We start from the raw sequence: 70537 nt of genomic DNA, 5'->3' as shown, positions 1-70537 counted from the left end.
CTAGCAACAGGACAACCCTGGAGCAGGATACGCAACATATTTAAAATACCTAAATATGTACAACAGGACTTCATCACACTTTTCCATACTGTGACAGCCAGTGACTCGCGCATCACATGCATCGCCAGAGGGCTTACTGGAGACAAGATTAAATCAGCACTGAGGTGCCAGTATAATTCAGCTTCTTCAGAAAAAGATCATGGGACGGCACGTTAGAAGCCGCAGGTACTGCGCATGCATGTTTTTTAATGCGCCCACAGGCTTCACCGCAATTCTGCTCAGTCAGTATGAGCTCATATGACACCAGTCTGGCTTGGGGCCATTTTCTCTCCCTCTCGCTTTCTCTCCCGCTCTCTCTCTCTCTCTCTCTGAGGGATCCCCTGAATCCACACCCCAAACACATGACCCAGCTCGGCCACAATCAGACGCCAGTCATGGGGCCTTAGGGAGAGTGGGGGGGGGGGGCTGTGGGGGGGGGGTGGGGTGGTTGGAAGCTCCCCCCCTAATCCGTCCTGGAACTGAAGTCTCGTGCTTCAGATACTAGGAGCAAAAAAATGAACATGTAGTGGATTCGGGGAGAGATGGCGGACGCTGGCACACGTCCGTCTCCTTTCCCAAAAAAAAAAACGTTCCCAGACATGCGCTCTCTTCAAATTTATTTAAAGCTTAAAACTGTTTAAAATTAACTCATCAGTATCACAAACATAATGAACATCTACCTGAACTGAAACATTTTCAAAAGGTTTTTTTTTCTCTCCCCCCCCGCCCCCCCACAAAAGGTTTAATGCTGGTTCATGTGACAAGACTTTTTGGTTTTTCCCCCAGATACTTACAGGACGGTTTATTAGTCAATATCTTTTAAATATATAGAATAGTTAATTAGAATAGTCCAGCTAGTGTGCTTTATTGCAACAGTCTGCCAGTACCTCACCAGATTACATCAGTCTCTTGTCCATTTATATAAGGATAACTACAGTGGCCTGGTATATGTTTACCTAAATGAAAAATAATACAGCAAATAACATTAATAAAGCACACTGTAAATACAATACACAATTGAGTGCATTCTTTCCAATCATTTAGTTCTGTTTTAGTTCTGTTCCTCTTTATTCCTTTATTCCTCTGACTTTCATTTCTTCAAAAATTAGTTATACTTTCAAAACATGCTGAATTTGTAGATGAAAGTGAAAGAAATGTTTGTTCACCAAAGTCAAAAAAGGACAACGTACAGGAAAAAAAAATCAGTTGTGACATAAATCGGCCAGAAAGCACAATAAAATGTACAAATATAAAACTTTTTCTCAGAAAACAAAACATTAAAGAATTAACTCAAGCCACGAATCGATGCACACGTTTACTGGCACCTGTTCTTTTGACATAAAAAATCTGGTCAGTTTCACAAAACTATAATTTGTGGGCAATTATCAGAAGACATTCAAGAGCTGTGAATGTAAGCTGTGACTGTATCTGTCTGAGGTGACATGACACAGGAATACCACAGCTAACTCGTTAAGCCACAGCGAGAAGCATTATGTTTTTTTTTATTCCCTTATTTCATCGCAATGCGCCACAGTGTCCTTTCTCAGACTGCCGGAACCAACAACAACTGCTTGTTTATTTTCCTCATAACCGAACTGAATCGATGTCGTTAAAATGCTCTAACAAGAAAGCAGGGTGAAGCCAATTTTAAACGAAAACAGTCGCTAACATATAATTGCAGGGGGGATAAAGGGCTGTTTTGTGTGTAGCTCCCAGACCATTAATTCCCAGCAGCCTTTGCTCCCGCTGTATTGTTGCGCCATGAACAGACACAGGAGAACAAACGACACTGCCCATCAAATGGGTGATCATGAAGTGCACTGCTGTGTGTTTGTCAGAAGACATGGTCATGAGTGTGTGCGTGTGTGATGTGTGTTTGGAGGCTATCATGTGGCATTGCCGTGAAACAGCAGGCCAAGTCACAGAGGAGGCTGGGAGATGGTGAAATAGAGGGATGACAGGGGGTACAGGGTCAAATGTGAGTATGTAAACTGTTATCATTATCATTCCACTGATAATTGCACTTTGGTCATAAACAAACAGAAAATCATTATTTTAAATGTACCAGGAGTTTATTGCAGCCCAACCTGTAGTTTGCTAAAGGATCCGTTAAGGGATCGAATACACTGTACTGTAATGTGGAGCATCATCAACGCTAGCGAACTTAGCAGGTTTGTTAGCGCTGTTGGTGAATGAAACCAGTCAGCTAAACAGCCTGTTAGGCTTCACCAAACTGCTCATTGTCCCGGTTAACCATTAAGGGTACATAGTATGAAGCCTACAGTAAGTATTTCCAATCCAAATTAAACTTTTACAGGACTTTTTAAAGCTTTCAATGACGTAATTTGAGAATGAAGGATTTTATAACAAAGTGACAATTGTGTTTTCCTAGTTGCATGCATTAATATACACAACATTCATGGAAAATTCACAACAATTTAGGACAGTCCGTTAGAGGGCGGCCAGTCACGTGACCGCATGGCGTCTTTTAAGTTTAATTCGCATACCGCAAAAAGGAATTCACATGGTGGTCACCGTCTCGCGGTTATTACTATAATATCACCCCCCCCAATTAGCACAACTAAAGCCCCTAATAGGAACAGCTGGTGCCTTATGGTCCATCTGAAGAACGCTCACGTGAAATTCCACGGCAGCTTATGTTCCTTGCAACAGCACCTTCGATCTGAAGCCCTGAAGAGACCAATTCATGCGCTAGGCCTACCACGAATGGACTGTTAATAATAGTATGCGAATATATTAGCGTCACCATCTTCTTCTAAGCTACCCGTAGCCCAACTATGACAAATTCAGCATGGACTTTGCTAATTGTGCTAACTTTCAACTTCCCCACAATACCAGGTGCTTGATATTTTCTTTGGTCCACACCTATTTCAGTAACTCACGACATCACATGGTTGGGGGGTAGGTAGCCCATGTTTCAATATTTTGATTTTAACATGTAGGCTATAGGCTTATATGGGGCCTGTAATGTGCTGTTTGCTCCAGTTTATCCAAGCCCTCAATACTGAACACAACTTCTGTGTTCCGCCATTTCAACTCTCGCGTCTGTTTGTGCTGCGAGATGCCTGTTGACACACAAAGCATGAGGCTATGTCGCAAGTTCCACAGCTCACGCACTGATTCAGTCATTCACCTGAGGATGACAATGCGCCATTGCTGGCAAGGTTGGCCTAATGTATGATGATATAAACATTCACTATCCCTAAACACTTTGATACTGTAAATGTAGCGAACTATGGCCGAAAATGGGGTTAATCCTTGTGCCCAAACACCCAAAGGTAAATCCTAACAGTTTCCCACTCTATAGAGAAATAAAACAGCTTACTTAAACAAACACCAGCAACATTCTACTGTAAATATTACATGCTGTTTGCAAAAATATTGAACAAAAAAAGTGGACTCGTCTGTTATTAACACTATTAGACGCGCTTAACGTGATAGCTCCAACACTCAAGGTAAAGCTCGCCAAGTGACATTCTTTGCGTGCAGCGCGTGGCACTGGCAACCGTTACTACTTGACAAATTCAAAGCAAGCGTCCTGCTGAAGCTGCAGAGTTGTTCTTCCAGTTTACTACACCTTCAAACCGTTGCACAGTAGTTACAAGGTTAGCCAGTGGCCATCTTAAGAGTGAGATGCGTCAAATCTGCCTGTACGGGTTTCTTTCTTACATCGCGTGGGTAAAACTATTTCAAGAAGCTCCCACGTGAGAACAACATGTGTTAACTAGCCTATGTTTCATAGGTAACAACACACATCAGATAGATCGACACGTCTATGAGACCAGTGTTTTTTCTGCAAAAAAAATTAACTTTCAAATAAAGTCTTTCAAACCCGCTGGGTTTGTTATGCCACAAGTAGGCACCTCGACGGAACACCTTTTCCCTCTCAACAATAGTCCCAATGTTTGTTCACTTCACTTCATATGAAACAATTTAGAAGTGCAAAATCTTACCCAAAAAATTAAACTCAGGAGCAAGAGAATAGACTTCGACGTTATGATTCCACAATCCATTTTGCTGTCCTGGTTTCTCCGTGCGTTTGTTCGGAACTTGAGTTCGTTGCCTGGTTTAGTTTAGCAACAGTTGCCGAGCTCTTGTTACTTCCGCGCTGAGGATAGTCTGATCTTGCGCTGGATCACTGAGCAATGAGCATATGACTGGGGTAGACTTTTGACTCAAGAGTCACATGCTTCTGACAGGAATCGAAAGGGATTCGGGGATAGTCCTAATGCCGACAATTAACCTGCGAAGGGGAAGGGGGAAACGGTACCACCGAGATTGGCCAAGCTGTTTGATTACGTCTGCTGTCAAACTTAGACGTTGTGTCAGGGAATATAGATGAATTTTCGTTTTGCGAATAGTTTTAATTAACCCTCCTGTTATGTTGCGGTCAAATTGACCCTTTTAAAAGTTTGAAAATCTAGGAAAAATACTTAAAATTATTTTTTCAGTATGAAACTTCTTCTACTGGCCTTAATTAGTGTAATCAACATTTTAAATGAAAATGGTTCATTTCATGTATTTGCAAACCCCCTGTATGGGGATTGACCCGGGAACATTTTTGCTGTACCTAAAAAATGAACAGAACAGGAGGGTTAAAAAAAAAACAAACAAAAAAAAACAGTCAGTGCAGTGGAGTCAAGCGATTCAAACGGTGTCCCTGCAATGACATAGACTATAAGTCAATAAAGTGCGAGTTCCCCCTCTCTTTTAATTTTTTAAAAATATTTGTGATATTATTATGACATATGTGTCTGGATAAAAACTTTAAAAACATTAAGTTTTTGTTCTAAGCCTTCTAAAGTGTTCCATCCCTTAGTTCTTGTAGTGTACCGAGCCTTTGTTATTCAGTCTTACGCTTGTGCCACCTGGTGGAAATTTTGTGTCTGTTCGCGTGAGAACAGATTGTTGAATTTGTGTACAAAACAAAGAATTTGTGAATTTGTGTACGTACTTCCTTTCTTACGGGAATGTAGGCAGGCTTAGGGACTTCAAAAAAAGTCCCTAAACCTAGGAAAATAACATAACGCAATCTAAAAATAGAAAAGCAAGCTATTTAAAGCTGCGTTAAAATATCTCCAAATAAAAGTGCCCTGATTATTTCCTAGACGAATTGCTTACAAATTCGCACATTTAAAATGAGAAAAAGTATAATTTATCAAGAAAACCGCCTTCGTAAAGCCACACTTAGGTAAGGCTTTCTTTAACATACACTGTCCTTGTTTCATATCTAGCAAATAGCGGAAATGGACACAATGACATCATGACATTTGATTGGGGTTGTGGGCTACCGAATTATTTATTAGTTATTTTATCTCACTTTCTATACAAAATTAGTTACTTAGGAAGGCTACAGTAGCTTGATAGTTAGTTTAATTGGCTTGACATGTGGATTAGTGAATTGAAACAATTCTTTATTGTCTCACATAACAATATTTCATGAATGTCAGTGAACTCTGGAATCAGTATGCGTGAAACCCAGGAGATGTAAGTTGTCTGATTATGCTCTAATCCTTGGATATTGATTAATTTAACTCCTTAACGCATCTTTTCTTTGCCACAAAATTGCGAGTCATTAATTATGCACAGAATATTGTTTGTTATGATGTACTTCTAATACGACCCTCAGGTTTTCTTACCTTCATTTATTTATTAAGTGAAGAGAGACGATTAATTGACGATTTCAATTACAGATCGTGTACCTAAATAGGATGTGTCAATCGCAATTGTGTAGTCCACGAGGACAGTATCCCCCCCCACACACACACACACGTCAGTACGTTGGTCCGTCACCCAAATTGTTTCACTTGGCTCCTTAATGGTTTTTTTTTTTTTTTTTTTTACCGTTAAGTCATGTTCACTGCCGCACATTTTTTTAGTGCTGTGACTGTAAGGCGTTGCGCTTTAAACCACTGTGCGTAAAAGGCATGTCATATCAATAAGCTGTTAATGATTTCGCTGAAAAAGAGATGTAAATGTACGTGAACCACACAACACAGATAATGTTATGCAAATGCATTGTTTTATAAATACTTAAGTATGCGTTTATAGAAGCAAACATTTCGTACACAGATATTTTGGCTGTCCCGTATCATATTTAAATTCCAGTGTCTCCCTTGATAGTAGCATTGAATAGCACCACAAACTGAACAACGAGCAGCAGTTTTTCTGAGAAATGGCATTTTTACACTCTCGCCCAGAAAATACAGGGTGGCTCTTAAAAGAGCCTTTGGGGGTATAGATGTCGGGAAACGTCGCAGTCCAAACGCCACCACTCACTGCGCCGCGGCAACATTAGCTCTGGTAGCTCTGCGCTTGGCCACCTTGGGCTTCGCTGCCTTGGTGGTCTTCGCCTTTCTTGCTCTCGGTTTCTTAGCCTTGCTGGGAGACTTGGCCTTCTTTGCCCCTGCTGATTTCCTTTTAGCCTTTTTAGGAGATTTCTTCGGTTCAGTTGTTTTGGCTGCTGCAGCCGCCCTCTTGCGCTTTTTGGTCGCCGGCTTCTTGGCTTTGGCGGCTGGTTTCTTCTTCTTGGCCGGCTTCTTCTTCTTTGGGACAACTTGCTTCTTGTTGGATTTGAAAGAGCCCGATGCACCTGTGCCTTTGGTCTGTATAAGATCCCCTTTGGTCACCAAGCGCCTGATGGCCATTTTGACACGCGCGTTGTTTTTCACAACATCGTATCCACTGGCTGCTAGTGCCTTCTTTAGGGCTACAAGTGAAACACCGCTTCGCTCCTTGGATGCGGATACAGCCTTCATGATCAGGTCAGACACGCTTGGGCCAGTCTTTTTGGGCTTGGAGGACCTCTTCTTGGGCGTCTTGGGCGTCTTGGGCGCCGGAGGCAGTGGAGTCGATGAAGACATGCTCGTTTCTAACGATGATGAGGTTTCAGCAAACTTCTGTTAAGTCTGAGAGAGTGAGCAGTGGTCCTCCTTTGACTGACTTTATCGTGTGGATGAGAACCATGTAGACTCAACCATCTGCTCAGAAGCGCCTTTTTTCTGTTCGGAAAGTTGTGTTTTCTTCTTTGAATAAAAATGGAAAATTCTTCTATAAAATGGGCCAAAAACACGCCAGCATTAAACCATAAAGTAGAGAAAATGCACTGCTTTATAGTGGATCGTTTACTTGGCCATTTAAAATGTTGCCAATGTTGTCAAAATAAAAAAAATGAACAGTGCAATGCGCAAAATTTATTTTTGCCAGTTGCACTTTTCCAAATATTGGCAAAATTATACAATTAAACTACAACACAGACACACCAGTAATGATTCGTTTTAACAGAAAAGGAATTGAAATGCATTGTTCTAATTGCGGTTCGTGATTACATTGCTTTTGATTGCTAAATTAATACATTTTGGAATGAGAGAAAACACAGTGTCCGCTTCAGACGTGATAGCAACTAAAGACAATTTGTTGTGAAAACAAATAAAATGTTTCTCTGTTATTATAAGATTTAAAAAAAACAATTTTGTTCCCTTTTCTCGATATTTATCATCTATTATGGTTTATCTTAAAAGCAATTACTGTTTGTTTTATTACTGGCGGGAAAACCATGGATCTATGCCAATGTCATACAAACCTTGTGCGTCAGTTTGGTCAAACATGGTTAAATGTAATATAACAGGCTAAACTATGCATATGTTTGCTGCAATGAACTTGGAAGTAGCCTAAGTCAGTTATGGGCTACACTTTAAACGCATGGAACTTCATATCGTGCTATTTAAGAAGATAATGTAATTCAAGGGCATAAAACAAGAGGAAACGGGTTGTGTCGTTATGGCGTGATTTATGTGAACCACCACCTTCAGGTTTAATAGGCTAATGTGCTGTATACGTTTATATATTTTAATGAAACAAACGACAGGTTGCATTGCAAATACGTCACATTACGAAATAAAAAGATAAAAATATTTCTGTCTTGTAGCTGACGTAATACAATACAAATATAACATTTTTGGCACTGAAATACTACAATGTTTTTCCTTCTTAACTCATCATGCTGTCGTATTGTCATATGGTCAAGTATAAGCATATAGTCAGGCGGAAAAAATATACAGACCACCGCCACACTAAAAACACTGAAGAACCCAGACTGAGTAATGCAATGGGCATAAAACAACATACATTCCTAAATTCGTTAAACACATGTAAACTTATTAATTACATATTAATAATTTAAATACACATGTTTCAGTGTAATATAGCCAATAAACCAGAGATTTTCATATTCATTTCATTGTCACATACAACCAATCCTGAAATATAGAAAACTATTTTACAAGTGATGTTTTTAAGTTCTGTACATTGTTTTATGATTCGAAGGTATTTTAAAAAAATAAAACAAACAAAGATATACCCTGGGTTAAGTTGTCATCAGATATCATCTAGCCACTAAATTATACTGATTGGAAACGGTCTTGATAAAGCACATGATATGCTACATTTTTTGTTTCTACTGTATAAATGTATGTCTTCTCTCAGGTACGTATTGCCTACGGATGTTTCTTTAGCCTTGCTCAATTGTTTAGCATTTCAAGAAACTGACCCTTTGAATTTAACGCAGTTTTCCTGGAGCTGTCTAGACATTTTCACATTTCACTCCTAATTTTGCTTCGGTAGTGTCCACAATAGAGTCGCCTAATCGCCTAAATATCTAAATAGAATTGTGCACATCAATTGTGACCAATAATAATGACACAATCGTTCAAGTGCCTAAACATACAATTGCCATGCAATCTACAACTCTTTGTAACATAACAAGGACAAATGACAGGATCTTTTTTCTTTGGGTGGCTTGTTTGAAACTCCGTACTGTCCTTATTTACACCCTACATTAAGGTTAACTCGGTCGACAGTGAGCGGGTCCCCAACAAGCATTGAGCGCGCTTTTCATACGCTCCATTTTTCCTTATCTGGCAGTACCAGGAACTGGATAAAGGCCAACCCGCGCGCTCAGTTCAGGGCCTAGTTCAGTTGACAGCAGGTGACAAACACGGCATTCACGCCGACCTATGTAGGAATTAGCCTACCTATCCGCCTGAAAATGATCGGGGAGCGAAGCACAAAATGCTTGTGTGACGCTGCGCCGACATATTTTCTTTGTCACGGTCACAGGTCTTGGAAATCATGCGTGGAAACGCCAAAAAAGGCCATTTCAAAATGTACTGATCCTATAATTCTCAGTTGCAGTTTAAAAAAAAAATCAGTTTGCTTGGTAGCCGTAGTAAGTATTACACGTAGGCCAGTTTTTGGCCTCCAGTAGACCTATCTATTGGATGAACCGCTGCGTGTGCTTACAGACCATTATTAGCCAACGCTAGAATGGTCCGCTCCTAGCCAATCGCAGGTGAATTATATCCATATGGCCTTTCCGTTGAAAGTAAGGGTGTGACAGAAATAACGTTCGTTTCTGGCCTTATCTGTAGCAAAACATGCTGTGTATACAGCCTGGCCCGAATAGCTGGGATATTTATAAAGCATATGTTATTCATGAATCCAAAAGTTTTACGCTCCAGTGTAGAGAAAGCCTTTCTTCATATTAACTTCATTCCATTCTGTTTGAATGAAATAACGTAAAGTGGCTAGAATTAAAGAATAAGTAGAATAAGTTTAGCTTTAAGTTTAGGACATTACAATCAATGAGGACATCCTTACAAATGTTTTTAAAAAAGTTTTACTACTTTTATCTCAAACATATCATTAGCAATCGACTTTCATGAAAACACCCGTTAACAAGAAATGTAAAAAAAAAAAAAAACTATTTTAAACGTATAAAATGTTTGGCTGGGAGGAATAGTATGTAATATAGGCTACATGTAAATGGATTTATTCAAGTAGCCCTACCTTATTACAAAATGACAAGCAACAGCATTAGTTATGAGTTAATCATTTTATTATAAACAATGTAGCTAACCTGCTAATGTAGGAATGAACCACGCACATTTTACTAACCAATGTCATTTTTAATTATATTGTCTGCGACCGCGGTGCTCCATTGTGTTCACTGGGAACAGGTATTCAACTCTGGGTCAATCATGTGGCATGTAATCATGTAATCCTCTTGAACGAAACATAGGTGGTAAATAAAAACAGCTTCTGTTCATGTCAGTACATTGTATTTGAGATCATATGGCACGATTAATGGTCTTTAATTGAACTTAAAAAAAATGAACCTGTGAATTGCATATTCCACTGCCGTGTGTAGATAAAAACAATTTTCAGCAAAACACCCACGTTCCCGTAGAACCTTAGTGTCCGTTCTGTGCTGAAAGATAAACCGTAGCGACGTCAGACAGTTCAAATATCTACAACTGTGCACGAAAATATGACAGTTCCTTGGTTTTTCAGGCTTCAAAGAGAAAATACTTATATGACCACAAAAAGTAGGTTACTGCGGTGTAATTTTTCATTAAAAAAAAAAACTAGGTGAAAGAATAAGACTGTCTTTCAGAAGCTGCAGTTTATCAACACAACTAACGGACTGCAATGTGCTGTATAAGACACTACATCAACGTTACCAGGCAAGAGGTCGGACGTTCGGACTGAGCTTCTCAAAATCTGAATATATATGAATAAAATTGAGGCAGGGGGTCTGTTGAGAAATATAAACGGTGGTGAGAATTAATATTTGCAGAGAACATCGGACGGTAGGCGAAAAATAGACCAAGACTCATAACAACTCGCATCTCATTCTGAACCGTCCCCACTCACTGAAAAAACTGAAGAAAAACAAACTTGCAGTTTGTAGTAGAGAACACCTGTAATAGAACCTAATGCAATGCTTTACCTCTGCAGAAAATGGCCCGTACAGATACACCTGCAATCAAAACGTACGCACAGACAGCAGTAATGGTCCACTTATTCAATACTTTCAATGGCAGCACATGACTGAAATACCCAACAAGCATACATACGCCAACGTTCCTGAAACAAAGCAATGGGGACAGAAAAGACAGAACACATGATACACATTTCATTTCAAAAGCGATAACCATAATCATACGTGTTCCATTGTCTCTCAGCCAACCTCTAATTACAGTGAATATGAATCATAAAATATAATATTCCTGGAATTTTCATTTACTGGATTTCAGGCCAGGTTTATTTATAAGGTTCATTTCTTGTAGTTCCTCAGTGGCTGGGTATTTTTCTCACATTTATTCAGCAAGATTCATACTGACAACATTGTCTTTAGAAGAAAAAACAAAAACAATACTGAACGTACCGAAAATATATACATCTTTATACTGATGTAATTTTAAGATATTTCAGCAGAAAATAATGGACCGGCAGTACCTATAATTTCCTCCAAGTTAGCAAGTTTATTGTACAGTCCCTGTGAAAAGTTCTGATGAAACTGAAATGTAGGTGCTAAAAATGCAGACTGTTTTTCAGGATGGTGCACACGCACACTGTATGTGGTTTTTTCTTAATAAATGCATTCACCCCATGATAAATACAGAGTGAGTTAACACTCAGCCAATCAGGACTCTCTGTAGGGTTGCCTTGTTTCCTGTGAAAGTCCCCACAGTGTAAATATCAATGCAGGGTCACTCAGAAACAAAATGGCTGCATGCAGCTCAGCTGACTCTATGCAAATGCCTTGATGTCGGATTAGTAAAGTTTATTTTTTGTATATGCAGCCACCAAAACTCAAATGCACTCCAAAACTGCAAAAAAAAAAGGAGGTGGGCTCAATGACACTTCAACTCAAGGACAACCCACATCAGTTTAAATCTTACGCATATGCAATCACTTCTGTCCAGGCAATTTCATGTGAAACGCGTGACACCGTGCTGTGCATATCGGTTCACTGGCCGAAGTATGACGCTTGCTCTATTCACAGTCTCTTCTCGTAGTGTGTGACGTGCGTCAGCTTCAGCCACGGAATCCGGAAATGAGATCCACCCTTGTAGTGCACTGGCCCACCACGCTGGACCCAACACCGGAGGAACTCCGTGAAGATCTGGCAACCCGAGAAAGAGTTAGGCCACTCCTCCAACCACAACCACAACCACAACCACGCCTCTCCACACCAACTGTGACATCACAGCAGCACAAATCAAACCGCTGATCCGGGGCCCTGCCCACCACACCCACGTGTCAGCAAGGTGTGAGGAGGAGCGGAAAGAAGCGGGGAGTGGGGAGTATTTTCTACATGGAGGGCGGCCCGTGGGCACCCAAACATCAACAGTTGTTGAGCATCCTGGCCCTCAGCTCCTTGACCCGGGGGCTCTCCTTCACGCTGCCCACGTCGATGTTGTAGACGGTGGTCTGCAGGAAGGTGTAGACGCTGCTCAGGGCCTCGTCGTACGACAGGCCGAAGACGAAGTGCGCCTTGAAGAGCTCGTCGAAGGCGCCCAGCGAGCAGTTGGCCTGGCAGGGCAGCAGGTGGCGGTCCAGCGCCAGGTAGAAGCTCTCGATCTGGTCCCGCCTGCTGCCCACCGCCACCAGGTAGGGCTGCCGCGGACCCTCCAAACCGCCCGGATGCCACTCCGTTCTGGACTGTGACCGGGGAATGCAACCCAGACAGAACCACACTGCTTTATCTTACATTACACTGCAGGCATTTAGCAGACGTTCTTATCCAGAGCGACTCACACAATTTTTTCACATACCAACATTTACCTTACAATATTACAGTCACCTCTAGTCAACACGCATCTACAGTAATGCTATCAAAGCTATATTGCCATGACGACTACTACTACAGCAGTTTCAGAATTTCGACAGCGCGTTTTTGTTTGGGGCGTACCTTGTAAAACTGGACGACGCGGTCGACCGCTTCGCGGGCGCTGATTTTGGCAGATTTCCTCCCGCCGGGCGGGGGGGGCAGCAGGTGAACCAGCAGCAGAACCGAAGCCATGTCGCTGTCCCAGCCTGCAGAGAGACACACACAACGACACACTCACTGAGACCACAGACCCTTTACATTACATTACATTACATTACAGGCATTTAACAGACGCTCTTATCCAGAGCGACTTACACAACTTTTTACGTAGCATTTACAGTACACTGCATCCAGTTATACAGCTGGATATATACTGAAGCAATGCTGGTTAAGTACCTTGCTCAAGGGTACCTTCAGGTTACAAGACCTTCAGGTTACAAGACCAGCTCCTTACCCACTATACTACGCTACCGCCCCTTTAGCATATCAGACTCGCCCGGACACGCATGCATGCGTGTGTGACCACGCGCCACGTACCCAGCACTTCCGGCACGTCCTGCTCGCTGATTGGCTCGTACTCGGCGCACTTCAGCAGGTTGCTCAGGTCAGCAGACTGCGTGAGACACCTGGCCTCCCGGATCACCTTGGCCTTGAAGCTGCTGTCCCAGTTCTCCAGCAGCTTGCAGGCCGTCTCCAGCCCAAACAGCAGGGTGAAGTCCTGATTCACCTAGACAAGAAAGAGGAGAACATTTAGCTACAAAACATTCAAATACTTGTTGGATAACAGAAAAGGGCATTGCTGGCTATTAAGTACATTACTTCTAGGATTCCCACTAATAGGACCAGTAAGCGCCACCTACTGGTCCAGATAGTTAACTACACTAGTATTTACCTGAAATCAATGGCAATTCAGTTTCAGTGGGCTACAATATGAAGCCATTTTACAGGAACAGATCACATAGCATCCCTCATTTTAACTTGAACATCTCTTCCACATGACATGAAAACAATAACAAGAGAGTTTTTGGAGACACCGCACATTAGCCTCACTTTGGAATTTACAATAAATACCGTGTCCATCGCTCACAAAATTACAATGTTCACGTCACGCACAGTACCGAATCAGCAGGTGAGGAGCAGCCGGAGTGAATGCTAAAGATAAGAGCCAGCGCGTGGAAACTGGGAATGCTAAAGATAAGAGCCAGCGCGTGGAAACCGGGAATGCTAAAGATAAGGGCCAGCGCGTGGAAACCGGACGGTGCGACGCCATTTTGTGCCTAACTCACCAGGCCCTTGGTGTCCAGGAACCTGGGGAAGGTGGCGAGGACGGAGCCTGTCTTCTGCGGGTCGTGGACCAGCTGCTGGCGGAACTGGAAGGTCTCGCGCATCTTGAGGAAGACCTGCTCCTGGTCAGTGCACTGGGCCATGTAGGAGATGGCCTCCTTGCACACCTCGCCCTGCAGCTGCTCCCCCAGCTGGGTGCGCCGCTCGAAATTCGGGCCCCGGCTGACGATGGGCTTCTGCTCGCCCCCCGTCCGGTGGAAGGTCTTGCGCTGCACTGTCTTCAGGCGCCAGGCCAGGTACCCCGTCCCGTTCTGGCCGTCGTAGAAGTGCTCCTGCGCGACAAATGTCACCGATGGGCACACTTACCACAGGATGGCATTTGATAAAAATAAAGTTTTTCTGGAATGCAGAATGGCACCGGTACATCTATTAAATTGTTCAATTGAAATCTGGACATCTGGCAACCCTGTACAAATGTCATACTCACATAGCCTTTCTTGGAGAAGGGATCCTTCAGAGAGGGGAAAAGTGTAACAATGCCCAAAGCGTAGAGTTCTCGCACATTCTTGGGTGGAATTCTCCTAAAAGAAACAACAAAAAAGGCAACCCAAGGACAGAAGAGTTTACAATAATCATTTGAAACATTTCTTAATCTTGAGATGTGCTCAGCGCAGGGCATGATATGGCTAGTGGAACACTTAAGAAGTTAAAAACTTAAGAAATCGGAGAGCTGTGAGTGAGGCACATGAGCGTTCGTCTGGGAGACGGGCTGAGGTTTTACCCCTGCGTTTCGGTCATGTGCGCCACCAGGATGTTGATCAGGTGTCTCCTGGTGGTGTCGGTCAGCGTCCCGTTGATCCGGTACTCCTTCATGACGTGCTCGCCATCGGGCCGCCGGGCCAGCACCGCCCGGACCAGCTGCGGGTCCGAAAACGCAGGGACAGACAGTCACATGACACCAGCGATACGAGACCACGGCACGGTTAAGCACGAGCACATGCTGCTGGTCGCGGGAACGGACCGCGAAAATATGAAACAGGAAGGAGAGCCGTGCCTTCGCCCAAAATCCCGCCGCCTCTCTCAGACCGGTTTCGTTTCTCGCGGCAGGAAGTGAACGAGGCTGCAGGAGCGAAGCGAACTCGCTCACCTCTCGGGCCTCCGAAGCCATGTCCTCGATTTCGGGAGGGGGGCGGGGTCGTTTGGCTGAGCGCCTCGCGGTCCGGGACGGCCCCCTCTGGCTGACCGAGGGCAGCACCGGGACCTCTGGGTACGAACTGATGATCGCGGGCACCATGGGGCTTATGGGGGTCAGGGCGCTTCCTGAAGAAACACATGAGCGGAACACAGAGCACATGTAACACATGAACGGAACATAGAACACATGTAACACATGAACGGAACACAGAACACACGTAACACATGATTGGAACATAGAACAAATGTAACACATGAACAAGAAAGCGGAATAAAATCAGGAAACCTGTTGTGTTGAGTGTGTATATGTGAGTGTAACTGTATTAATAATGCAAATGTATTCACAAGGAACTCTTTAAACCTGTGAATGATATGATAAGATATAACCAATATGTGTTGAGGACAGTAAAATACATTATATTACATATGTATATTACATTACATCATAACGCTTTCAAAAGGAAATCCTACCGCCACTGACATCTTTGGCACTGAAACATGAATCAGCCTTTGAATCAAACAGACCAGGGAAAGCTTCGGTATCAAACATGTTCAGGTCCGACTCCTCAGAAAAGTCAGCACTTTTCCCAGCTAGAAGAAAATGAGGAATAAGCAATCACAACAAAACAACTGTATTTTAACCTTTCATAAAGAACTGACAGATGTGCAGTGGTCTTCAATGCTTCTGGCAGCTTGACATACTGCATATTTAGGTCATAGTATTACAGTTGACAAAGGATTATGCACTATAATTCAAATTAATGATTAGTTTCAAATGAAATACCCAATTATTGTAATGGCAACAGCCAGAACTATCTCCCAACAAATTTCGACAAACTTTAAATAGTAACAGGAGATGTTTGCTTAGAAAATCTTATCCAGAGAGAGCCAGAGGCATTCAGTCCTCGACGTGCACAGCAGTCTTCCACGGTTAAAATGGCAGGAGAACAGGACAAGGCGGGTGTGCGGGAGACACGCACCTGGCCCGTCCTGATGCGACCCTTCCACAGCGGGGCTTCCTTCCGGTGACTGAGACTGGAACGACACGGTCTTCCTGCACGCGTCGCAAAAAGGAGGCTCCGATTCTGCTGCTTTTCCGCAAACCGCGCAGAACATGTCGATCTGGAGGGAAGAGAGGTGGTCACCGTAACCATGGAAGCAACTGAGCGAGTAAGGAGGTGCAAAAAAAATAAAACTGGAGGGTAGATGAACACACTGAGCAATTAAGATAAAATTGAAAGTAAAATACAGAGGAAACGAACTGTTCCATACAAGCAAAGTCTTTTTCAGATAGACCTCATAAAATAATTTCAGCAAAGGGATTTATCATGATAACACATATTTAGAACAATTGCATTTTCATACCACACTAAATTAAATGTGTCTGAGGGGCTCATAAAAGTTGGTTTGGAATTACCAATCTTGTTCACGTGTATTTTATTGATACTTGACTTTTTGAGAAGTCTTCTGATTATAATTCAAGATCCTTTTATTTTAACAGACACTAACCTTAACCTCTGACTCAGGGTCCTCTTGTTTGATGAGAGCATCAGAATGAACCAAGTTCTCCTGCGATTCTGAACGGTTAAAAGAATTGCATTGATTCAATTTTTAATCACGACAAAATTACAAATAATCATATTTAAAGGAGGAATTGCACATGCATTGACATTTCATGTTTGTGAAATGGAAGCATTGGACTTTGGGTTAATGTGTGTGTGCTCGAGGGTTTGCAGCGTGTTCTAACTTGCTATTGCAAAACGCACTCGGAACGTATACTAAATAACATGATAACACACCGATGTAGACATCGCTAGCTACAACAGTCCGTATCTGGAGTGGAGTTTACAACCTCTCTGCAAGAAAGACTTTAACATCTTGCAGTAGTGCTGATTGTAACTACTGAGATTTGCTCATGCATAATGATAGTTAAAGCATTTATTACATCCAGAAATCACGCGTTTCAATAGGAGACCCACACGTCGCTCTGTCAATCATGCTCCACAACAAAAGATTGGTCATAAGCTATTACCCGCAACGTTCTTCCTGGACTCTCTCAGTGACTGTAGCGCGAGAGCTTTCTCTGATTTCTGCAGTTTGATTTTTAAGCTGGCCTTTTCGTCCTCGTGCTGGGCTATAATAGATTGAAAGTTGACGAGGCTGTCCTCGTACAACCGAGTTACCTCGCACACAGTGTTTCGGACCAACACGTCCATAATAGAGGCGAGTTGGGTCTGAAACGCCAAAACGGAGGCTGACATTGTTGCTTGCTGTTAATGTTCTTCATCACTTGTTTTTTCATGGCGGTGTAGGACGTTAATGTCGGTGTTTTACCGCCCTCTATCGTACTGGAGCGGTTGAAGAATGGACTGTCAAAGACAAAGAAATGACTGGATGTTCGCCGCTTTTGTTAATTGGACATATCGAATAAAAAGCCATGTTAGTTTATACAGTATAGTACCGGATCTGCCACAGTCTCCTCTCTACCAAAATCGCACTCGAAGACAGTCCGTGCTATTCGATGAAAGGCCAGTTTTTTTTTAAATTTTGCTTTATAGAACTTGATTCGCCCTCTCTTTCTAAACGAATTAGAGTCTGGTTTACAGGACCCGAGTCATATTATGATGACAAATAATCATAAAACTGATTTCCTCTGATTTATGGCACCAGAATACCTGGTAATTCTTAATATACTAGACTGTAACATGAGGCTGTAAAACTTTGACAAAATTAAACATGTGGTCTGTGAAAACCTGGTATGGTGAAAGGAAGCTCAGGAACTTTAATCCTGCTCAGACACTTAGTAGTGGTACAAGGTTCTTCATTTTCCCCCCACTGTCACCAGGCTTTATATTCAGTATGATAAATGAACCTATTATCTCTGCCAAAACAAGTCACACGGTCAGTATATATGACCGATTATTATTCAGGCAATATCCACAGTGTAGTAATATATACACTTGCTGTTGTTCACTGTTCACTGTTTACCACCAAAAACAGATTTCTGTGACTACTCATAGTGGTCAGTAATGTACAGTATAGAGCAGAAATTTAAAAAAAAAGGAGACTATATGTAAATATGTGAGCTTCAAAGTAAGTAGGCCTAGGTGTTGGCACAATAAACATGGAAAATCTTTAAATTAATGAAAATGCACTGTTTTTTCCAGACATATAATCCCACGTATGACATTGCTCTATTTAAATGTAACAGTTTTAAATGGTTTTATCAATAGCATTTGTAGAAAAAAGCTTAAATCCTGTTTTATTTGTGCTTTTAATTAGTTACAATTCACGAGCATACTGTTCACATTTATTGTAGGAAAACGGACTCGTATTTTGACGTGTACACTCTTGTGAGGACCGGAAGTAGAATTGGCATCGAGGATTTCCTTCGGATCTATGCTGTACCGATGGTCCATGCATTTTGGCTAACTTAAAACGTTTGGTTTACAAACGTACCGTATGTTACGTTAGAGCAACCAGATTGTAGGTCAACTAATCTTCGTGAAGTAAATGCAATCTGTTGTGGACAATAATAATGTAATTAATGTATCATATTAACTTTATGATTTCTTTTCACAGTTAGATGAAAGCGTCCTCTACTGTCGTGCTGTTTGTTAAACGGAAGGCCTTCTTGTTTTAGTAAAAAAAAGTCCTTCCGGATTAGCCACCAGGTAATCTGCATTGTTTGTCATCATCAATCGAGTCCACTATTTCTGCAAAATGTCAATGTCTCACGAATCCGTGATCACTTTTCAAAACCAACTCGCTTCGATTATGGATGTTTTGCTTAAAAACGCAGTCTGCGAAATAACAAAGTTATTCGAAACCAGTTTATCTGAAATTCACTCTATCAATGTGACACAACGCGAGATGGAAGTCTGTGCATCAAAACTCAAACTGCAGCAAGCAGGTAAAACGCCAGAAACGGAGGAGGAATACAGTGCAAACAGTGGAAGCAACAAGACGGAGTTTGAGACTTGGGATGAACACCTTTGCTCTGGTACCATCGACGTATTCGGACACTTTGTTTCCAGCGATAATGAAAATGTGACAAAGACGTCAACGGCTGTAACGGGTAAGCAGATCTAACTTTCGTGGCATGGTAGACTAGCTAGCTGGCTGGAGTTCAGCATGCCATAATGAACGCATGGACGCTCTATAGCGAAATAGACTAAACACAGTGGTCGCAGAGCTAGCCGACACGAAGAAAATAAATGGCTAGCAAATAGCGAAACTTTTCTTGCAACTGTCACTTATGTAGCCTATGTATAATGGCATTACAAGACTTTCAAAGTTCATCTAAATGTAAACGATGAAATCTTAATTACGCTTCAGTTTCCTTTCCAAGGTACAGTAATTGTCAGTCCTCGTCAAGTTATTGATCAGGTGTAATTTAGCTGGCAAGCCAAATAGTGATCAAGGACTGTCCGAATGCAGATAAACAGGATGGTGACAGCCATTCCGAGGATCGAGACTTCGAGCAGCGTTGGAACTGCGATTTGTGGCGAGATGGAGAAAACTCAAGTTCTGAAGCAAGGATAACGCAGACCCAGCCCATCCAGGTCAAACGGGAGATCCCCGAGGTTTGTGAAAGTTTTTATCGTTACCGCAAACGTCAGCCTGAATTATCCAATAGTGGTACTATATTGTATGAATATGGCGTTGAGAAGAGCGTTTCGATATGTCTATGAACTTCTCTCAATTTTCCTTAACCGTAATGTTATTAATTTTGGATGTATAGCCTTTTGTATATTTAAGCGGAGTATGTTTATCCACTAGCCATACCATCATGCACCCTGTTCCTGCCGAATGGCTGAAGCTAAGCAGGTGTGGGCTTGGTTAATACTTTGATGGGAGACCACCTGGGAAAACTAAGTTGCTGCTGCAAGTGGTGTTGGTGGGCCAGCAGGGGGCAATCTTCCCTCTGGTTGAATTAACCCTAGTGCGGATGATGGGGACACTGTGCTGTAGGAGATGCCATCTTTCGGATGTGACGTTAAACCACAGTCCAGACTCACTGTGGTCATTAAAGAACCCATGACACTTGTCACAAAGAGTACATTCCCTGGTGTCTTGGCTAAATTCCCAACCTGGCTCTCTCAAACTTGCCACCTATTCATCCCCTGATTTAACTGGCTAATAAAAAGTTCTCTCCCTCTCCACCTTAGCTAATTTGTGAGATTTGCCTTCACTGGAATTATGGGGCCTAGCTCAAACCATGAAAAACAGCCACAGACCAAGGGGTGTCCAGATACTTTTGGTTATACAGTGTATGTTTATAGCATTTTAAACAAGAACCAGTTTTACCATGGTGATCTATGTGGTGTTCTCTGCAGACTGATTCGTGCTGCTCCGCTTGTGGAAAGATGCCTGTGTCTGTCGGGTCACTGTGCACCGCGTGCACCAGCTTCAGCCACCAGGGGGCGCACGTTGACTCCCAGACATCATCGCTTTTACAACCAGGTCTGTTTTTTGTTTTTCCACTTAAAAAAAAAAAACATCCAGAGTATAAGGCTCTATTGAGTGCTTCACTGAAGAAAATGGCTGGATGGATGGATGGATGGATAGATGACCTGAGTTATGTTGAGCCCACAATGTAGCCCTTTCACAAAGACTGATTAACAGTTCAGGATAAACTGCCAAACAGTGTGGGTATAGTGTGTGCTGTTGATGGTCTGCGTTGTGTGATAGCAATGTCAAGCTGAAAAAGACTCCGGCACATCATCAGAGGATTAATAGTATATATGGAGAATGGCATTCCCTGAGTTTTCCCTGTGTTTTTACCCCGCAACTTACATTAAATGGCTATTTTATGCCAAACTGTCCGACAGTAGAAAATAATATTGCTAATATAATTACCTTGTCCATGCTGTTCAAAACCTTCCTCCAGTGTTCGGGTCAAATCAGACAGATTTACAACTTTTCATAAATCATAAATATTGTGTTTTTCATCTGATTGCCTCAAGACCTTATGTTTTCCTCCACACTAGGCATTTGAACATATAAAATTGCTGATCACCACTTTCTTTGAATTTTGAGTGGTTTAGTCAACTTTGTTACATCTGTGGTGTTCCGGATCTAAAATGACCGCCATAGAAAATTAATGGGTAAAACTATATTATGTTCATCCAGCAGATGGAAAGCATCCCCATACACACACCCACTCACCCACACATCCACAACCACAACCCCCTCACCCCCCACCCATCTGCCCCCCACCCTTTCATCCATCCCACTGCCCCACCCGCCCCCCCACACACATTCACCCCCCCCTCCTTCTTGCACACACACACAGAGGGGGGTTGGTTCTCAATGGGCTTATGTGCCCATCCCCCCCACGTGAACCACACCTTTCAGACTAAACAATGTATCATATCTTCTCACAGACCCCATATATAAAGCTTTGGTGACTCCTCTAATTCAACGGCGTCAGAAGCTTCCCCGCACACCAGCCTCTGCCAGTCTGGTGAGGAGTGTGCAGCCCCCAGCCGCTCCCCCAACCGCTCTCCCCCAACGAGGACAAGGACAGAAAAGGAAGAGGTGCAAGCTCTGTGCCCCTAGAGACAATAAAACCAGCCACACATGCCACAAATGCCATGCCTACGTTTGCAAGACACACTCCAAACTGATCATACATTGCCACTTATGTGCGTGAACACACACACACACACACTCACACTCACACTCACAGAGGACTGTTCATGTTAATGTTCTGTTCATATGGTCTCTATGTTTCGAATTTATTTGTTTTTTTTACCGTAAATGTTCATTTAGAAATACATTTTCGGTGTCTGTTCTTTGTATATTTACTGCAGTTACTCATGTTAACCACTAGTTGGAGACATTGTTTCACAGCTTAAAAAGGTGTTAAACAAAATTTGGTGATGATTTATGGTTTTGTGTTAATATAAGAGCGGTTAAAACAGACCGGCCAAATTTGGCCGTGAACACTATAACGAACACTGGAGAAAGGTTAAGAAAAAGGCAGTAAGAAGATGTGTTGGTGTAGTCGTTTCCTATGTAGACATGTTTGATGTGCACCATCTTCACATGATAAGTTGATAAGTGGCCTGTGTTCTCCTCTTATTGCGTGACTGTGCTTGCATGTGGTCAGTTCTGCGCTTTCCTTTACTGCTGATCCCAGAGGCGTGGCTCCAAGCTAATGTGATAAAATTTGAGATCTGTGCCTTTCTTTTGACTTATTTAGATCTGTTCTCAGTCAATGAAAAAAATGATTAGAAAAGTCATAGAGGGCATAAGCCATCTTAAAATTTTCTGGCATAAAAAAATCTGCAGGTTAACAAAATATTTGCACTGAAAGATTAGGTCAGTACCCACCCCCCCCACCCACCCACCCACTTCACATTACTTATTGTGACGCAGAAGTAGTTACAAATTTAACTGAGAGGAAGTGGGATCAAAGCAGCTCACTGAGTTTGTCTGTAAGCCTTCATTGAGCCCTAACCCCTTCCTGTTCTAACTCAGAAGGCAAGCGGAAGAACTGGCACCCCAGGTGTGCTTTTCTGTGAGTTTCTGAAGCTCAGGACTGAGGAACCCTTTACTACCGCATGCGTTACTGTGGTGTGAAAGCACTGTTCTGTAGGAGCGTTTCCTCTTTATACACAAAGACCCGTCATTTTTAAACAATCACCAGCTTTCAGAACAGCTGGGCCTAGCTCTGAAAGTCAGACAATCATTATTTTGCACAGCGTCGTTTACAATCTGAGGTTCATGCAGGATCTCAGGGTCCTGTGTTCAGTAGGAATAGCAATATTAAATATCACCTTTGTAAATGATGGCAGTGACTGTACATATGGTCATTTCCTCCGCTATTAGGCTACGTTTTCTGTGTTTCAGATGAAGGAATAGAGAATGAGCTTCCTTCTATTAGTTGAGGCTCAAATCACCAGCTTAATCTCAAGAATTATCATTCGGGTTACGTTCATAAAATGGTAGCAACTGCTTTAAGTGCCAACACATTAAACTGTTTCTCTCCGATGATGCACACACAGACACACAACTCTTTGTTTCTTTGGGGGGGAAAAAATCAATATCATGTTATTGCAAAACAAAATGAAGATGGTGGTAAAAGTATTCTTGTATTGCTTGCAGTTCCATGATGCAGTTGGGCCCTTTAATGAATAAGATTTATAACCAATGAGGTACTAACACAAACTGCCTTTCATTTTTTATTTTTTTGAAAAAGTCTGGGAACAGTGGGCAATATGGTGAAATGATGTGAATTGTATGAAATCTGTGCGCTCTTCTCATATTGATTTTGTCCCATGTATTTGTATTTTGCTAATGTTGCTGTCCAGTTAGACTGTGTGCAGAAGAAGCTTTGCCAGAACAATCAAACCCTGCTCTGGAGTGAATGATCTGGGACGCCGGCCTTTAAATTAACTGTCTTTGATTGTAAACCTTAAACTGATTGGTCCGCCTGATGTATGCTGGCAATGTGTGATTTGTGTACTGAGAGTTTCAGTACCTTACTAACAGCACACACACACAGCATCTTAGCTCGCCATGTGCTGCTGGTGCCAGTAATGTTCAGTGCCGATCCTTATCCTTACTGCTGACTGATATTAAAAGTGCAGTTCTCACGCAAAATATAAGCCACCGTGTGTAAATGGGAAGTACAGTACCAGTGTGTTTGGAGAGCAATGTCGGTACTAATGTTCAAACAAAGAACTGAGAACTGTAGCTGGTTTCGAAACACTGCAAAAGGATATGCCTACGGGGCCTAATCATAACTGCACCTGAAACCGAGAACATCACACGGATGTCTGCCCACCCGGCACAGTAACCGCGGAAACGCACCGCGTGATGCCGCGGCACACTGTCATCCCCGGCCGATGCCAAATTTGGCCTGCGGCGTATTTCCTGATGAAGTGCTTTGACGCAAAACACGACTGCTGCCTTCGTGCTTCTTAGCCATAAAAACAGCCATTTGCAGATCTGCTGCGTCGAACTTTTGGATGATTCTGTGGTACAGCGTTATCTTTCTGGCATTGTTTTATTTGTGCTCGCAAACATGTGTTTGCAGAAGATAGAGCACCCTTCTGTTCAATTGTGAAGGATTTCAGGAAAAAGGGTTTCGAAGGTATTATGCCATCAAAAAAAACAAAGCAAAAAAAACCATTTCTGTCCAATCTTCCGAAAAAGTAAATGAAGCAGAATTAAAAATTTGAGTGATGATATATTTGCAATGCTCATATCCAAGTGAACCTCCACGCGGAATTTATAAGGAATGTCTTATCTTTGGATTCATTGATTGAGTTAGTTGCTTGGAATCAAGCAAGCAGTAGCAGGTTCTGGCAATTTTTATTTTGCCTTCTTTGTAACACCAGTCCCGTATGTTGAGGCTCTTGATGTTAGTCATTTGTTTGATCTCCTCATTCTTTCACGCTGGAGTTGTTCAGCAAGAATGACGAATGCCCCTTTGAATTTCAGCTGAATTATAGAATCTTTCATTTAAACATTTTCTGCGTCTCTCAAAACAAGTGGGCCGTTGACATTTGTGTTAGAATGCCAAACACATGAATATTTTACTTTAAATTAAATTTGAGGCTCACACAGTCTTGACATATTTTATACGGTGCATCGTTTTAAAAAAACCCCACTTGACTGCAGCTGACATTTCAGAATGGTTTCTAATGTCAACAAAATGTCGCTTGGTCCGTACTGCAGCTGAAGATACAAGATTTGGTTTTGCATTCTCGGACTACGGTATATAATATGTGAGTACACATGTTCTACAAATCATTTCTAAAGGAGAGCTCCACCATATATGTGATGGTTAAGCAAAGCGTTTGGTAATTTCAGTGGAATCTAAGCATTGATATACACTCACTGGCCACTTTATGAGGTACACCTATCTAGTACCGGGTTAGGACCTCCTTTTGCCCCCAGAACAGCCTGAATACTTTGAGGCATGGACTCAACAGGGTGCTGGAAGCGTTTCTTAGGGATTTTGGTCCATCCTGACTCCATAACATCACGCAGTTCTTTTAGATTTTTTGGCCACACTTTCATGCTGCAAACCTCCCTTTCCACCTCATCCCAAAGGGGCTCTATTGGGCTGCGATCCGGGGACTGTGAGGGCCACTGGTGTGAACTGAAGTCATTGCCATGTTTGTGGAACCAGCTTGAGATGATGTGTGCTTTGTGGCATGGTGCATTGTCCTGCTGGCCATAAAGAGATGCACATGGTCAGCAACAATGCTTAGTTAGATATGCTGTGGCATTGAAATGATGCTCACTTGGTATTCAGGGGGCCCATTTTGTGCCAAGAAAACATTCCTCACACCATTACACCACTACCACTGCCATGCTCTGGAGACACTTGTCAGGGTGGATCCATGGATTCATCCTGTTTACACCATGCTGCCAGAGTTGCTTAGATCATGCATCTCGCCCACTCTAATGTTTGGTTGAACAACAATCAAACCTCTTCACCGTGTCTGCATGCTGTATATATTGCGTTGCTGCCACGTGATTTGCTGAGACTCTTTGCGTTGCTTGCGTTAACCAAATAAAGGTTTACCAAATCAAGTGGCCAGTGAGTGAATATATGTGCTATATGGAAACAATCGTTTCAAACCTCATGGATCACAGTTATCTGTCCAAAATGTAGAATCTGATTTTATTTATATTTCATAGATGAAGTTGTGTGGTCACCTGGTGCAGTAGACCTACGTCTGTTAATAATGTCGATTTGTTTGTTTTTGTATGTTTTTACTGTAGGGTCAATATCTGCAGAAACAGAACACAATAACGGAAAGGCAGTCTCTTCCCACTGGACAGTTATGCCTTTTGAAAATGTGCCGACATTTGTACGTAAGATCAAATGTACCCCTAACCTTTCAATTTTTGTATACAAGTCCCCCGAACCAAAAATGAAAAACGTCCAGTGAAGGCAGTCCCTCGTTATGTGTTTTAGAATATCAGAGAGATTCTGCTGTCCCATGCAGAGGGAGAGTCTATCGTTAGAAGCCTGGATGAAGACCACTGCCTCAACCAACAGAAGAAGAACCAGATGGTGAGAATTCTCGTGTGGCACCTCATGGAGAGATTTGGCGAAACGTGAGTAAAAGTTCAACGACGTTCATTAATTTTTAATGCGATTTTAAAAATACATGGATAAATAAACGTTTTTTTTTACGGCATTTTTTTTTTGTCGTTTTAGGCCGACATCTCAAATAAAGAAGGTGCTTGCAGCATCCCTTGTGACGGAGTTTCCTTGCTTGAAGGATCCCGAGGGTGACGGCTATGTGAGTGCAAGTCCGTTCTAAACAAATTTAAAATAAAATAAAAAAAAACGGATATTTAGAACGCTGTGTAGTTTCTCAACAGATGTTATGTTCAGGGGAATAAAGCAATGAAACCCGACGGTTGAAATATGCCGATGTTTCAGGAGGCGTGGTACAGCCAAGGCAAACACCACCACCCCGCTACCGGCTATTTGGAAGAGCGGTTGCGGAACATTCGAAAGCGAATTCGGCGGCAGAGCAGAGAGCGGTCCTGTAGCGGTCGGGCGGAAGAGGACCGACCGAGCGGGAGCGTGGCGCTTCCAGGTAACACCTTTCCTTCCGAAATTTAATTTATTACTATTGCGACAACAACAACAACAACTGCAACCAGCCGCTACGACGCGGAGCGCTGTTATTTCTGACTGTTTGGAGCTGTTCTCCCGACAGAGACCAGCGTTTCTTCGGAGAGAGCTTTCCAGATGAAGGAATGGTTGAAGCACCACGCCGAGCCGCTCGGCCGGGTCCAGGAGTACATGCGGGAAACGGCCGTTCACCGGGCGAACTGGATCCGACAGAACGGGGCAAAGTCAATCGGAGAAATCTTGCAGGAGTATCCACACTTGCTGGCCACTCCTGGGATGGTATGATATTCAAGGAACTAGGCTACAGAGATGCATGATTTGGAAAATCTGTTCTAATGGCAAATAGCTTAGTTTTTGTCTGGCCATGTTGGGGAATGCTGCCCTGTTTTACATTACACCACAGATGCAAACTGCAAGCTTGCTTGCTTTATAATTACAGCTTGCTTACTTTATAATTAACCATGAGTCTAGTGAGCTATTGAGTCACAATAGCTTTTCTTGAGTTAAATAGAGTTAAAACAGGTTATAAAAATAAATGATAAATTATGAAAAATGTAACCTTAATTAAACAATAAAATTGTTTTCCCATTTTCTCCCTATGCCAAAGATCTCCCAGGATTTCGGTATTTTATATGACGGTTATGCTGACAAACTGTTCGAAAGATGGGTGCCAGTATTTGCGGAGAAAATCCTTCTGTTTGCCACAAAGGAAAAGAGGATAGAGGAATTCATACAAGACAGTTCCACAGGTGAATGTTATTTCATTTAAAAGCAGTTTCTCTGTAATTTTCCCACATGACCAGAATTAAAATCTTATGTTGTATATAATATGTGATTTAGAAATATTTTATCGTATAGTTTTTTTTTTTTTTTGCAGTGGGGGATCTTGCTTTAAAGTTGCTACCCACCATCTTGCCCCCTCCTGCCTTTAAGACTGGTAGGAAGATGAGCCGGCCGAGTTTGGAGGAGGCCAAGAAATGCTTCATCGACTGGAAACCAGTGAGTAAGGATGTGTGGATTTAAGACCCTCACATTCATAGCGTCAAGTTTATCTGCCATTCTGCTGTATTTCAGAAAAAAGCTCTCGGAAATCTCTCAAACGGTCCAGGTTCTTGCTTGTTTCACAGTTAAACGACGATTAGCTAAGCTGGAAAGTCGTCCGTTTTAAGGTCATGGTGGGGGAAATGTAATGAGGTTTAAACGACTCCCTCGAGTTACGAGTTTTAATTTCCTTTTTGTCGAAAGGCCAACACGAACATGACGGACTACCTGAGGCGCGCGGAGGTGGAGAGGCCGTACCCCTTCGTCTTGCAGCTGGGCGGCGTGCAGACGTTCGCCATCGTCCACGGACAGGCCCTCCAGCAGGGGGCGCTGCTCAGTGCGGTTGACTTCTGCTTCAAAGCTTTCCTCTGCTTTGACGTCGGCTTCCCGAAGCCCTGCGCTCCCACCTGGGAATTCCTGCAGCACGCCGTGTACGGAATCACTCCCGGAAAACCGGCCCCAAACGTCCGCGCTCTGCTGAATTTTATTTCTGCTGATTAGTTCATTAGTTCAAAATGTTTTTCTGTTCTCTTTTTCAGGCAATACAATGTGTGAGGACTTCTAATATTATTTATTAGTGAAATATGTTAAAACATGCCAATAAAAATGTATTTTGCTCTGACGGTTTGGTGAAATTAATCCTTTCACAGTACACATTTTGGTAACCGTAAACTGACATTTTAACTTAAATGGAAATTTCACGCTGGATAACAGTGACCCAGTCTACTGTATTTGGGGTTATTCTGTCCACTGATATGACCCAGCAGTTGGGGTCAAGGCTTGCCGCAGTTCATCAGTGCATTATGTTCTACATTGCGACTGTGGAGATGCAGATACTCCGTTGCGCTTTACGTGTCTGTGACCTCTGGACAGCTTGCATGGAGGGCTACTGAAAACAGGCAGGTTTTTATATTTAATTTATATATTTATAGAGTTATTATATTTAAATATGGTCCGAGACTTTAAATCACTTTATTCAAACAGAAACAGGCATAATCAGTTGGCTTACTAACTGAAAATGACTGCCCTGGAAAACCTGGCTGTAATTTCTACTGTAAAGAACTATGATTATTAATATTTATGATTTATGAAATATGAGAACTGCACCCCGCCCTCCTTGTGGGCCGACAATTAGGCAGTGAATTATTTCCGTGCCTAAACGACTCATCGACCATTTCAGATTTTGAAGCTGCTTAACTCAAGTGGACTGGGTACGTATCTTGCATAAGCTAACATTGCACATCAGTAGTTCATCAATTGGATTAGCGAAATATATCTAACCTGATTTTGTGGCTGTCTTATTTCATTGCCGACAGTCTTGAGTGACTACTACACGCTGCCAGTTTTATAGTGTTGTCAGGCGTCTCTGTCGTTGTCCTGCACCACTCAGTGTCCTCTCAAACCTGTGTAGGCATGGAGAGCCTTCGAGCGGCGATGGAGGATGTGCAAGCCGCCATTAAGAGAACACTGCCCGAGCTGGAGGCGGAGCAGCTGGGCTGTTTGGTGGAACACCTTACGGGAAATGTCGGAGTAGAGAGCAGTGGCGATCTTCAGTATGTGCGGCTGAAAGATATTCAAGACTGCTTGACGCCGATCCAGTGCCAGAGATTTCTTCAGCCCTGCAAGGAAAGAGGTGAGAGGTAGCAGAGGCATCTTAGGGTGGCATTTTTGCCAAACCCTTAAATCAGGGGTCCTCAGTTTTATATGAAAAGAGCTGGTGTGGGTGCAGTTTTTTTGTTTTAGCACAGCACTTGCAACACCTCATTCAGTTAATTCAATTAGTCTTTGGTCAAGATCATGATGAGTAGAATCGATGTGTCTTGTACTGGGCTTGTACCGAAACCTGCACCCACACAGGCTTTCCCTTTCCGGATAAGACTGTTGAGAATCTCCTCCCCCATCCCCCAACAATGACTTTTCAGCCCGGATAGTTGACGTTTTTAATCTTCTATGTTTAGATTCCGTTGGTGAACAGGCTCTGCCGAGCTGTTCGTCGTCTCCTCCGCCTTCGGAGTCGCGCGGCGGATGTAAGAGAGAACCGCCCTCCCCTCCCGTGTGTCCCGCTACCTTACCTGCCAGCCCACCGCAGGTGAACGTGAGCTCGTCGTGGGTCAGCAACTTCCAGGTGCCCTGGGAGAGGATGCCCCCGACCCTCCGGGAGGCCGTGGCCAAAGGTCACCGGCCCAGAGCGGCCGACCGGAGGCTGATGGTCCGGCTCACCGTCGACGCCATGCTCGTGTGTTGCCCCAACCCCAACAGGGCTGCCTGCGCCGAAATAGCCAAAGCCATCGTGGCGCGGCACCCCGGTACCTTCGCGGACCTGACGGAGGAAGGGGAGAAGCTGGGCAGCGGGTACCACTCCCTCCTCACCCAGCTGAAGACCCGGGTGGAGCACGTGAACAGGAACAACCTCGTGCACCGGATCCGCCGGCCCAGGAGAACCGGCGCCGGCCAGGACGGCGAGAGCGGCAGCAGGCCGGCCAGGTGCCTGCGCTCCAGAGTCGACGGGTACGGGTGCGTCAACTGGCAGCCCAAGGAGCTCCCGGAAGGGGAGACGGCGGACTCTCTCGAAGCCAAGAGGCGGACCATGGCGGCCATTTTCCACAGCTTGGGCCCCGACGGCGCGTCGGTGGCGGAGGTGGACGAGCACATGAGGCTGACGTACGTCTGCCAGCGGCGCACGATCAACGGGTGCCCTCCTCCGACCGTCGGCGAGGTCCGGGAGCGGTGGCCGTTCCTCTTCACCCGGAGGTGGCTCTGCTGGCACTTCCACACCCTCACCGGCGTCGACGTGGACAGCCGTCTGAGCGAGGCCCTCCGGACCAAGGGGAGGAGGATCGTGAGCTTCTTTCAGAGCCAGAAGGCCAAGTGGAGCCGGGACGTCCAGCGTCTGCTCGGCGAGATGCAGGGGGACTTCAGGGGGACCGACGAGAACCTCACCACCATTGCTGCCATTCTTTTGGTGATGAAACGCTTCAAGGAGAAAGAGGACTCTCTCTTCCTCTCAGCAGATGTAAGTAGTGGTGATAGACCATCCGTCCATCCTCTAAACCGCTTAATCCAAGTCAGGGTTGCGGTGGTGGATACTGATGTATGTAATTGTGATAGTGTTTCATGCAAATATGAGGAGTGTGTTTTTTTCAGAGCTTGCTTAATTCATGGGAATATGTGTTCCTCTTTCATTTTGTGTGTTCTTGTAGGCGACTGCAACAAAGGAGGACATAGAGGAGCAGCTGACTTTGCCAGTCAGCCCAAGACTCATCATGCTTGGTAATTATTTGTTTATTATGATAGTAAAGGACTACAGTTAGGGCTGGGCGATATACCTCAACAATAATGCAATAGTAGTCTTTTTTCACCATAGAGTTCTTTACTTTTCATTTAATCTTTTTCTTTTAAATTATGCCTGAAGAGGTGAATGGGCAACCAAACTAAAGAGGCTGTGTGCAATGTTTCCGGAGAAAAAAACATGACTACTGTTATCTATTGGAAGCTGATGAGACAGAAAATCTGTACCAAGGTCGTGCAGCTTCCATGTGACCATGTGATGTGTTTTTGTCTGTTGATTGGCTGTCTTATGGTCACTCAATAGATGAACAGTGGTGACATTTTTTTCCCCAAAGCATTTCACACGGCTTGTTTGTTGTTTACTCCCTCATCAGGTATAATTAAAGAGCGAAAACAACTGAAAGAAAGGCAATACACCACACAGTGGCTATGACCGGTATTGCAGGCGATAGTTATCTCGCCCATATAGTCGCCAAGCCCTAACCACAAAGTACTATATTGTGTTCTTGTACATGAGAAATAGTAGTCGGTGACTGGTTTGTAATAGTGTCCTTTATGCTTGCGTGTTTCAGGGAGTAGCCTGCTCACTGCGACCCGGTGGATGGTTAGCATGGAGGGCAAAGTGGCCTACGTGCTGGACGGCCAATCAGATTTTGCAGCTGCCCTGACCGTCCTCTTCAGCTGCTTTTACGTCTTTAACATAGAGTACCAGGAGTCGGCCTGCGCCACCCTGGAGCTCATACAGAGGTTAGCATTTAGCATTTCTGCGCGGCACTTAAACAACTTTACGTGCATAAATTATTCTTTATTATTTTATGTCTCTTTTATGTATTTCATGATGTTTTTATTTCCGAAGGACACTTTGCACGTTGGCTCTTCTATTCATTTTCTTTCGTATTTATTTCTACTCTATTTAATCCGTATTTATTTCAGAACTGCTCAGCCTGTCTGTCATTTGGTCTTCCATACTTTTCTCTTGCTCTGGAAGCCATTTTAACTGTTTAATCACCCCCCCCCCCCACCCAACACCCACCACCACCCCAAGAACACTTGGGACTGAACATAGAGTCTATAACATATACTACTGACATAGTCATGAACGTTTTAAAAGCATTTTATTTACTGATGTAACGTTGCCGTTGTCTTGTTACGGTATCGAACAGTGACCCAAGCAAAACTAATTTGGTGAACAATAAAGACAATCTGTCAGTCTAGCCGCTTTCATATTAAGTGATTGGAGTCGATGGTTGTTGTTGGAGTGCAGGGATGGTGTCTGGCTTCTGTAGGTTTGTCGAGCCGCTGAATTGTTTTTGGGATGACCCTGCTCTGCGTTTTAAGACTCGGGTCTTTGTCTGAGGCTGTGCTCTCTGGCGTCCTTCTCAGGTTCTTCGCCAGGATAAACCCGGAGTACGGGATTAAGTGCACGGCCAAAGTGGGCGTGAGCCGCAAGTCGGGCACGATCGTGCAGCGGAAGGCCGCCGCCGTCAACCCGCACGTCACCACCTTCCTCCAGCTCCTCATGGAGTTCGAGTGGAAGACCTCAAAATAACACTCAGATACACACACACACACACACACACACACACACACTCAGACACACACACACACACGTCACCACCTTCCTCCAGCACCTCATGGAGTCAGAGTGGAAGACCTCGAAATAACACTCAGACACACACACACACACACACTCAGACACACACACACACACGTCACCACCTTCCTCCAGCACCTCATGGAGTTCGAGTGGAAGACCTCAAAATAACACTCAGACACACACACACACACACACACACACACACACTCAGACACACACACACACACGTCACCACCTTCCTCCAGCACCTCATGGAGTCAGAGTGGAAGACCTCGAAATAACACTCAGACACACACACACGTCACCACCTTCCTCCAGCACCTCATGGAGTTCGAGTGGAAGACCTCGAAATAAATAACACTCAGACACACACACACGTCACCACCTTCCTCCAGCACCTCATGGAGTTCGAGTGGAAGACCTCGAAATAAATAACACTCAGACACACACACACGTCACCACCTTCCTCCAGCACCTCATGGAGTTCGAGTGGAAGACCTCGAAATAAATAACACTCAGACACACACACACGTCACCACCTTCCTCCAGCACCTCATGGAGTCAGAGTGGAAGACCTCAAAATAACACTCAGACACACACACGTCACCACCTTCCTCCAGCACTCATGGAGTTCGAGTGGAAGACCTCGAAATAAATAACACTCAGACACACAACATGTCACCACCTTCCTCCAGCACCTCATGGAGTCAGAGTGGAAGACCTCAAAATAACACTCAGACACACACACACGTCACCACCTTCCTCCAGCACCTCATGGAGTTCGAGTGGAAGACCTCGAAATAAATAACACCCAGACACACACACACGTCACCACCTTCCTCCAGCACCTCATGGAGTTCGAGTGGAAGACCTCAAAATAACACTCAGACACACACACACGTCACCACCTTCCTCCAGAACCTCATGGAGTTCGAGTGGAAGACCTCAAAATAACACTCAGATACACACACACAGACACACACACACGGCACCACCTTCCTCCAGCACCTCATGGAGTTTGAGTGGAAGACCTCAAAATAACACTCAGACACACACACACACACACACACACTCACACGTCACCACCTTCCTCCAGAACCTCCTGGAGTTCGAGTGGAAGACCTCAAAATAACACTCAGACACACACACACACACACACACACTCACACGTCACCACCTTCCTCCAGCACCTCATGGAGTTTGAGTGGAAGACCTCGAAATAAATAACACTCAGACACACACACTCACACACACACAGGGCACCACCTTCCTCCAGCACCTCATGGAGTTTGAGTGGAAGACCTCTAACATAAAACACACTCAACACACAAGCACCACCTCCTCCGCACTCATGGGTCAGGAAGACTCAAAATAACACTCAGACACACACACACACGTCATCACCTTCCACCAGCACCTCATGGAGTTTGAGTGGAAGACCTCAAAATAACACTCGGATACACACACACACACACCACACACGGCACCACCTTCCTCCAGCACCTCATGGGGTTTGAGTGGAAGACCTCAAAATAACACTCAGATATACACACACACACACACTCACACGTCACCACCTTCCTCCAGAACCTCATGGGGTTTGAGTGGAAGACCTCAAAATAAATAACACACAGACACACACCAGCACACGCACACACAGCAGACACGCAATGCAAATATAACCTTGTTATTTTTTCTCCCTCATTTGTGATAGTTGAACCTTGAATTAAATGTTATTAAATGAATAAAAAGAAAGAAAATAGACTTTGTTTTTATTACAATCTTGGAATTAAAAGGACTATAAATATTTTAATTTTTTAATTCTTTTTAACAACATTTAACAGTAAGCCAGTGCGTCAGTTCATTCCAGTAGTAATTCAAACCTGATTACAGTGGAGCTTTCTTGCTGTAAAACTGATTGCAGTAGCTACTGTAAAGCCAAAATGTTGAAACTTTCTGCCAACAGTATCCAGGGGCTGCCGATCTGAAGATTGAAGGGGTGGAAAACTTTCCCTTGAACTGATTCTTGGTCTCAACCTGTTATGTATATATGGAAAGCTTATTAATAAATTGTAATAAACTGGCTTGTCACAACTGTATGGGAGAAAGAGTTGAAGACTTGTGGTGTTGAGATTCATTGAGACTCTGTGTGGTTTAATGTGTTTTCGTCATCCAAAAATCCAGCACACCAGCTTTTACACTGGAAACGTATTCACAAAGCTTATGTGAATCCTTCAAAAACATACCAAATGAAGCTGATGCAATCTCCTAATTGTACTAAATGTGTATTGTGGAATAAAAGGTAACAAATACATATGTTGTGGGAGTGTTCTGCTTTATTTTGGTCCAGTATTTCATATTTTCTTGCAGAATTGCTACACACTGATATCTAATTTTTGCATCTTCTTTCTTTGACATATGATCTGTCTTCACTTCTGCTTCTGTTATTTCTGCTTTCTGTAGCAGCCGCTAATAAAACTATCCTTTGGTTATGGACATCCCCACATATATTAAAGGGAGATGTGTGGCTCTCCGAATATTGTTTTAACAAAATGCTGAGTGGCTTTTTAGGGACTATTAATAAATAGTTATTTTACCATTCAGTCTTGGGACTGGGGTGAATTTCCAGGATGTCTAAAATGTCATTATGTTTCTGCTTCTCTGGATTTAATCCACTATTATTAATGTCATTTAAAAAATAATTTTTTTTGTAAAACTTTGTCAGAATCTGTATTACAGTTTTGTGTTATTTTATGTTGTTATGTTTTGCCTATTGAAAATAAAATCAAAATGGAAAAAAATCAGCCTTTAAGCTCCTCTTATTGGCCTCCTCAGCACCCCGCCTCCCACATCATCTCCCTTCTCACAGGCTGAGAGGTCGGTCGGTCACTTTTAGAGGTATCTAGAGGTGATTGGTTGAAGGATTACAGTCTTTGACCTTTGACCCAGGACACACAATAGGACACACGGGACATAGTCCATTGAGAATCAATCAATTTTAATGCATCTTGCTTGCATAATTGAATGGTAAAACGAATATTTAGTGTATTTGTATTTGTGTACTAGTTTATGTTGAAACATTTGACAATGTTTTAATATAAAAACCTGTTATCTGATTTTTCTTCATATTTATTTTATTTTTTCTGGCAGAATCCCTGGAGTTTAGAGAGGCGGGGAGAAAGCGCCCTTTCGCCCAAACGGAGGACATGAGAGGTTTGAACCCGCAGCAGATGCCATCCAGAGTTACTGAGGTAAAGCCAGACTCCAGGAAGCCCGTCTGTACGTGGCACACCGCTGCCTAGTCGCATGCGTTCTGAATCAATGCCAATGGTCCTTTGTAAAGTACAACTCCAAGTTCAGGTCAATAATCTATTGATCAGCAAAAATGTCAGTCGTGTGCAGCATACCAGTGAAGTATGCTTAGTCCGCATTTGCTTGTGGAATGCTTTGCCAACTGGTCCTTTGTAAAGTACAACTCCAAGTTCAGGTCAATAACAATCTATTAATATAGCAAAAATAGTCCTTAATACAGTGTGCAGCATACCAGGTGAAAGTATGGCAGTTCAATCACACCATGGTGTTGTGTGGGCACAAGCTTTTATGCCACACACCTGAAATAGAATGCTGAAATAAAATTCACGTTCCTGTCCCTGATTGGGTGGCAGGCAAACAAATGGACACTGTTACATATGTATGTGCTGTGGATGGAAACCAAACGGTCATTGTCACCGAGACCTCCTGTCTCACACCCACTGATTACTCTGGCCTAACCCTGGTGGTGCCATCATCACAAGGCTTTGATCCTAACCCCCCCCCTTGATAATTGAATTAGGTTGATTGTGTTAGGTGACCATCCAAGAATACTGAAGCAGGAAATGTATTTTTCCTTTTTTTTTAAATTTTTTATAAATAAACTTTATTTCAATTATACAAGTCATTACAAACAATTACATGAACAAGAAAATCTAAATACATTAGGTAAAACATCTTCTATATTAAAAGTCCAGAGTTTGCCAAAGATTTGCATTGCCGTGCTTGATGTCAATTGTCCTTCGACGTTTCAGTTCTTTTAAAATGTTCTTGCATACAGATTCACTAGACACGTAGATGTGATCAATTGTCATTTTAATTCGCGTTTTCCATATGTGCTGGTTCACTAGACATATTATTAACCAGTATAAATCTTTAAGTTTATCATCAATGTTATATATCATTCCATAAAATACAGTTTCTGGTGTAATTGAGATATTAACACCAATAGATTTAATTTGTTCCCATATTTTTTCAGATCTACTGCATTCAATCAGCAGATGCTCCAAAGTTTCATCTGCATCACAATCAGGCATTGGGCAGGATTTCGTTGTAACAAAGCAACTCCATTTTACAACAGCTCTCACTCGCAATCTCCTCACTGATATTAGCCAGGCTATATCTCTCATACTTTCAGAAATGTTTTTGCTCCATATTCGTGCGACCATTCTTTCACATTCTAAAATATTTAGATATCTGTACTTTATAACTCCACCATACAGTTAATTAATTATTAAATTATATATGACCTTATTCTCAGAATGGCACCAGTCAATATTTAAATGTTTAAACTTGTCTACAAAATCACCATACATAAGTTTAAAATAAGGTTGTCCGGTTCTCGCTCTTCCTTTCTTTTTTTTTCAGTTAGTAATGTTACCGATCCAGCTAATTTGTCTGTTTATTCCACCTGCCACAATTTTACACATTGCTATTTTTAATTTGATACTTACGTCTATTGCTCCCAAACCTCCTAATTTTCTGGGTTTAAATAACAATTCTCTCCAAGTAACTTCTCTATTTGTTCCCCATATTAATTTACAACACTCTTTACTTATATATTTTTCTGTTGGTGGAAACACTGAACTTAAAAACATAATTTTTGACAGGATTAACAAATTACATATACCTATTCTAGACCTAAAGCTTGTGTTTTTACCAGACCACTTTAGAACTTCATCTTTGACTTCTTTTTCCTTTTTTTGCCAATTTGATTCACAACAACAGTATTACTAATATAGATACCTAATACCTTAATTTCTTCTTTTACATCTATGTGCATAGGGAACTGTTTACTTAAATTACCAATCCAGACAGCTTCTGATTTATGATGGTTTAAAACTGCTCCGGATATTTTTTCGTAAATTTTAAAATGCTCATATATAATATCCAATTCTGTTTGTGATTTTACAAGCACTGTAATATCATCAGCATATGCTGAAATGATAACTCTCTCATTCCCAACCTTTACCCCTTCTAATCTCTTATCGTTTTGAATTATTTTAACCAAAGGGCTGATTGAAATCACATATAGAGCAGCACTTAGTGGACATCCTTGCTTCACCCCTCTATGAACTTTAAAACATTCTGTCAGCTGTCCATTTACATTCACTTGGACTAAGGATTTTGCATAAAGACACTTAACCATTTTAATAAAGTTTTGCGGAAATCCTTATTTTTTCAGAACTTCAAATAAATATTCCCTTGAGACATAATCAAAAGCTTTTTTCTGATCTAAAGCAATAATATAAAAACCATCTTCTTTTTCCACATTAGAAATGCATTCCCTTAGCATACATAAATTATCAAACATTAACCTTCCTTTTACAGCACAGGTCTGTTCTCTTTCTATAAGCAGATCCAGGCTATCCTGCAACCTATTTACTAGCACCTTAGCAAATATCTTATAGTCCAAGTTCATTAAAGTTAATTGTCTCCAGTTGTTAATATCATATTCATCTCCTTTTTTGAAAATTAAAGTGATTATACCTTCATAAAAGGAATCATACATATACTCTTTTAAAATGCCTTCATTAAAGACCTGGGTTAAAAAACCAGAGATTTCCTTCTTACATTTCACATAAAATTCTGCTGGCAAACCATCCTTACCTGGTGCTTTTTTTAGATTTAACTGTGAAATAGCCAGCTCAACTTCTTCTTCCAGAATAGGACATTCCAAGTCATCTGAATTAAGACACTGACCATCATTAATTGAATTTAAAAAGAGTTGAGACAGATCATTGTCAATTGCAATATCTGCATACATCTTTTACACAGGTTTTTGACAGTATGCCGTATATCACATTCTTTTTCAATAACAATACCCATTTCATTTCTTATTGCTTTAATACATTTCTGTTGTTGCTTATCTTTAAACTGAGCTATAATATTAATACCACTAGGAGCATCTTTGACATTCATATTGCTTCCTATTTGTACCTGTAAACCACGTAGAGAATCTTTGTTCATATATTCAATTTCATCTTTCATTTTGTACATTTCAGTAAATTCTAAGTCTGTTTTACTCAATTTTACGTTCAATTCTATGTATTTTTTGAGCAGCAGGTCATATTTTATATTTTTTTCCTGATTTAGACTTTTACACTTGTATCTAAAAAAGTCCTTCATCCTATGTTTTAAAATTCCCCACAACTCAATGGCTGTTTTTGTCAGAATTTTCAAGTTCTTTATATTGTCGATTTCAAGTTTTAACTCTGACACTAGTTCTAAATGATCAAGACACTGAGTATTTAATTTCCAATAGGATTTATTGGGATCACCTGTGATTTTGAGCTGCACTGTAACAGCCAAGTGATCAGATTCCACAAGGAGTTTAGTTTTGTAATCACATATATCCAAGTTACTATTTACATAAATTCGATCAATCCTTGTCCTTGTATATTTGTCATGTCTAGTATAGCAACCTTATTTGGATGTAAAATTCTAAAAGCATCCCTCAAGTCTGTTCCTTCCAACATTTGTTTTAGAGCTGTTCTTTCTCTCGTCATTAAAAAAGGTCTGCGTGAACATATATCTTTCCCCTCTAACACCACGTTAAAATCACCACACACCACAATCGGACACCCTGCACATAAAAAAGTTTGCTAAACAGTTGGGTTTTCTTCACTCTATCCGGTGCAGTATATACATTAATTATTCTAATCTTTTTACTAAAAAGGTAACAGTCTAAAACCAATAACCGGCCTGGGATAATTTCCCGTTTTCTTGTGACAGTAACCTTATTTCGAAAAAAGATTCCAATCCCATCAGCCTTATCTTCACCAATTGAGATGAAACAGGACCCTTTTGACCAAATTGTTTTAACGTCCTCTACATCCGTGCTCGTTGAAAGCCTCATTTCTTGTAAACATAAAACATCAAATTCTGTTTGCAACAACGTATCAAATTTCTGGTGCCTGTTCTTAATCGATTGCACCCCTCTCACATTCAATGTGCAAACATGCATGTAAAGGTGCTCATAGAGTGTATTTATGAAACAGGCATTATTCTTTCATGGACTGATTTTAGTGTCCATTTTCTTTCGGTCTCTTTCAAACAAGCTTTCATTTATTAACAGCTCTAGAAATGTTATCGTCATTTGTGGCACTTACTTGCTGTCCAGTTACAGGAACATTCTTTGTCGACGTGCGTGGGGATTTGGCCGTTTGCATCTGTGTATGCATTAAATTCTCCGCACAAAATCGTATGGTAGCGGGTTCGTTACTAAACTCCTGAATGTCCGGAGAGTCCGGTTCTTCACTGGCGGAGTCATATACTTCGCCGCCATCTTCTTCCTCATCATCCTCCTCTCCACTGCCCTCTCCGGTCCCGGAGGAGTTAGGAGAGGAGGAGGAGGAGGAGGAGGAGGAGGAGGTGGAGGACTGGCTATGTGACCCTCCATCCGTGGAGGGTAAGCTGACTTCCGCAGCGCACAGGAGCTTCAGCTCCCTCTCTACATCCGGCGGCCTCTGTTGCTGCTGCTGTTGCTGGACTATGATGGATGTTACCCACACCGCGCAAGTTGTTGGGTTAATTGGAAAGTTCTGACTTGCCCCTAGGTATGAGTGTGTGAGTGAATGGTGTGTGTGTGTGTCCTGCTGTGGACTGAGTGGGTGTATTTCTGCCTCTTGCCCAATGCATGCTGGGATAGGCTCCACCACCTCCTGTGACCATAACCTGGAAAAAAAGACATAGATATTGTTTCCTACCTTAAGTTTGTATAATTTAATTTTTTTGCAAAAAAAAAAAAAAACATTACATTTTCTCGCCATACATTTTTTAAATTATTTTTTTCAGAGGCACATCACCATCGTAAGGAAGGGCGTCTTTCCCACCCTGCAGCAGTGCAGAAGTTGCTGCAGGCTGGTCCACTGTCCCTTCTGCAAGGAGTCGGTCTACAAACCCAAATTTATGTACCACGTGAAGAGACACATCCAGATCCACCTGAAGTACGGCGTGCATTATGGGGGTTGGTATCGCGCTGCGTTTCGTAGTTTTAAAAAATGCAGATCTTCTTCTGGTACGTTGAGTTTCTTGTAAGAAAATATCAGAGATTTGGCAGTCAGTCCACTTGTTTTATAAATAGTTGCATGAACCTTTTTGATGGCAATGTTAACTTGGGGATTTTTGTAGAGGGTGTGAATAAAGCTTTTCGCATTCAGGTTTTTAAAAGAAAACTACTAAAAACTTAAACAGGAAACAGTGATCCAGGGTTTGGATCACATGATGGAGCCGATTGGACGTTGCCCCTCCTCTTCCAGAACACACCTCACAACTGTCTCCTACACAGATGCAGCGCACCACTTAATATGAATTTGTGGGAGGCTCCAAGTTTGGACGTTATTATGATGTTATGAGTTGCATAATTGACAAAACCCTTATTTACTCCGGCATCCTGGATTCGGCTGTAATATCTCTGCGTGTGCTGTTGTAGTACATTGGAAGCTTATCGTTTTTATGATGCTGTACTTCTAATCGTTTTCTGATGGCAGCGAGCAGCAGCATCATAATCGCTTTGTCTGTTTCTGTTTTCGTGCTTGCATAATTTTTACGCAAGCTTCCGCACCGATGACTAAATGACCGATGTCCTTTTATCATCTTAGAAACATTGCTAAGGTTAGGTAGACCATTTCTCTTTCAGGAGGACACAGAACAACTAATGCGTGCTTTCATAACCTCTAGGCTTGACTATTGCAATGCTCTCTTGTTTGGTCTAACTAAAAAAAAAAAAGGCTGTTGGCCACCTACAGCTTGTTCAGAATGCAGCAGCTCGAGTACTGACGAAGACCAGACAGAGAGCACATATGACGCCTATTTTAAAGTAATTGCATTGGTTGCCTATCAGTTTTAGAATTGATTTAAAGATTTTCTTACTAGTTCTTAAATCACTGAATGGACTGGCACCAGCCTATCTCTCAGACATGCTTTTTAGATATGTACCTAGCAGGCCCCTCAGATCCTCTGCAGCTGGCCTCCTAGTCGTCCCAAGGGAACAGCTTTTAGCCACAGTGGCCCTAGCTTCTGGAACAGTCTGCCTAAGGATCAGAGGGACTCCACCTCTGTGGACATTTTTAAAAGAAACCTTAAGGCATCGCCATAGGTTGTTTTATTAATCTATTGTTGTTTTATTCTTTTATTTGTTGTTTTGCTTTTTTGTGCCTTTGTTCACCTCTGTTTACGTTTGTTTTTTTCGGTATTTCATGTGCAGCACATTGGGCTACAGCCACTGTGTGAAATGTGCTATATAAACCCCAATTGAAGCCATTGGAACCATTTAAAACACCTGAAAACCCATTTAAAATTGATGGAAAACAAGGTAAATATCATTAATACTATAATTAAATTGCAATATAAGATATATGAGGGTATTTAAAAAAAAAAAAATGTTCTCCCTAAAAAACAAGCATTAATTACAACTTTTGTATGGTCATAGGAATACATGCTAATAGAGAAATTTGTTGGTTCATTCAAAATCATTAACAAACCCATGTCCTGACCTTTCTTCAAGCTACTGAACACAGCCGTGAACTTGCTTTTACTCTCAGACTTACCGTTTTCCTAACCCTAACCTTACTTTGTGCCCTTAACCCTAATTGAATCCATTGGTAGCTTGGAAAACTTCAGAAAACCCATTTAAAATTGATTAAAAATCAAGGTAAATATCACAAATTCAATAATACAAATGAAAAATAATATGTTTCAGATCTTTTAAAAGCATTTTTATTTCTTGAAAAAATATAATATATTGCACTATTTTTAAGGCTAGGTAGCCAAGCTACTATAGAAAATATTTCATTCTTCAAATCATTAACAAAGCTATGTCCTAACCTTCTTCAAGCTGCTGAACACAGCTGTGAACTTGCCTACCTCAGACTTACCGTTTCCTAACCTAACCCTAGTTTGGGCCCTTAACCCTAATTGAATCCATTGGTAGCTTGGAAAACTTCAGAAAACCCATTTAAAATTGATTAAAAATCAAGGTAAATATCACAAATTCAATAATACAAATGAAAAATAATATGTTTCAGATCTTTTAAAAACATTTTTATTTCTTGAAAAAATATTAATATATTGCACATATTTTTAAGGCTATAGGTAGCCAAGCTACTATAGAAAATATTTCATTCCTTCAATATCATTAACAAAGCTATGTCCTAACGGTTCTTCAAGCTGCTGAACACAGCTGTGAACTTGCCTTTACCCTCAGACTTACCGTTTTCCTAACCCTAACCCTAGTTTGGGCCCTTAACCCTAATTGAATCCATTGGTAGCTTGGAAAACTTCAGAAAACCCATTTAAAATTGATTAAAAATCAAGGTAAATATCACAATACAATAATACCAAATGAAAAATAATATGTTTCAGGTCTTTTAAAAAAGTTTTATTTCTTGAAAAAATATTAATATATTGCACATATTTTTAAGGCTATAGGTAGCCAAGCTACTATAGAAAATATTTCACTCCTTCAAAATCATTAACAAACCTATGTCCTAACCGTTCTTCAAGCTGCTGAACACAGCTGTGAACTTGCTTTTACCCTCAGACTTACCGTTTTCCTAACCCTAACCCTAGTTTGGGCCCTTAACCCTAATTGAATCCATTGGTAGCTTGGAAAACTTCAGAAAACCCATTTAAAATTGATTAAAAATCAAGGTAAATATCACAAATACAATAATACAAATGAAAAATAATATGTTTCAGGTCTTTTAAAAACATTTTTATTTCTTGAAAAAATATTAATATATTGCACATATTTTTAAGGCTATAGGTAGCCAAGCTACTATAGAAAATATTTCACTCCTTCAAAATCATTAACAAACCTATGTCCTAACCGTTCTTCAAGCTGCTGAACACAGCTGTGAACTTGCCTTTACCCTCAGACTTACCGTTTTCCTAACCCTAACCCTAGTTTGGGCCCTTAACCCTAATTGAATCCATTGGTAGCTTGGAAAACTTCAGAAAACCCATTTAAAATTGATTAAAAATCAAGGTAAATATCCAAATCAATAATCAAATGAAAATAATATGTTTCAGGTCTTTTAAAAACATTTTTATTTCTTGAAAAAATATTATATATTGCACATATTTTTATGGCTATAGGTAGCAAGCTACTATAGAAAATATTTCACTCCTTCAAAATCATTAACAAACCTATGTCCTAACGTTCTTCAAGCTGCTGAACACAGCTGTGAACTTGCCTTTACCCTCAGACTTACCGTTTTCCTAACCCTAACCTAGTTTGGGCCCTTAACCCTAATTGAATCCATTGGTAGCTTGGAAAACTTCGAAAACCCATTTAAAATTGATTAAAAATCAAGGTAAATATCACGAATACAATAATACAAATGCAAAATAATATGTTTCAGGTCTTTTAAAAACATTTTTATTTCTTGAAAAAATATTAATATATTGACATATTTTAAGCTATAGGTAGCCAAGTCTACTTAGAAATATTTCATCCTTCAAATCATACAAAGCTATGTCCTAACCGTTCTTCAAGCTGCTGAACACAGCTGTGAACTTGCCTTTACCCTCAGACTTACGTTTTCCTAACCCTAACCCTAGTTTGGGCCCTTAACCCTAATTGAATCCATTGGTAGCTTGGAAAACTTCAGAAAACCCATTTAAATTGATTAAAAATCAAGGTAAATACACAAATACAATAATACAAATGCAAAATAATATGTTTCAGGTCTTTTAAAAACATTTTTATTTCTTGAAAAAATATTAATATATTGCACATATTTTTAAGGCTATAGGTAGCCAAGCTACTATAGAAAATATTCACTCCTTCAAAATCATTAACAAACCTATGTACTAACCGTTCTTCAAGCTGCTGAACACAGCTGTGAACTTGCCTTTACCCTCAGACTTACCGTTTTCCTAACCCTAACCTAGTTTGGGCCCTTAACCCTAATTGAATCCATTGGTAGCTTGGAAAACTTCAGAACAACCATTTAAAATGGATGAAAAACAAGCTAAATATCACAAATACAATAATACAAATACAAAATAATATGTTTCCAGGTCTTTTAAAAACATTTTTATTTCTTGAAAAAAATATTAATATATTGCACATATTTTTAAGGCTATAGGTAGCCAAGCTACTATAGAAAATATTTCACTCCTTCAAAATCATTAACAAAGACCTATGTCCTAACCGTTCTTCAAGCTGCTGAACACAGCTGTGAACTTGCCTTTACCCTCAGACTTACCGTTTCCTAACCCTAACCCTAGTTTGGGCCTTAACCTAATTGAATCCATTGGTAGCTTGGAAAACTTCAGAAAACCCATTTAAAATTGATTAAAAATCAAGGTAAATATCACAAATACATAATACAAATGAAAAATAATATGTTTCAGGTCTTTTAAAAACATTTTTATTTCTTGAAAAAAATTAATATATTGCACATATTTTTAAGGCTATAGGTAGCCAAGCTACTATAGAAAATATTTCACTCCTTCAAAATCATTAACAAACCTATGTCCTAACCGTTCTTCAAGCTGCTGAACACAGCTGTGAACTTGCCTTTACCCTCAGACTTACCGTTTTCCTAACCCTAACCCTAGTTTGGGCCCTTAACCCTAATTGAATCCATTGGTAGCTTGGAAAACTTCATAAAACCCATTTAAAATTGATTAAAAATCAAGGTAAATATCAGGAATACAATAATACAAATGCAAAATAATATGTTTCAGGTCTTTTAAAAACATTTTTATTTCTTGAAAAAATATTAATATATTGCACATATTTTTAAGGCTATAGGTAGCCAAGCTACTATAGAAAATATTTCACTCCTTCAAAATCATTAACAAACCTATGTCCTAACCGTTCTTCAAGCTGCTGAACACAGCTGTGAACTTGCTTTTACCCTCAGACTTACCGTTTTCCTAACCCTAACCCTAGTTTGGGCCCTTAACCCTAATTGAATCCATTGGTAGCTTGGAAAACTTCAGAAAACCCATTTAAAATTGATTAAAAATCAAGGTAAATATCACGAATACAATAATACAAATGCAAAATAATATGTTTCAGGTCTTTTAAAAACATTTTTATTTCTTGAAAAAATATTAATATATTGCACATATTTTTAAGGCTATAGGTAGCCAAGCTACTATAGAAAATATTTCACTCCTTCAAAATCATTAACAAAGCTATGTCCTAACCGTTCTTCAAGCTGCTGAACACAGCTGTGAACTTGCCTTTACCCTCAGACTTACCGTTTTCCTAACCCTAACCCTAGTTTGGGCCCTTAACCCTAATTGAATCCATTGGTAGCTTGGAAAACTTCAGAAAACCGATTTAAAATTGATTAAAAATCAAGGTAAATATCACGAATACAATAATACAAATGCAAAATAATATGTTTCAGGTCTTTTAAAAACATTTTTATTTCTTGAAAAAATATTAATATATTGCACATATTTTTAAGGCTATAGGTAGCCAAGCTACTATAGAAAATATTTCACTCCTTCAAAATCATTAACAAACCTATGTCCTAACCGTTCTTCAAGCTGCTGAACACAGCTGTGAACTTGCCTTTACCCTCAGACTTACCGTTTTCCTAACCCTAACCCTAGTTTGGGCCCTTAACCCTAATTGAATCCATTGGTAGCTTGGAAAACTTCAGAAAACCCATTTAAAATTGATTAAAAATCAAGGTAAATATCACGAATACAATAATACAAATGCAAAATAATATGTTTCAGGTCTTTTAAAAACATTTTTATTTCTTGAAAAAATATTAATATATTGCACATATTTTTAAGGCTATAGGTAGCCAAGCTACTATAGAAAATATTTCACTCCTTCAAAATCATTAACAAAGCTATGTCCTAACCGTTCTTCAAGCTGCTGAACACAGCTGTGAACTTGCCTTTACCCTCAGACTTATCGTTTTCCTAACCCTAACCCTAGTTTGGGCCCTTAACCCTAATTGAATCCATTGGTAGCTTGGAAAACTTCAGAAAACCCATTTAAAATTGATTAAAAATCAAGGTAAATATCACGAATACAATAATACAAATGAAAAATAATGTTGTAAGTCTTTTAAAAAGATCTTTTTCCTTGAAAATTTTTTTCATATATTGCTCATTTTTTAAGGCTATAAGTAGCCAAGCTACTATAGAAAATATTTCACTTGTTCAAAATCATTAACAAACCTATGTCCTAACCGTTCTTCAAGCTGCTGAACACAGCTGTGAACTTGCTTTTACCCTCAGACTTACCGTTTTCCTAACCCTAACCCTAGTTTGGGCCCTTAACCCTAATTGAATCCATTGGTAGCTTGGAAAACTTCATAAAACCCATTTAAAATTGATTAAAAATCAAGGTAAATATCACGAATACAATAATACAAATGAAAAATAATATGTTTCAGGTCTTTTAAAAACATTTTTTTTCTTGAAAAAATATTAATATATTGCACATATTTTTAAGGCTATAGGTAGCCAAGCTACTATAGAAAATATTTCACTCCTTCAAAATCATTAACAAACCTATGTCCTAACCGTTCTTCAAGCTGCTGAACACAGCTGTGAACTTGCCTTTACCCTCAGACTTACCGTTTTCCTAACCCTAACCCTAGTTTGGGCCCTTAACCCTAATTGAATCCATTGGTAGCTTGGAAAACTTCAGAAAACCCATTTAAAATTGATTAAAAATCAAGGTAAATATCACGAATACAATAATACAAATGAAAAATATATGTTTCAGGTCTTTTAAAAACATTTTTATTTCTTGAAAAAATATTAATATATTGCACATATTTTTAAGGCTATAGGTAGCCAAGCTACTATAGAAAATATTTCACTCCTTCAAATCATTAACAAACCTATGTCCTAACCGTTCTTCAAGCTGCTGAACACAGCTGTGAACTTGCCTTTACCCTCAGACTTACCGTTTTCCTAACCCTAACCCTAGTTTGGGCCCTTAACCCTAATTGAATCCATTGGTAGCTTGGAAAACTTCAGAAAACCCATTTAAAATTGATTAAAAATCAAGGTAAATATCACGAATACAATAATACAAATGAAAAATAATATGTTTCAGGTCTTTTAAAAACATTTTTATTTCTTGAAAAAATATTAATATATTGCACATATTTTTAAGGCTATAGGTAGCCAAGCTACTATAGAAAATATTTCACTCCTTCAAAATCATTAACAAACCTATGTCCTAACCGTTCTTCAAGCTGCTGAACACAGCTGTGAACTTGCCTTTACCCTCAGACTTACCGTTTTCCTAACCCTAACCCTAGTTTGGGCCCTTAACCCTAATTGAATCCATTGGTAGCTTGGAAAACTTCAGAAAACCCATTTAAAATTGATTAAAAATCAAGGTAAATATCACGAATCAATAATACAAATGAAAATAATATGTTTCAGGTCTTTTAAAAACATTTTTATTTCTTGAAAAAATATTAATATATTGCACATATTTTTAAGGCTATAGGTAGTCAAGCTACTATAGAAAATATTTCACTCCTTCAAAATCATTAACAAACCTATGTCCTAACCGTTCTTCAAGCTGCTGAACACAGCTGTGAACTTGCTATTAACCTCAGACTTACCGTTTTCCTAACCCTAACCCTAGTTTGGGCCCTTAACCCTAATTGAATCCATTGGTAGCTTGGAAAACTTCAGAAAACCCATTTAAAATTGATTAAAAATCTAGGTAAATATCACGAATACAATAATACAAATGCAAAATAATATGTTTCAGGTCTTTTAAAAACATTTTTATTTCTTGAAAAAATATTAATATATTGCACATATTTTTAAGGCTATAGGTAGCCAAGCTACTATAGAAAATATTTCACTCCTTCAAAATCATTAACAAACCTATGTCCTAACCGTTCTTCAAGCTGCTGAACACAGCTGTGAACTTGCCTTTACCCTCAGACTTACCGTTTTCCTAACCCTAACCCTAGTTTGGGCCCTTAACCCTAATTGAATCCATTGGTAGCTTGGAAAACTTCAGAAAACCCATTTAAAATTGATTAAAAATCAAGGTAAATCACAAATACAATAATACAAATGCAAAATAATATGTTTCAGGTCTTTTAAAAACATTTTTATTTCTTGAAAAAATATTAATATATTGCACATATTTTTAAGGCTATAGGTAGCCAAGCTACTATAGAAATATTTCACTCCTTCAAAATCATTAACAAACCTATGTCCTAACCGTTCTTCAAGCTGCTGAACACAGCTGTGAACTTGCCTTTACCCTCAGACTTACCTGTTTTCCTAACCCTAACCCTAGTTTGGGCCCTTAACCCTAATTGAATCCATTGGTAGCTTGGAAAACTTCAGAAAACCGATTTAAAATTGATTAAAAATCAAGGTAAATATCACGAATACAATAATACAAATGCAAAATAATATGTTTCAGGTCTTTTAAAAACATTTTTATTTCTTGAAAAAATAAATATATTGCACATATTTTTAAGGCTATAGGTAGCCAAGCTACTATAGAAAATATTTCACTCCTTCAAATCATTAACAAACCTATGTCCTAACCGTTCTTCAAGCTGCTGAACACAGCTGTGAACTTGCCTTTACCCTCAGACTTACGTTTTCCTAACCCTAACCTAGTTTGGGCCCTTAACCCTAATTGAATCCATTGGTAGCTTGGAAAACTTCAGAAACCCATTTAAAATTGATTAAAAATCAAGGTAAATATCAGAATACAATAATACAATGAAAATAATGTTTAGTCTTTTAAAAATTTTATTTCTTGAAAATTTATATATTGCCATTTTTTAAGGCTATAGGTACCAAGCTACTATAGAAAATATTTCACTCTTCAAAATCATTAACAACTATGTCTAACCTTCTTCAAGCTGCTGAACACAGCTGTGAACTTGCCTTTACCCTCAGACTTATCGTATTCCTAACCCTAACCCTAGTTTGGGCCCTTAACCCTAATTGAAGCCATTGGTAGCTTGGAAAACATCAGAAAACCCATTTAAAATTGATTAAAATCAAGGTAAATATCATGAATACAATAATACAAATGAAAATAATGTTGAGGTCTTTTAAAAATCTTTTCCTTGAAAATTTTTAATATATTGCCATTTTTAAGGCCATAGGTACCCTGCTACGTTGAAAATATTGACTCTTCAAAATCATTAACACACTTTGTCCTAACCATTCTTCAAGCTGCTGAACACAGCCGTGAACTTGCCTTTACCCTCAGACTTTCCGTTTTCCTAACCCTAACCCTAACCCTAGTTTGGGCTATTAACCCTAATTGACACCATTGTTACCTATGAAAACATTAGAAAACTCATTTAAAATTGATAGAAAACAAGGTAAATATCATGAATACTATAATTCGAATGCAATATAATATATATGAGGTCATTTAAAAAACAAACTTGCCTCAAACCTCAGACTTACCGTTTTCCTAACCCTAACCCTAACCCTAACCCTAGGGGTACTCTAGTTTGAGCCCTAAACCCTAATTGACACCATTGGTACCATGTATTATTCTTTTCCTGGAAATGGTCAAATACCTCAAAACGTCCTTTACCAAAAATGATATAAATTACCAGGTTGAATCTAGAGACCATGAGTAACTATGCCAGAAAGAATGACCTTCTTCAGAAGGTCTTCATTCTAATGCACAATCATGTTTCGAAGTAATGTTTCTCATGAACCGGAAGTTGGATCATCTCATGCACAGGTATATAGATTGTCCAAAATCCTGAAATCTATGCCGCTTGGACTCTTTTCTCCTTCGCCTAGTATTCATCTGGCTTGAACATGTTCGTAGGACCCCACATTGCTGCTTGCAGCAATATTTTTTATTATTATTTTTTTGACATTTTGTCTGTCCGTAGCAGTGAGCTGCTTTTGTAACTTAATGGTCACAGGTTCGATTCCCCAGTTGGACACTGCCATTGTACCCTTGACCAAGGTACTTAACCTTCGTTGCTTCAGTATATATCCAGCTGTATAAACGGATCATGCAATGTAAATGCTATTTTTTTTTAAAGTTGTGTAAATCGCTCTTGATAAGGGCGTCTGCTAAATGACTGTAATGCAATGTAATGATATCAGATGTCAGACAGGTGTGTTTCAGGGAGATCTGTCATTCCTTCTCCCTTTCTGTTCTCTTCAGATTATATCATTTGCCGCTGCAACCTGGAGTGCCGAAAAGTGGCCCACTTCCACTGCCTCTGGTGCTCGAAGACCATACTGCGCAAAGAGGACTTCCTCAACCACCTCACCGTCTGTCAGGAGAAGAGCTTCCCGTTCTCCTTCCGCCTGGGCCACCAAACCCCGTTCCCCACTCCTGAGCTTCGGCCCGCACACCCCCCCCCTCCAGCGGGCGTCCCACAATTCCTGCTAGAATTCCCATCAGCCCCGGAAAATCAGGACTGTAAAATTTCCAAATGATCATTTTTAAGGTTTAACTACACATTAGAAATCTTTATGGCTGACTTTATGGGTCTGCAAAGAAACCTTTCATTTTCAATACTACATCGCTGTTCAGTGTACTCGACATCCTCTGGCCTTTGGTGACACAATACATTATAACTAAGGCGATTTCTGTGTTCCACATTTGTTTTAATCATTAGTTAATAAATCACCAGCTTTGCAGAAGCTCCAGCACCAGGTATTTCCCATTACATTTTTAGTGTTGTATATATTAGTTCCTTAATTGATTTTTTTTTTGCACCATTCTGAAATTCCCTTGTTGGTCGGGGGTGTTATGTGCTGTACAAAGTTCCCCTTCCATTTATCTATCCCTGTTAAATATTTACCTTTGTTGCCACAACGCAACCACAGCCATTACAGTTTGTGACTTTTTTTAAAATCAGGAATGCTGTCTAATCAGTTTTTTGTTTTTTAACTTGGCTGTAAAAGGGTGATGTACCAGGCAGATTTTATCAGGATATTTTAAGAGTAAATAAATGATGTGTGTACTAACTAAAACTGTGGCTAATTTGTGATTGTGTTTACCAATGAATGAGTTGTGTACATCAAAGTTGAGTACATCAAGGTTGAGTTATCTCACCAGATAAGACTTGAGGTCTTCAGGGTATTTTCCTTCTCAGGTATTGCACACAAAGACAAGAACAGCAGTCTTTGTAGGTGATGCACGTGCTGCTTTTTAAAATTTTTTAAATGTTTCTATCCTCCGGACATTACCACGATTGGGATACTTGGATGTCAGGCACGACAGGTATGGGAATTTCTCCTGATTTTTCGTGTCTCCAGGGAATTAAAATGTCAGAAAAAGCTCTTACAAACGGAGACTATGTAGGGGGCAGCTTTGGCACGCGCGTAAGTGATGCAGGAGAGAACTTCATCTTTGTGCGGTGGTGAGAATGTGCGCGTGACTGGCTGTAAATTTATTAATGAGCAGCTTATTCCAGTGGCTGTTGTAGATTTTATTTTATTTTTTTGTTTACTGTATAACACTGAATTTTTAGTGCTAAACTGAGAGGGCCTGGGAGAGGGTGTCTTAACCCTTAAGTTATGCAGGCAGTTACACAGGGGTTCGGTTGACACTGATATAAAAAATAATGCATTTTATTTAATTCAATTTATTTAACTGAAGTCTGAAGGCAGTTTCAAAACTGAAACTAATGTGGCAGGCGATTGAAGCCACACAAAATTTCCAGCCCCAACAGGTTTGAGGGAACTTCCAAAACTCTACAGTTACATGTGAGTTACTTGTTTTTTTTTTTTTTTTTTTTTACATTTACAGCAGTGTTCATGAACTACATTAAAACCAAAAAAAAAAATAAAAAATAGCCTTCTGTTGTAACTCTTTCAAATCTAGATAATGCAGTGGAACAGGACAAAAACAACAACCATTCTAATAATAATTATTAGAAAATAATAAACTTAGGTTTTACAGTGCTTTGCAATACAAAAACAAAATAAAATAAAAATACTCAAAATAGAACACATTTAAAAGGAAGCCGGCAAGCAATAAAGATAGTAGTAACTATGTCCATAAAAATTAAAAAACATTTTTAAGTTTATCTTTTAGAGCTTTAAATGTGTCAATAAAAGTTACCGGTATTTGGATGATCGTGGAACTTCCTGAATAACAAGGCGTGGGGATGTAAAAGGCAACAGCACACTCTGTGAAGGGCTCACAAAACCGAAAGTAGCGTTTCGAACCCCGGTCTCGTGATGGGCACGGGCGGGACAGACCACATATCCAGCCCGGGCACGTCACATTTCTTTCATACCATAGCATATCAGCTGGGGAGCGGCCTTGCACTGTTCACCCAGTGTTCAGTGTTCACCCAGTGTGCTGCTCTCTCTGAACTGAGCAAGTTCTAATGAGAAAATATAGACCAGTTTCAGCCACGGGGGAATTCGCATGTTAAATGACAGCCTTGGTTAAAATCACGCGGCTGAAAATAATATGCCGGAAATCTGGGTCCCATGACTGACACTTGTGGTGACATCGTTTCCAGCACCCGAGCCATGCCCCCCCCACCTCCCCCGCCATGCCCCCCCCCCCACCTCCCCCGCCATGCCCCCCCCCCACCCCCCCAACAAAACAAAAAAACATTCAAAGGGGAGCCAGCTTGTCTTGTTTGCTCAGTGATCAGGTCCATTGTGCTTCATCAAGCTGTTTTTTTTGTTGCTTTTTCTTCTCTGATAATGTTCTGCTCAGCACTGGAGTACTGAAGTGTAACGTCATGTACTGCGCCAAATGAGATGTACAGCATAAAACATTATAGAATAAGACTCAGCCATGTTTTTCTCATGAACATACACAATCTTTCTGAGAAATTGCATTAGTGTAAACAAATATAATTTGACCATTTTCAGAGCATAAAATATATTATAATATCTATGATATACAGAATATATTTTTTTACAGTTGCCTTTGCTCAAAATATTATTTTTTTGTTGTCACAGGTTTTTTTCTCAGTCTTTTACTTGGGTAAGTAAAAGTCTTTTCATGAAAGACCCTTCGCAGCAGCCAATCAGTTCGGGGATATTACAAATCAAAACATTTTCATTGGTTAGAGGGTGATGTGACAGTCGTATAAAAAGAGGAAACAGAAAGGAAAGTGACTCATACTAAGTCTTGTGACACCTGGGGAGATCATATCTCTCATCGCCGAGACGACGACAACAGTTATCGGAAAGTTAGAAGGCGAGCGCAGACTAATCTGGTTGTCACGGCAAACCCAACCATGGGTCTGAAGGTAGCTACGCTGTTGCTGCCGCTGCTGCTGCTGCTGCACGGTCGCGGTGCGGAATGTGCGCCGGTATCCCACAGTCGCCAAGACAACGGGCTGCGGCAGTGCCGGGCCGGTGGCATGACCGTCCCGGCGCTGGAGGTCCTGCCCGGCGGGGGCTGGGACAACCTGCGGAACCTGGACATGGGCCGGGTGATGAACTTCAGCTACTCGCTGTGCCTGAGCACGGAGGACGGGGCCTACCTGGTGCCGGACGAGGTGTTCGTGGTGCCGCAGAAGGTGACCGGCGTGGAGACCAACTCGGAGATCATCAGCAGCTGGCTGGAGCAGCGGAGCTCCACCTCGCAAACCGTCAACGCCGACGTCTCCTTCTTCTCCGTCCTCAACGCCAAGTTCTCCAGCGAGAACCAGCGCGTGAAGACCCACCAGGTCAAAGAGGGGTCCGTCACCACTCGCGTGCAGGTCTGTGAGCACATCCCCACACACACGCACGCACGCACACAGAGTAACGAACGCACATCCACACACACAGTAACAAATGCATATTCACACACACACAGAATAACAAACGCACATCCACACACACAGAATAACAAACGCACATCCACACACACAGTAACAAACGCACATCCACACACACAGTAACAAATGCGTATTCACACAGACACAGTAACGAATGCACATCCACACACACACACTCTGAACTTTGGCACTTATCTTTGGAAAAAGCTTACTGAACACAATTTTTTAAAATACTGTCAATTGTAATTTTGTTTTGTTGGCGCATTGATTTTTTAAATAATAAGCTTTGTTATGCTCAGAATAAAACAAACTGATGCTTTACACAGTTTTCATCACTTTCATCACTATTTAAAAATCATATCTTTTGCTTGTGCCTCTCAACATTTACACTCTTTGTATATGAAGACAAAGCTATTTTACTAAAGCAATTTCTTTTGATACTTTATGGCTGCCATACTGGAATATTTAAGCAAACTTTAAGGACATGCCAGTACTCTTACTTGAGCACTGAAAATGAAAATATGAATACAGAATGTGAGAAGCAGAGTGAGGAAGTGCCACTTCTTCTTTTTAAAATATGGAACGGAAATGGAAAAGCAGAATTTACAGGCTCTTTTTTTTTGTTTTGCCTTCGATTAACTTTGATCTCATTTCTGTTTCCGCTTGCCCCGTCTCTCCCCCCACCCCCCCACAGGTGCGTAACTTCATCTACTCCGTGAAGGTCCACCCGGACTTCACCCTGGACTCCCGCTTCACCCAGCAGGCGCAGGAGATCGCCGACGCCCTGGAGAACAACCGCACCCGGCAGGCCACGTACCTCTCGGAGAAGATGGTGCTGGACTACGGCACGCACGTGCTGACGTCCGTGGACGCCGGTGCCACCTTGGTCCAGGAGGACTACCTGCGGGCGTCCTACGTGTCGGACAGCGAGTCGGCCCGCACGTCCATCACCGCCTCGGCCGGCGTCAACTTCTTCAACAAGGTCAACGTCGGCGTCGGGGGCGGGGACACGCACGAGACCTCGGAGACGCGCACGTACCAGGGCAACACCACCTACTCGCTGACACAGAGCCACGGCGGCGTGCCCTACTACCCGGGCATCACGCTGCAGAGGTGGCAGGAGAGCACCGTCAACAACCTGGTGGCCATCGACCGCTCGGGCCTGCCGCTGCACTACTTCCTGAACCGGGCGGCCCTCCCCAACCTGCCGGAGCCCACCGTGCGGAAGCTGGCGCTGTACGTGAGCCAGGCGGCCGAGCGCTACTACGAGGTCAACTCCCACCCGGGCTGCGTCAAGCCCGACTCCAAGAACTTCAACTTCCAGGCCAACGTGGACGACAACTCCTGCGAGGGCCCGGCCACCAACCTCAGCTTCGGCGGGGTGTACCAGGCCTGCACCATCCTCACCGCCGACGCCGGCCCCCTGTGCCAGGCGCTGGCCGAGAGGAACCCCGACACGGGCGACAACTCCTGCCGCCCGCCCTACACCCCCACCCTGCTGAGGTCGGAGGTCAGGGAGGAAGCCTACAGCAAGTACGAGTGCCACCGCCACTGCCACAGTTGTTGGATCTTCGCCACCTGCTGCAAGCAGGTTTGTGGGGATTCCTACCACGTTCGGAGGGCGCGGGTGGACACCTACTGGTGCTCCACCACCAGCGGGGTCGGTAGCCTCTCGGGGTTCCTCTTCGGGGGGTTGTACGGCCCCACCCTCCAGAACCCCCTCACCAAGTCCCACAGCTGCCCCCCAAGCTTTTTCGAACAGAAGTTCCTCTCCGACGGAGTGAAGATCTGCCTGAGCAAGGACTACGAGGCGGCGACCCGCTTCGCCGTCCCCTTCGGGGGGCTGTTCAGCTGCAAATCTGGCAACCCCCTGGCCCGGGGCAAGCTGCAGTGCCCGCCGCAGTTCAGCCAGCACACGGTCGCCATTAGCGACGGTTGCCAGGTTCTGTACTGCGTGCAGTCGGGCCTGTTCACGGGCGGGCAGCTGCTCCCCGTTCGCCTGCCCCCCTTCACCCGCCCCCCCCTCGTTGGCATGATCGCCACCAACACGGTTGCCGTGATGACAGAGGGCGAGCAGGCCTGGGTCCGGGTCGGGAAGACCAAGATGTGGAAGCTGGCCGAGCCGGGAGAGCTCGAGAAGATGGGGAAGATGTTCGACGGGTCGTCCTCCCAGCTGTCGGGAGGTGAGACCTTCGGGATCATCGTGGGCGCGGTCATAGCGATCGTCGTTATCGTTGGCGCAGCCGCGTTCCTGCTGAAGAGAAGGAGAGGGGGCGGGCTGACACAGAGGAGAGGGTACGAGGAGTTTCACAGCGAGGGAACGGCTGAGTCACCACCAGGGGGCGATACGGTGGTGGAGGCGGAGCCCGAGAGAGGGAACGAAGACCAAGCCCAGCCCCTGCTGCCATGAGGGGCGTCGGTCAGGTGCAGGACCAAAAAAAAAAAAACAAATAATCATCAAAGGAGAGCTCAAAGTTTTAATAAGCGAATAATTCCTAACGACTGATAAAACTTTTTTTCTCTGTTTTTTGTGATCTATAGACAGCATCGAAGGGTGTTTGTACTGAAACGCTGTCCCTTTCGCATATGTAGGCGACGTTCCTGACGGTGACCCGACTAACACACAAAATGAACGCCTGTTGCATTTGCACTGCTGTTGTAATAATGTCATAATTTTTGAAGAGCATTAAACTTTCAGCTGCTTTATTGAATTGCACAATTGATCACACAGTTTATCACACATGTTAAAACCAAGGCAGTGCATTTCCACCATTGTTTATCTTTCTTCTGATTAAAAGGTTTTAAAAATAATGGACATTCCAAAATGTGTCTGTTATTTCAATGGGAGAGACGCTGAAACTACTAAACAACTAAAATCTTTTCAAAACACTTAAAAAAAAAAAAAAAAAAAAATCTTTCTAACATGGTTGGAAACTTCATCAGACATTTTACGAACACACACACACACATTTTATCAGACATGCATGCACACACACACTCGCTCATTTCCTAACGTTTGCTTCATTTCACATCCAAATGCTCTTTTCTATGTATTTCTCTTTTTGTGAATGGACATTTCTTCTTTTGTATATACTTTCTTGTCGTTTCACTTAGAATTTAGCAGCAGAATTCCAAGAGCGTTGCAACTCCTTTTTTCCCTGAGTTTCTAAATCAGCTGAGGCAAAAAAAAAACAAAACAAAAACAAATAAATAAAAAAACTCCAACAGTGGGACAGTCCCAACAGGGACTGTCAACAGTGTGAGGAACGCAGCAGGGATAAGGTGACTCTAGAAGAATTTTCCTACAGTTGGATGCCTCTGAGTTTGGATTGGTAAATGGACGTCACAATTGATGCCTCTCCTTCACCCATTCACAAACACACTCACACACCAACAGTGAAAGGCTGCCATGCAAGGTACCAATCAGCTCGATGGGAGCAATTAGGGGTCAGGTGCCTTGCTCAGGGCGATACTTCGACACGCCCAGGACGGGGGATCGAACCGGCAACCCTCCGGCTGCCAGACAACCGCTCTTACCTCCTGAGCTATGTCGCCCCTGGATTGTGGGCAGACAGCAGAGAAGTCTGGTTTCTGTACTGTTTGTGCTTTCCCCAGTGGCTCAGATAATTGTCTGTGCAGGTAATTGCCATAATTGCAGGTTTGAGCCACGGCTATATCATTGGCTAACGAGGAATGACCAGGAAGCACACAGCAGCAAGACATAATAGGCTTCATCAAAACAGGGTCAGGTGTGGAAAGCGCCAAGTAATTACCCACTCAAACACAAATTACAAAATGAGTGACTGTACCTCACATGAGTACGCATACACAGTATGTTTGAACAAACATTACATTTGCCTTTTCTGAAATGCTCTAAAATTACATTTACGTTCTAAAATGTCAGCCCATTGATAATGTAAATGATTTTGAAGCATTAACAGTTTATAATATAGTATAGCAGTTCAGTTTAATACAACGATGCTGCTTGATCCATTTTGTATACTGGAGGTTTAACTCATGAGGGGGTTAGTTCTTTGACACTGTGTTCTTCATGTCAGTTCCTTTTTCACAAGTCTATTCACAGCCGGTATAAGGGGCCAATAAAAGTTTCACTTCTGCCCAGGAACTTTATGTTCCTCTTGGTGGCACACGCATGCACACACACGCGCACGCACACACGCACACACACACGCACACACACACACTACGCGAGCACCGGCGCACACACATGCACACGCACACACACGCACATGCACTATGCAAGCATCGGCACACATACTGTGGTACCTTCAGCAGAAATAGTTTGGTTTTTTCATTCAGGAAAGATAAATAAAAATTCCAGACCATCAACAAGAAGTTAGTTTGTTGCTCCATAATTCCTCTCTAAATCTATGTAACACTATTTTCATTTAAAGTGGGGTTGAGATCTCTGCAATCCTGAAGTGACAACTTTCTCCAACAGTTTTCATAAGTAATTCTGTTTCATGAGTAAATAGGTCTCCTCTTCCCTTTAGAGAAAAACGTTATGGACAATAATCACCGCTTTCATTCACTTGGCAAAGAAAAAAAAGAATCAAGAAACAGAAATTGTATAAATTCTATAAAAGAAAATATGAACTCCTTCTACAGATAATATTATCACAGCATATTACTGCATGTAAATGCATATAAAAAAATGTTATTATTTTTATTATTAATGACCTTGGCCAGAAGAATGAGCCACTTTCTATAAAACAGAGCCCTTATCCCTCCGCTGAGGCATTCGGCCTCATTCATGAAACGTGCGTACGATCACATTTTACCGTAAACTGCACGCAAGACCATTTCCAAGAACACTCTGGCATTCATATTTTTTTTTCTTATCTATATTTGTTCATGTCTGTTTCCTCATACTCATCACATGAACAGTATTGTGCATAAGATCTACAAACAATCAGCATTCATCATCTCGTACACCTGGGATATGCGCAAAAAAACAAAGGTCTGCGCATGTGTAATGAGTCCCATATTGGTAGGAACATTTTTAAGAAGGAAAGAAAGAATAATTTAAGAAACGGTTTGTAAATGAGGCCCATTGTATTTATATTTAGTTCAGACAACATTTTTGAACTAAACAGTGCCCTCTGCTGGCTGAACACCTCTTACAGCAGCAAATAATTTCCTAGGTCTCCCAAGCCAAGCTAAAGTTAATTTAGCTCGAGCAGCTCAACACGATGAGGATAGCAAGGGCGGTATTTATTTCATTACTCACTCTTAAATGTCTAATGTTGTTCTTTCACAGTGCATTAATTTAAAGTAGAAAAAAAAAAACATTCTACATGGTCCATATTTTAGCAGCACTGAAGTCAAGCATGAATATCAGGATTTCAATCAACCAGCGAGCAACAGCACATATTTCCTGTCAAGACTGTTTCCTCATATTTACAAAAAACACTCACTACCTGTGCCAAAAATGAATAAAATATTTTTTCATGTTGATTACTCATATATAACCAGAGGAAATGCATCAGGAATATAAAATGATAAAGCCCATATATTCAGAGAATACTAAATCTATGAAATATATACATTTGTCACACAAATTGGATGGAAAAATATATTGCAAATAGATGTAACTTTTATGACATTGAATATTGTATCATATTAGTGCATTTTCACCTACGGCCAGGAGATTTCACAGGCAGATATCGGCCCACGGAGAGCAGCAGTTCCTGAAATATATCGCACACATGACTGAAAGGTGCTCTCACTTCCTCAGTCCAGACGGATATATTTTTTTCGGCTCGCAAATCAAGGTTCCCACAGGTGAGAGTCATCGCCAGGTAAGAAACACCCAGGTAAGAAACACCCAGGTAAGAAATACCCAAGTAACAAACAACCAGGTAAGAAACACCCAAGTAACAAACAATCAGGTAAGAAACACCCAGGTAAGAAATACCCAGGTAACAAACAACCAGGATAAGAAACACCCAGGTAACAAACAACCAGTCCGTGGATGAAGCCTCTAGAGGACTCTCAAAAGACAGCCAATCAATAGTGCCTCTACGAGCACCTCGAGAGTCCTCTGTGCAGAGGCTGCCGAGTGACATGTTCCGTTAAGGCACTGTTCTAGAACACGGGCCCGGCCAGCCCCACAGGAAGACGCAGAACTGGTCGCTGCCCAGGAACGGGCACCGGGACAGCTCCATTCTGCTCTAGCGGCCCCTGCTGGTCAACTGAGTATTTACAGCCAGCCAGTTGAGCCGCACAAAAAAAAGGTCCTGCTCAGGCTCATGTGGACTCAGTCATGCAGACTGTGTGGAGTAATCAGACGCTGCTGGAGGAGAAACAAATACTTGCCTGCGCTTGCACGATCGCTGACAAATATGATTTGGGCATTCCAAATCGGAAGACAAACAGGAAAAGCATCAAAAAGAGTACATCTATGTAACATCATATAGTCGGAGAAAAAAATGCTGTATAAAATTGTATAACCGGACACAAGACTGTAATATTAAACCAAGTTAGGTGTGTCTGATTTCAAGACAGCTCAGGCTGCATCACGTTGACTGGAATTCCTAAATAAATAATAATAATTATGCAAATAACAATTAAAAATAATAATTCAAATGTAAAATTTTATATAAACAATTTTAAACAATAATTAAAAATGAATAAACCTTGTGACATCAAACCAAGATGCTGAAAACCCACAGAGCTGTAGGCAGACATTCATGCAGGGTGATAACTGCGTGATCGAATCGCACGCTGAATCCTGTTATCACTGTGGGACAGCGATGGCAGTCATACCCTGAAGATAAAACAGGATGTTTCTTAGGAAATGGCGGCTGTGTAAAAAAATAAAATAAAAATAAAAAACACAATGTAAAAAGAGAGCATGTGAATCACAGTGTGCAGTGTGTGGCTGTGTTGAGTTGTGTGTGGCTGTGTTGAGTTGTGTGGCTGTGTTGAGTTGTGTGTGGCTGTGTTGAGTTGTGTGGCTGTGTGGGTGTGCATGTGGCTGTGTGAGTTTGGTAGGCTGCAGGGTGCTGTGCAAGTCGTGGCTGTGTGAAAGGTGCAGGCTGGGTTGCGTTTGGACCACAGACTGCAGAAAGGCTCAAAAGTCAGCTTCAGAAAAGCAGCCTGGTTTTGGCCGATTGGCTCGGACTGAGCGGCCCCCACTCCGGCCCTCACGCCGCCCTCCCACAGCACAGCTGGCATTCATGCTGCCCGTCCACATGCGAAAACTATCTGCGGATGTGTAGAACTTAGTAAGAGGGGGCTGGCAGTGGGGGATCTCTCTCTCTCCCTCCCTCTCCGTCTCCCTCCCTCTCCCTCTCTCTCTCCCTCCCTCTCCCTCTCCCTCTCTCTGCTCGCAGCGGGTCGTACATTTAACCCCGCCACTTCTGATCGGAGCTCGCGGTCGGAGTCTGCAGCGGGGCTGGGTGGCTCCTTCACGAACTCCTCTGAGGACGGCACTCCCTCCCGGCAAAAAAAGGAACAAAAGAGGGGGAAGGAAGGAAGGAAAGAAGGACCGACCGGACGAACGGGATCGGACGGTGAAACCGAACGCCGCGAGCGCTGGAGGAACGGAGGGGGGGGAAAGAAGAGAGACGAAAACAAACAGCTGGGCTGGAAGGTACGGGCGAATTCCAAAGGGCTCTCTCTCTTTATTCTGAGCACGGGCGCCGCCAGCCCGCCGCTGGGTCCGTCTCCGTGGCGATGGCTTCTGTGGCATGCTGGGGGATTTAATGCCTCATCCTCATTTAAGCAGGATTAGGAAAAATATCAAACGTCACTCAGCGTGTATTTGACCTCAAAACATGCATTAAAAAAAAAAACAAAACAAATATATATATATATATATATATATTCTTTACAACATTGGGTGGGGAAAAAAAAAAGTTTTGCAGAAACTGCTGTGCCATTTCAGTTGCATGGAATTTCTTATGTCATTTAAACAGTAATGACATAAGAAACAGTGGCTGATGTTCATGTGGTTGATGTTTTTTTTCTGCAAAGCAACTATTTAAATTTGAGTATAAATCAAATATGTGAATGTATAACTGCTCCATGCACAAAACAACAGCATACGATAAAACTGGGACAAAAAAAAAAGGTTTTCCACAAAAACACAGGAGTCAAAGTCTAGCAGGAAGCATGCGTTTAAAAAACAAAAAAAAAACTCTTTTACAATGAACACAGGGCATGACTCAGACCGGACGAGTGTGGGCCGCTATATGGTAAGTGGCTGACTTACGCGCTCGGGGTTCAGGGGAAGTTACGCTGATTCGGCATGCGCCCGTTTCCAAGGCCAAGGGGTTTAAAATTCCGTGACCAAAGAGGTTACAGAGGCATGAATGATCCACAGCCTACGCAGTCAATGCAGACACAGCGGGCTGGTTCACAAGAGCTGACATTTAACTGCTTCTATTCACTACTGCATTTGTATTTATATGTAAATATTCTGTGGGTAGTAGATCACGTGAGAAAAATACAACAATGAACAAATTTCTTTGTAGGCATATTCACCAGAAAGTAGGACGCATTACCACATAAATACCACATGACCTGTGAGCATTTATCAAGCGTTTACATCTCCCTTCGCTACATCAAACACCGATACCCACAATCCAGTTTGTTACTTCAGAGTTACATGTTCAACGTCCTTATTCCACCCACTGCGGGCCTTAATTTTACCTTGTAGGTTTGTGTACTTACTACTATACATGCGAGATTAATGACTGGGCATGATCAGTGCCCTTTGTAAGTCGCTCTGGATAAGGGCATCTGCTAAATGCCTAACTGTAAATGCAAGTACAAACGTATCAATAAATGTATCAAGAATTGCAATAATGGAAATTCACTGCTCCCGAATAATTCTTCCATGAATTTGCTCTCTGTATTTCTAACCCTATCACCTTCCAGATGTGCGCTATGCATGCCCTAGTGTTAGAGAGGCCGAAAGGGCTGTCGGGGCTGGCCGCGGCTCTCCTGCTCCTGCTGGAGGTGAGCAGGTGTGCGGGCTGTAGGACGGGCTCCCTCTCGGAGTGCCAGGCAGCCCCCTTCGTGCCCGGGCACAACCTGGCGGGGGAGGGGTTCGACGTGGTCAGGATGCAGCGCAAGGGCGCGTACGTGATCGACGTCCGGGCCTACCTGTCGCCCAACGGCACCTGCGCGCTGTGCGAGAACCGCCTGCAGGGCGGGGCGGCGCAGAAGGTCCCGGCGTCCGCGCTGGACTGGCGGCCCTTCAGCCGCTGCAGGAAGCAGCTGTCCAGCGCCCTGCACCACTCCGTCGACTCGCTGGTGCGGAGCTCCGCCTCCCTCGTCGACAGCGACTGGGGCGCGGGCCTGAACGTGGAGGACCTGGGCGCGGCCATCCTGCGGGGCAGCCGCTCCGAGATCGCCCAGTTCGCCAGGGCCCAGTTCAGCCTGGACAAGGCCACCTTCGCCACGCACGAGATCAGCTGCACGCACTACAGGTAAGGGTCCAGGGGACGCTACTCTGGGAAACACCTCAAGAGCCTGTGTGCCCTCAAAATGACCAGTTTTAAAATGATGCATTTTAAAAACACATTCTCAACTCACTGAAAACATTTAGCAATACACTCCTGCACAGTTTGGACATCTTTAATGTGTTAATTGGATTGCATTATAATGCTAATGGAAGTTTTCTCTGACAATACTGTAAGCCATATTTTCAATGAAAAAATATTGTTACAAAATCATTTTTTACTTTTGTAGTTACAGACTGGCGGACCACCCAACACTCAGTGGAGAGTTCTCTAAGCACCTTCAGGGCTTGCCCAGCGAGTACGACGACCGCACCAGCCACCGGTACCGCCAGGTGATCGACACGTACGGAACTCACTACATCCGGCAGGTGCACCTGGGCGGCCGGGTGAGGCGCATCACCGCGTTCCGCACCTGCCTGGCGACCCTGCAGGGCTTCTCCGAGACGGAGATCAAGAAGTGCCTGGACGTCGAGCTGAAGATGGCGCTGGGCTTCCTGCCCGCCAACCTGTCCCTCACCCACAAGTGCAGCAGCATTCTCAGGGACAACATGACCACGGGCTTCTACCAAGGCTTCATGACGCACAAGATCGAGGTCCTCGGAGGGGAGAAATACTTCCCGGACGTCCTGTTCAACCAGGAGCCCTCGACGGCCTACGGCAGCTGGATGAGCAGCCTGTACGACAACCCCGACGTGGTCTCCTACTCGGTCCTCCCTCTCCACCACCTGGCCGGCGACCCGGGCGTGAGCGCCAACCTGAGGAGAGCGGTTCTGGAGTACATAGAGGAGAACAAGCTGGAGGCGGCCCAGAGCAACGCCGACACCTGCTCCCCCGGCCCCAACCTGGACCACCACTGCTGCCCCCTGCGGGCGGGGCTCGGCCGCCTGAGGATCGTCGTGGAGAGGGCCGCCGGCCTGAAGGCCGACGTCTTCTCCCAGGCCGACGGGTTCGTCAAGGTGTCGTACGGCGAGCGCTACGAGGAGACGGACGTGATCAAGAACGACGCCCATCCCAGGTGGAACGCGACTTATAACTTCGGCACGGTGGAGCTGGGCCGTCAGCTGACGTTCGAGGTCTGGGATCGAGACCTGTTCTTCCACGACTTCCTGGGCCAGTGCAAAATCTACCCTGAACGAGGCGTTCACTCGTACAGCTGCAAACTAAACCAGGGGGTCTTCTATTTCACCTACAGCGTCACGTGTGACCAGCATCTGACCGGCTACAGGTGTGGAAGATACTCTCCGGGTCATTGAGAGATAAAGCACTTTGGAAAGCATCGCAACGATTAGCCTATCAAGGCCTGTTCTGACTAAACCCAAAGAATCCAAGGCTAGCTCAGCAAAGCTCCTTGTTTGATTATGGGATAATTTTTCCTAAATTGCTCTTTTTGTTTTATAATTGCACTTCTGTTAATGTTTTGCGACATACTAATTTTCAATTCGACAATGATTCAGTCATATTTCTTCAAATTGTACAGTATATTTCTGTTTGCTAATAAATGAAACCTGTACCACAGAAAAAATGGTAATTTTATGAGAAACGGAAAAGGAAACCAGTAGCTGACAGGTTAGGTTTTTTGACTAGAACGACAAAAGATTTTAATTTATACTCACACAGACAAGAACTTTGACTATATGAGTGACCAGGAGGGGACTTATTTAAAGCAAAATATTTCCATCTGCCTTAAGCCATTTTTGCCGCGTGGCATAACGCGTCCCCTTTGTAAACGGTGATTAGATACTGCGCAAGAGCTGCCATGTAGTTCAGAGATCTTACTGTATATTTAGCTAACCAGAAAGGGCCGTGCTGTTTTTTGCTTTCGCCCCGCGGAGCTCCAGACACTGTCTGGAAATACTAGATTTAGGGACTAGCTGGTAAGATAAGTTCTTGTTGGGGGGTGTTTGGATGCGCTTAAAAAGTGTTTTTTAAACAACCGTGTTCATTGCTGACATGAAACGCTAAATTGCAGTGGAAGGTAGTTGTATACACAAAAAGAAACTCGTCTGAGTCAAAAACATGCAGAGGGTATAGACTCTGTATTCCTCTCTCTGAACAAAACTGACCTATTTTTAAAATGAAATGGTTACAATAACTGCTTTACCTTCATTATGATTTGCAATCTACAGAGGAAGTTCGAACCACTTTGAACTGGGTGCTTCGGGCTCCTTAATTGCTAGCAGCTTGGTTGCGACACGTGTGAGGTTTCAAAGCGCGTCTTTTTCACAGCGATGGATTAGCGCGTCTGCAATCTTCCGGTGATAAATCTGAAGTTGAGTAAGCAGATATCACAACAAGATAACCGGCAAATATCATTACTCATAAACTGCCTCCTTTGTTCGTCGCCAAAGGAGACAAAAACTGAAAATCGACGGTCAAGGTAATTTCGGGTAAGGTGATTAATTGTGTTTTTTCACATTTAAAAGGAGCGCACGTTTCCAATTCGGTTTTGTTCTTTAGAGATGCCCTGCAGGTTAAATTTAATTTACAGCAGTGTGTTTTTAATCTCCTGTATGCAAAAAGGTTCTCAAAATAGTAGCTACCCTTGTAAACCTAGCTGAATTTAAATGCTCTAAATGGTCTTGTAACTGAAGTATGCTCTTGTTGTTTCTATTGTGTATGAGCTTCCCATTGCTGTTTTTCAGTGAATTGCTATTATTCAAACTTGTGTAGGATACAATTTACAGTTAAATGCGAATGTCGTGGGACTGTGACAGTTTTTGCTCTGTACTCCAATGTGTTGGATTTGAAAGAAAACAATGAAAAAGAGGTTTAAGTGCAGACTGTCAGCTTGAATTTTTGGGGTATTTATATATCGGGTGATCCGTGTACGAATTACAGCCCTTTTGAAACATTTCCACAGTTAAATGTTTACCTGCCTGACAATGAAACAAGCTGTGTTGTCAAGGTAGTTCCCTGTCCGTTGAAGTCACATTCACCAGGGGTATAATTAAAACATTAGTCATTTACATCTGCTGTAGAGAGCTGAAAATTGTCCTTGAAAAAGTTTGTGTTCTGCAAGTTGTTTTTCTCTCCTCTGCATGAAGCTTTCTGTTGAAACTTTCTGCTTTTATACTTTGTGGGGTTAAGTAACCAAGGTGCTGATAAGACAGAAACACTCAGTCCATGCTAGATGGTCAAGAATTTTTTCTTTTGAGCAAACAACAGACCTGTTTACACTCTCAAGGTCACAGTGCTCACGGACCATCCTGTTATCTGTGGAATTCCAAAAAGGTGGAATTCGAGGAATAAGATTCAAGATGTTTTCAGAAATGTAAACTCAGTCGCACTTGCACTAGTGATGCTCACTGATGAACGGGGCCCTATTGTTACTAATGTTTGATTTGGCACTCGGTATTCAACCGCCCACGCTCCTGAGAATGCATCTGTGGGATTAGGACTGGACCAGCCGCACGCTGTGCCTTAACCCGGGTAAACCAATGTGAAGTTACAGGTGCCTGTGTTGCAGATCTGCCGGCTGTATGTCGCTCTACAAGCTCATCTACTTCAACATGCGCGGGAGAGCGGAACTCTCCCGCTACATCCTGGCCTATGCAGAGATCCCCTTCCAGGACCACAGGGTGGAGTGGACAGACTGGCCGTCCCTTAAAACCTGTGAGTACCCAGAATGCACCCTGGCCGTCCCTTAAGCCCTGTGAGTACCCAGAATGCACCCCGGCCATCCCTTAAGCCCTGTGAGTAACCAGAATGCAGATCTGCACCCATTCTCTGTGAAATGACAAGATGTTTTGTTCTTCAGATGAGTGCTGACACCACTTATGATTGATGTCCTCACCCCCTTCCTCCCCAGCCTTTCCGCTCGAGCAGCTGCCTGTGCTGGAGGTGGACGGGGTCGAGCTGAACCAGAGTCTGGCCATCGCCAGGTTCCTGGCTAAAGAAGCAGGTAACGACCATTTTCTTTCTGCCTTCACTACATTACAGTACATTACAGGTATTTAGCAGACAGAGCATTTACACTGCATCAATTTATCCAGCTGGATATAAACTTAAGCGATGCAGGTTAAGTACCTTGCTGCAGGGCACAAAGACAACACTGTCTACTGTCTACCCGGGAATCAAAGTCCAGTTCAGTCATTATGCCATGCTGCTGCCTGTCACTTCACTACCACAGAATCATTGAAAACATTTGGCAAATAAGAAAAATAAATTACATTTCTTTTGTTCTCTGATGCACCTTTTCCTGTCTCAGGCTATGTTCGCCGTCTTTAGCAGAAGGTAGGTGGGTCTGCAGCAAGCTTTCCTCTCTCTCCACTCATCCGCTCCCTCACAGACCTGCGAGTAAAAATATATACCAGCTGTTGAAAGAAAATCTATCCATTTCTGTTCACCAGCCATACTTGAGAAGGGAGCAGAGGTCAGCACAGGGGCCCGGATTACGAGCGAATTAACAGCGCTTTCCCTTTGGGAAAACCCGGTGAAAACTCGTATTCGTAGTGATTTCCCCAAAGCCCTCCCAGGCAGCGAGCCGCCAGTCCAGCGATAACAACCAGCGTTGCGCAAATGAGAACTTCCTCCAGGAAGCGCACGCTCCTGTTGCGCTGGGAACTCGTCATGGCGATGCGTCTGCCGCCCGGCTGAGCTCATCTCCGAAGCTCATCTTCTCCTGAGGAGATACCTTTCAGCTGACTGTAGAGAGGGGCACTCGATTAAAGGGCAGCTTATGGCTATATACCTACACATCCCATACAGCCATGTCACAAGAAATGTCTCCATTTTGCCTACAGGACTACAAACTTAACACCTGTTATACACTGGTTTCAACTGATTGTTGAGGGGCAGTTGTGGGTGGGTGGTGGGCATTAAAACCCGGTGTATGCTGGTTCTGGGAAACTGCTGAATACCTGATTGAGGATGAGGATAAGGATGAAGGGTTTGGGTTTTTATTGCTAATTTATGAAACTTTATATTGTCAATTTAAAACCGTATCAATAAGTGATTTGACTTCCTATGCAGTGCCCACTATAATTATTAGGCACCCTCAATTAATGAGCAAAAAAAAAGCTGGATAACATTCCAAACTTCTGCTGAAGACTCGGATGCACTTCAGTAAAAGTTACATAGGAATGGGAATATGTCAATTATATTTTCTTCATAAGAACTTCTAGAGGTGGCAACAATATTCACACGTGTTATGGAGAAAATTAGTTTTTTTATTTTAAGGTTATTTTTTTCTGTATTAGTTTTAAGATTTCGTTCAAAAGAAAAATAAAGGGTTCAATCAAAGGTTATATTTCTCTCATATTGAGTGTAAGATCAAGCTGATAAACAAGATATTTTTTACAGCCTTTTTAAAAAAAATCTTTAGCGAAGGTGAAAACGATTCTGGACGGCATGGCCAAATGCACATTAAATGTAAATGAAGTGCCAGAGTTTAACCACACCTTGACCTGAGGACTCCCTCATGCAAACAAACAGGCGATCACCAAACCGCAGGGTAGGGGCTCGTTCGCATTACCTGCTTCCCATTTCCTTGGCAACTTCGCTGGAAAACACCTGGCATGTGCACCGATCGCTGTTGATGCTCAAGAGATAAATTTGCTTTGACAGTCTAATGGGGGGGACACATTAGAGTCTGCCATCTCTGGGGGGGCGGGGGGGAAAGCAGAAGCGCTAAGTGAATAAACACAGAGACATTAATCACTACTCAGAGATGCTTGCTGAGAGACAAAACCACAGGGCTCCAGATCAGGAAACTGAAATGAGCACACACACCGCTAACCCGAAAAGCGCTTCCCGTTGCCGGTGTGATACCCTTCTGAGCAAATATCTGTTCAGTGCTAATCAACGCTAACGATCAAAGATTCAGCAACAGGATGCGAAGGCGTGCCGTTATGTAACGTTCTACTCTGGCCAATTCCACTTAATGTCTGCCACTCGGTGAATTGAAAAGGGAAAACTCCTCAGAAAAGGGAAAACCCCTCATTACAGTCATTTTCAAATAGAACGGACCCACAATGCACCTGTGATCCACTGCGCGGTAGCAGCGACCGCTCGCCTGGTTGGTTTTTGGGCGGGAAAAGAGGCGATCCGGCATCACCGTTAGTAGGACACAAATGGCAGTTTGTTCTACTGGCCTCCAGTGTTCATTCACGCAAAATTCAAACGTTGAGGGGGGAAAAGCGGTTGAGACGGTCAGATAAAGTAAAAAAACGGGGAAGGCGCGTGCGAGCTGAGCGTGGGATCTGTTCGGCAGGGCTGACGGGGACCAGCAGGCTGGAGGAGGCCCAGGCGGACGCGATGGTGGAGAGC

The 70537-nt window shown here is 42.3% G+C and overlaps 7 protein-coding genes across 11 annotated transcripts in view; 4 read left to right on the top strand and 3 right to left on the bottom strand.

Moving 5' to 3' along the window:
* The window catches only part of tspan36 (tetraspanin 36), a 9993-nt gene extending 5683 nt beyond the window's left edge, over window positions 1–4310 (bottom strand). The window contains exon 1 of the mRNA XM_064297300.1: window positions 4014–4310. Within this exon, the coding sequence (XP_064153370.1) occupies window positions 4014–4073 (60 nt within the window). The 5' untranslated portion in view covers window positions 4074–4310. The remainder of the gene's footprint in view (window positions 1–4013) is intronic.
* Window positions 4311–6063: 1753 nt separating this feature from the next.
* Window positions 6064–6994, bottom strand: LOC135233585 (histone H1-like). Its single transcript, XM_064297299.1, has one exon. It carries the CDS (start codon window positions 6921–6923, stop codon window positions 6336–6338), a length of 588 nt encoding a protein of 195 aa, XP_064153369.1. The 5' UTR covers window positions 6924–6994; the 3' UTR covers window positions 6064–6335.
* A 2943-nt stretch (window positions 6995–9937) lies between these two features.
* On the bottom strand, window positions 9938–17517 carry LOC135233584 (uncharacterized). The gene is made up of 11 exons (XM_064297297.1): window positions 17247–17517; window positions 16724–16791; window positions 16195–16336; window positions 15686–15805; window positions 15168–15340; window positions 14802–14938; window positions 14508–14601; window positions 14023–14352; window positions 13274–13463; window positions 12818–12942; window positions 9938–12567 (listed from the first exon to the last, which is right to left on the bottom strand). The coding sequence occupies exons 1-11, from the start codon at window positions 17473–17475 to the stop codon at window positions 12250–12252; spliced, it is 1926 nt and encodes a 641-aa protein (XP_064153367.1). The 5' UTR covers window positions 17476–17517; the 3' UTR covers window positions 9938–12249.
* Window positions 17518–18525: 1008 nt separating this feature from the next.
* zgc:113210 (uncharacterized protein LOC541387 homolog) lies at window positions 18526–34059 on the top strand. 2 transcript variants are annotated; one of them, XM_064297295.1, is made up of 11 exons: window positions 18587–19292; window positions 19655–19800; window positions 20554–20680; window positions 25964–26052; window positions 26160–26302; window positions 26406–26490; window positions 26634–26793; window positions 26917–27110; window positions 27439–27580; window positions 27709–27830; window positions 28077–28494. In XM_064297295.1, exons 1-11 carry the CDS (start codon window positions 18938–18940, stop codon window positions 28371–28373), a joined length of 1860 nt encoding a protein of 619 aa, XP_064153365.1. In that variant the 5' UTR covers window positions 18587–18937; the 3' UTR covers window positions 28374–28494. The 2 variants fall into 2 exon arrangements, with proteins under 2 accessions (XP_064153364.1, XP_064153365.1); XM_064297294.1 differs by lacking the exons at window positions 25964–26052; window positions 26160–26302; window positions 26406–26490; ... (3 more) ...; window positions 27709–27830; window positions 28077–28494 and adding exons at window positions 29284–29505; window positions 29831–30885; window positions 31073–31142; window positions 31733–31907; window positions 32544–34059 and having other exon boundaries at window positions 18526–19292.
* Window positions 34060–52120: 18061 nt separating this feature from the next.
* On the top strand, window positions 52121–57587 carry mpeg1.1 (macrophage expressed 1, tandem duplicate 1). The gene is made up of 3 exons (XM_064297296.1): window positions 52121–52264; window positions 53968–54716; window positions 55471–57587. The coding sequence occupies exons 2-3, from the start codon at window positions 54249–54251 to the stop codon at window positions 57184–57186; spliced, it is 2184 nt and encodes a 727-aa protein (XP_064153366.1). The 5' UTR covers window positions 52121–52264; window positions 53968–54248; the 3' UTR covers window positions 57187–57587.
* A 4505-nt stretch (window positions 57588–62092) lies between these two features.
* Window positions 62093–65792, top strand: prf1.5 (perforin 1.5). The gene is made up of 3 exons (XM_064297289.1): window positions 62093–62394; window positions 63684–64237; window positions 64500–65792. Exons 2-3 carry the CDS (start codon window positions 63684–63686, stop codon window positions 65521–65523), a joined length of 1578 nt encoding a protein of 525 aa, XP_064153359.1. The 5' UTR covers window positions 62093–62394; the 3' UTR covers window positions 65524–65792.
* A 136-nt stretch (window positions 65793–65928) lies between these two features.
* The window catches only part of LOC135233580 (hematopoietic prostaglandin D synthase-like), a 5806-nt gene continuing 1197 nt past the window's right edge, over window positions 65929–70537 (top strand). Inside the window, exons 1-4 of one of the 4 annotated variants that reach the window (XM_064297293.1) lie at window positions 65929–66144; window positions 67737–67882; window positions 68079–68171; window positions 70482–70537. The exon at window positions 70482–70537 is cut by the window's right edge and continues 54 nt beyond it. In XM_064297293.1, the coding sequence (XP_064153363.1) occupies window positions 67750–67882; window positions 68079–68171; window positions 70482–70537 (282 nt within the window). In that variant the 5' untranslated portion in view covers window positions 65929–66144; window positions 67737–67749. Of the gene's footprint in view, window positions 66145–66185; window positions 66658–67715; window positions 67883–68078; window positions 68172–70481 lie in introns of those variants that run through there. The other 3 variants (XM_064297292.1, XM_064297291.1, XM_064297290.1) reach the window with 3 other exon arrangements.

Source organism: Anguilla rostrata, chromosome 10 (assembly GCF_018555375.3).
Source record: "Anguilla rostrata isolate EN2019 chromosome 10, ASM1855537v3, whole genome shotgun sequence".
In the NCBI taxonomy this organism is placed as follows: Eukaryota; Metazoa; Chordata; class Actinopteri; order Anguilliformes; family Anguillidae; genus Anguilla; species Anguilla rostrata.
This window is presented reverse-complemented; position numbering and strand designations above follow the sequence as displayed.

What these genes read in the sequence shown, in the direction of transcription:
- prf1.5 (XM_064297289.1), top strand. Translation starts at nt 63,684, where the DNA reads ATGTGCGCTATGCATGCCCTAGTGTTAGAGAGGCCGAAAGGGCTGTCG. An exon ending in ATCAGCTGCACGCACTACAG is followed by an intron (nt 64,238 to 64,499) that starts GTAAGGGTCCAG and finishes TTACTTTTGTAG; the next exon opens with TTACAGACTGGCGGACCACC.
- mpeg1.1 (XM_064297296.1), top strand. Translation starts at nt 54,249, where the DNA reads ATGGGTCTGAAGGTAGCTACGCTGTTGCTGCCGCTGCTGCTGCTGCTG. An exon ending in CCGTCACCACTCGCGTGCAG is followed by an intron (nt 54,717 to 55,470) that starts GTCTGTGAGCAC and finishes ACCCCCCCACAG; the next exon opens with GTGCGTAACTTCATCTACTC.
- LOC135233584 (XM_064297297.1), bottom strand. Translation starts at nt 17,475, where the DNA reads ATGTCAGCCTCCGTTTTGGCGTTTCAGACCCAACTCGCCTCTATTATG. An exon ending in CACATGACCGAAACGCAGGG is followed by an intron (nt 14,602 to 14,801) that starts GTAAAACCTCAG and finishes TGTTTCTTTTAG; the next exon opens with GAGAATTCCACCCAAGAATG. An exon ending in TCCTGGACACCAAGGGCCTG is followed by an intron (nt 13,464 to 14,022) that starts GTGAGTTAGGCA and finishes TTTCTTGTCTAG; the next exon opens with GTGAATCAGGACTTCACCCT.
- zgc:113210 (XM_064297294.1), top strand. Translation starts at nt 18,938, where the DNA reads ATGTCAATGTCTCACGAATCCGTGATCACTTTTCAAAACCAACTCGCT. An exon ending in TCAAACGGGAGATCCCCGAG is followed by an intron (nt 19,801 to 20,553) that starts GTTTGTGAAAGT and finishes TGTTCTCTGCAG; the next exon opens with ACTGATTCGTGCTGCTCCGC. An exon ending in ACCCTGGAGCTCATACAGAG is followed by an intron (nt 31,908 to 32,543) that starts GTTAGCATTTAG and finishes CGTCCTTCTCAG; the next exon opens with GTTCTTCGCCAGGATAAACC.
- LOC135233585 (XM_064297299.1), bottom strand. Translation starts at nt 6,923, where the DNA reads ATGTCTTCATCGACTCCACTGCCTCCGGCGCCCAAGACGCCCAAGACG.